At 43.1% G+C, this 66,498-nt stretch overlaps 2 protein-coding genes across 2 annotated transcripts in view; both read right to left on the bottom strand.

Annotated features, from left to right (window-relative positions):
• Window positions 1–1,470, bottom strand: part of tmem229b (transmembrane protein 229B) — a 12,002-nt gene extending 10,532 nt beyond the window's left edge. The window contains exon 1 of the mRNA XM_053434794.1: window positions 961–1,470. Within this exon, the coding sequence (XP_053290769.1) occupies window positions 961–1,470 (510 nt within the window). The remainder of the gene's footprint in view (window positions 1–960) is intronic.
• Window positions 1,471–12,380: 10,910 nt separating this feature from the next.
• On the bottom strand, window positions 12,381–52,750 carry mta1 (metastasis associated 1). The gene is made up of 18 exons (XM_053435018.1): window positions 52,576–52,750; window positions 39,635–39,702; window positions 37,086–37,179; window positions 27,213–27,339; window positions 25,037–25,100; window positions 24,633–24,750; window positions 23,334–23,436; window positions 22,341–22,440; window positions 21,629–21,817; window positions 19,695–19,769; window positions 19,185–19,243; window positions 18,702–18,937; window positions 17,402–17,553; window positions 16,695–16,884; window positions 16,438–16,536; window positions 15,817–15,972; window positions 13,588–13,736; window positions 12,381–13,066 (listed from the first exon to the last, which is right to left on the bottom strand). Exons 1-17 carry the CDS (start codon window positions 52,601–52,603, stop codon window positions 13,627–13,629), a joined length of 1,968 nt encoding a protein of 655 aa, XP_053290993.1. The 5' UTR covers window positions 52,604–52,750; the 3' UTR covers window positions 12,381–13,066; window positions 13,588–13,626.
• Between the last annotated feature and the right edge of the window lie 13,748 nt (window positions 52,751–66,498).

Raw genomic sequence — 66,498 nt, 5'->3', positions numbered from 1 at the left:
AAACAAACATGTCCAACAGGTAAATTATCTGATTTCAAAGGAATGAACGGTTGAGTTGAGAAATGAAGCAGATCTGAGACAACATCACTGTGGATGAATCAGACGCAGACAGTGACTCAATAAAAAAGAGCTTTGTGAAAAGGTGAATCAGAAGCCAGAGGTTTGGTGATTAATCCCGATGGTCCTGACTCATCAACAGGAAGGTGTACCTGCTGTCCTAGTGAATGGACCGTGTTGGATTTGCAAGATGCAGAGAAGCTGCCGTGCATTGAGGTAACCGCTGAATCAGTAGAAATGTATTATATTATATTGGAAGACAAGTTTTTTTCATGCATTTTCATCCAGGCATTGTGGGTATTCTCTATCTGCAGAAAACATTCATTGCTTCAGGGCGGACTTCGTGTTCTCTGAGAGCTTCTTGCAGCTACATTACTACAGTACTTTGATTAATACTAAAGAACAGTGTGTACATTTTTTAAAAAGGTTGTGTTATATCACCGCAGCTACTTTTCTTTCTGCTTTCAGATTGACTGATGTGCACCTGAAACACGAGTACATGTTGGTCTTGTTCCGACTCACAACGATAACACAAATCTTGAGTCCACAATTTTGAGTCCACAGCTGTTTGAAGTCTATGGGACAGACAGAAAACGAGAAAGTTGTCCTGGTAGGTGAAGACCTGGATGTTATTGTGCCTCTGTTGACAGTAGTGAGTGATTTGGGCGTTTTGAGCCCCAGTTACAGGTTTCTTTGTTTTTTTGGCTGGTCTGACACACCTCTGAACTCTACACAGCTGTTTGTGTTGTCCCCAGAGAGTTAGTGAGGAGGACTGCTTGTCCCTGTGGCTGAGGAGGACAGGAGAGACTGTGTCCTTCCTTCTGTTTAGTCCACTTTGAGGTAACCGTTAGAGCTATCTCCCATCCCTCTGCTCCTCCTCCCAGCTCCCAGAGCTCCTCCTGCTCCTCCTCCGCCCCCTGCGTCCGCCCCCTGGTCCGACCAGCCGTCCTTGGGCCCATCGTGGTAACGCAGCCGCAGCGTATTGCGGATGACCAGGCGCTCCACGATGAAGGAGGCGCAGAACCAGGGCACGGCGTACTCGGCCGTGATCAGCCCCATGAAGTTGTAGCGGAACTGGGAGTAGTCCCAGGGGCAGGCGTTGAACTGGCGCAGCAGCAGCCCAGTGCCGAACTCCCACAGGTAGGTCCACAGGGTGTAGATGATGCAGCGCAGCAGCACGGGGCAGCGGCCGCGCAGCTTCAGGTACATGCGCTCCACGATGAGGATGCAGGTGCCGTAGATGAAGAGCGCCCACACGCTGGTCACGCCGGGGAACTTCCAGTTGCAGTTCACCACAAACTCCCAGGCGGCGGTGAACATGACCTCACAGAAGTAGCCGTGGATGGCGTAGAGGTACCAGCGGGACAGAGCCGTCAGGGGCACGGGGGCCTCCGGGGATTCCATGATCTCCATCCTTCCTCCTCTTCACCTTCCTGACGGTGGTAATGAGACGCACGTCTGAGGGGGAAGAAGAGAAACAAAGAAATGTGTAAGAGAGCGATATTTATGAGCCCATATATGTAATCAATGGATGTACAAGGACAATACGGTCATAGATTATAGGATATTTAATTTGTATTTAATTGGCATTTGATCAGTTCCTGAAAAGGGTTGTTGGATCAACTAAAAAAATAACTCAATGGTTATTATTGAATTTAATTATAAGAATTAATGAAGTTTGTTCAAATTAAATATCAACATCTGTTTTAATACAAAAAATGAATTAATTTGTTCGTTACTAGCTGAGATATTGTTTTTTGCGTTGATCAAACAATTTCCCATTTGCAGTGGAATAAATTCAAAAAAGTCTTTTCAATGTTTCAGATTCAGAAAAAAATGACTACTCCACTTGACTTATAAAATCCCATTATAGGAGTTTATTGTCTCAATCTCCAGCTTCTTCAATACAGCATGATATTCATTGTGTGTAACATATTTTCCCATTGAGAGTCATACAGTCAACAAAGCTCTGCATGCATCGGGACATGGATACCCTGTGATTGACAGCTAGTACCGTCCAATGGGTTCAGGTGCCAGGTGGAGGCGGGTGTTCAGTGTCCTCAAGGAGCAGCCAGGGTCAGAAAACCAAGATGGCACTCAACAAAAACTCAAACTCTTCAAAACAGCAGTTCACTGACCAACGGGTGACTTCACAGCTGACCGCCACAAACTGTTTTTGCCAAATCCACCAGGAATAAAATCTTAAAGATCAAAACGTGAATCAGAAATGAAGCCGAGCCAAAGTTCAGTTAAGGACGAGGTGAGGAAACAGTCACCTGACATCACAAAGAGGAAATCGGAGACAGCCGGGCTTCAGAGAACTTACAGCTGCTGTTTACTGCCTGGCTGGGGGGGGGGGGGGGGGGGGGGGGGGGGTTCTTATGTAAGGTATAGCTGTATCATCTGACTGCCTACATCATGTGCTCTTATTCCAAATCCTGCACATAGTCTTTGGTGTCAGGTGCGAGGAGGCCCACGCAGGCTTGGATCCTTCCTCTACTCCAGTTTCCACACGGCAGATCCGATAGAAAACACTGAAGGCAAACAGCATCAAACCGAAGGGTTCAGAGAGCACAGAGCCGAGGAGGCCACTGAGTGTATATCATCCACGAGGTAACGCCTCCAGAGGAAACAGCAAGCCTCCTACAATGGATCACAACCGCTTTGTAAAACACAAGCTCACACTGAGGTTAGGAGTACAGAAACTCGTCTGAAGAACAAAAGCAGATTTTGTTTTTTTGTCTTCAAAAGGCTGGCAGCGGCCCACAGTGAGCCCATGGGGATTTAGCACATTACTCCCAAACAAGGAACAAGGGTTTCATGTGAGGAACTGGGCCGAGGCGAGAGACCAGTTGACCTCTCGGAACCCTCACACCAGCTTTTCACAGCCCGCCTGGGAATCGCTCCCACTCTCCGTCTCTTCTGTCCCAGCTCGTCTGGGTCAAACAGGGTTTTCCAAAAGATCGGAGACATATAGTTTTACCTTTTTTAAACAGAAACAGACACTAAAAAATAGTTCAATGCAACATACCATCGAAGATAAGGTCCCTAATATAAATAAACAGACTAACCTTATATTGCCTGTGAACTTTATTTTGAAAAACATGGACGTTTAAAGGAATAGTGACTCCTTTTACAAATGTGTACAGGTTGACTGCAGTCTTGTTTTGTTTCTTACAACACCAATTAACATGTAGAGCATGAGTTTAAATAATGATAAAGATAATTAAAGTCCACTGTCCAGCTTTATGTATGAAAATGTATGCCTTTCACAAGAATCCAGTGATATTGGTCAGCTTAGCTTAGCATAAAGACTGGCAACAGGGGGAAGCAGCTAGCCTAGCTCTGCTGGTTGCTAACCTCTGAATTTCACTAACTCACAAGCTTTAGTTCTTGGAGGTTTGGAGGTTATGTTTTCACCTGTGTTTGTTTATTAGTTTCGCATTATTACGCAAAAACAACTCAAACAGTTTTAATTAAATCTAGTGGAGAGGTGGAGCATGAAGAACCCATTGAATTGAGTTTAGGGGACTGATATTTTAGAGTGTGTGCAATTCGGTCGAAATTCCAAATGAAAATTGTGTCCAGTGAATTTAAACGTGGCTTCATGAGTTGACTGTTGGGCCTCAGCGGAGATAAGTGATGTCTGAGGGACATTCTACTTTACTTTAGATCAGAAAAAATTGTGAGTTGCCATTTTCTGCTCCATGTGTGGTAGAGATTAAACCGTCCAGATGTGATGTGTTGATCTGTGACCCTTCAAGGTGACGGGCGGAGATTAATACCATCAGATGGAGCCAGGCCAGATGTTCACCCCCCCGGTCTACACTCTTTATGCTAAGCTAAGCTAATGGGCTGCTCGTTGTGGCCTCGTGTTCACAGTTCAAACATTAAACTGACATCACTCTTCTCATCAAACTCTCATAGCAATATACAAATGACCTTTAACCTATGAGTTCAATAATCATTGTTCTGTATTAAAGCACTGAGCTGATCCTTCTCTCTCATTTTCTCCTTTCATCTCAGGATCAGAGCCTTCCCCCCCCCCCCCTACACTTCCTCTCCCTCTTTCACAATTCACTTGCCCCCTTTCTCTCTTTCTCCGCCGCCTGCACAGGCACCATTTGTTCAGCGCTCACATTCCCACTAAGCCGCTAATGATAAAAAACTAAAATTGGAATGCCACGTTCGGCTGAGTAACAATGAACCTCCTGCCTAATACGGCCTTTATATCTAAATATATATACATCAGGTTAAAGGTGGGAGAGGAGAGAGAGAGAGAGAGAGGCTGCTGATCCGGACTCATCCCTCCATGTTTCATTAAATCTTAACGTGTTTCTGTCTGGCTGATGCTTCTGTCTCTTCTCTGATACACGTGAGCGGCGATGAGCTATTTCAGGAGAGGTCAAACCAGGTTCACATGAAATTCTAGAGGCTTAAAATAGTGAGAAATAATTTCTCACTGCGCATGCTGACAAATGTTGAATATATTATAATTCAAATTCTAAGGAATAAAGATTATCATGGGCCCTGTTCACACCTGGTATTAATATCTGTAGAGATCTGACTCCGAGTGGACAGCTCTGAGTTCACGTGTTCACACCTGCCGTTAAAATGTGTCTCCTGTGACCACCTGTGATTGGATCTCACTTCCTCGCTCCATCTGCAAATAAACACGTACGTCATTTATGTTCGTAGAAACCGAATTATGATAATTTTTTAGCTGCGTAGAACAGAGAGGCCGGATGTCAACTGTAAATTACATTACAGTTGACATGAGCACATATCATCCGTGTTCATTCCATCTATTAAAAAATGGCGGCGAGTCTGCTGGAAATGCGATGCCACCAAGCTGACCAATCACAGCCCTTGCAGAAGCCTGACTTGTCCTTTAAAACCCCAGGACCCCCCCCCCCCCCCCCCCCCATACCCTTTCTGTGTGGCATATCTACTGACTTGTCTCCTCAGCATGACACTGTTCACACACGGGGCGCTTTTTGATTCTACAGCTGTTGTTGTTGTTGTTGTTGAAGGATATCGGCCAGCGACCCCCCCCCCCCCCCCCCCCCCGCCCTCTTTCATCGGCCCAAGGTATTGATCTGCGAGGCGTCTGCCAGCCTGTCGCTGTGTGGCCGCCCGCTGCGCCACCACCCGCTATTGAACCCTGCTACGGGACAGCACAGGGGGAGGGTGAACAGAAGGGCAGATGTGATAAGAGCCGGCTGCTTTTTAAACCTCGTCACGACCAATGGGAGACACCACGGTTTGTCTGAGGACACGTGAGGGAAGACACCAGCTCTGTGTGTGTGTGTGTGTTTTCTAAAGGACACCACAAAAGAGAAGATACACAAAGGGAATGTGCGATAACACAACAAAACAAGTCGGACAGGTCGGACAATGAGACACTCCCACGTCAGCAGGTAAACAAAGACCAGCCTGAGGAAACCACAGGGATGAGACTCGGCCCAGGTCGACTTAAAGAGGAATAAAAACAAAACCTCCGACAGCTGGGAACTCTGACAACCAGATCTGATCAGGAACACAACACACTGCCGACCTCGCGTCACTGAATAATCCGTCCTCGTGTCCCGACGCCGCTCTCTGGCTCTGGCACTGATCCTGGGCCTGTGCAGACTTTTGGAAGGTCACTCTGCGAGGCTGCAGCGTGGCATATAGAAACCAGCAGCATCCAATGCAGCTAAGTGCCTGTGACCAAGGTGACCTAACCCCTGTTTCATCCTGCTGAGGAAAACAGCAGCGAAGTGAGAAACATGACTTTGCAGTTTTATCTATCGTCATGAAAAAAACACGGATTTAAGGTTAATGAGCAAAGCTGCTGAGTATCAGACAGGATTTAGCATTTTTGAGATTTATAATTATGAGCATCTGCAGCTGTAAATACGACAAAAATAGGAATAAGAAGACGTATCCTTAAATAAAATGTATTGATGAATCAATTATTTGAAATAAATAGTATCAATAGTTCAAATAGTACTTTACGTTTTCAGACAAAGCTGCAATGGTTTGTCAATGAACCATTAATCCAAGATGAGTTGATGCAACAGAAAGATTTTGATATTTATGTTTATTTATTTGTTTGTTTGTAAAATAACTGGCCAATTGATCGTTTGTGCCATAATTGGAAACTGCAACCAGGAGTGCGTCCAGGAACTTTGGGGCCCCAGTTGAAAGGGAACTGTGGGGCCTAAATAATCAACATTGTTGTTCTCATGGACTAATGCAATCAGCTGTCCTCCGGGGGCCTCCTCTCAGCTCGGGGGGGCCCCAGGGGATTGCTTGCCGTACCCTGTTGTAACGCCCCTGGTCACCACCTGCTGGACTGTTTCTGCTTACGTCCACAGTACTGTGTCCCTGAGCTACACTGATGGAGCAAGTGATGGAGGGATGGGAGGTGGTTGTCAGGAGGGAGGGGGGATTGGGGGGTCATATATAAGATGGATGGAGGGCGAGGGTGGGGGGGTGTCGTTGAATCTCCGGAGGAAGCACAAAATAAACTGACCCCAATCAGTTGAAGAGGCAGATCAATGAATCCTGAACCAGCACCTGAGTCTCACTCTGAGCAGCCTCACATGTCCTCGTCCACACGGAGCAGGTCTGAGGACAGACGGGGGTTTTAATGATCTTTACGGCTGCAGGGTCAGCTGGAGGTCAGCTGTAGTATGACGTGCTGAAAAGAATTCATCAATTAACGGTTTAAGTCCTGTTTTGATCCCTGCTTCTCTAACGAAGGAAATCGAACGTCTTCGAGTGGCAGATTGTTGATGCTTTTATCTTTCATTGATTTTAATTTGTTTCAGCCGTTTTCCCCACTGGCCTGGGGCATTACCATTAGCATCACTGTGGCCCGTGGGATTAGGAACTGGGTTGAGCGAGAGAGAGTCACAACAACCAGTGATATTAAGTCTTAGAAGGAGAAGAAGAACACTCAGGACAGCAGCTTCCCCCAAATTTAGAAGCTGCGTAAATAATTGATGATCTAAAACTGAACTTTAGAAGGGACTGGATTTACCGGCGCTCCTCTCGGGATAATGTTTAAGGAAAACGCTCCAGCTCCATTAGAGATACGGCAGCTATGAGAGTGATTTGCAGGGGAAAAATCTTTATTTTTAATTAAATAAAGAATATAAGATCATTTCATTTCCATAAAAGCTTTCTGAGCTTGTGCCTGGTTTCAAACTAGCATCCCTCCCTCCCTCCCTAAATCCTCAGATTCCCACAGAGACGCGTGTCTCGAGACAGAAGTGTCTGAGCGTCACAAACCTCTGATGGAGCGATACAGACGCCATGAGGGCTGAGACTTCAAGGCCAGACGCAGCACAGCAGAGAGAGGCTCATATAACTTTACAGTAAGCATCCTTTCCATATGCGCAAGGTGAACGCCTGACCAGCACAGGCTGAGTGGTGGGGGGAGGAGAGAGGAGGGAGGAGGAGAGAGTGGGAGGGAGGAGAGAGGGGGGAGGAGAGAGGGGGGGAGGAGAGAGGGGGGGAGGAGAGAGGGGGAGGGAGGAGAGAGCTCTGTACTGACTGTGTAGAAATAAAACCTGAGGTTTATAACTCTTTGTCTCTGACTCAGTAAAAAAGATGCAGGTGTGACACTTTGAACACAACCTTTAAAAAACTCCCTTCGATTCTAAATCCTGCATCAGCATCAGGATAATATCGTTATTAAACAAATGGTTCAGACCTTGAAACCTTTTCATTTTAAATATGGTTTCTCTCAGAACCCAAATATGAAGAAATAACCATCGTTGGATATTGATTGGTTGATACGTGGATATAAAATAAAAACACAAATAAGTACAGATGTTGTTTTCTCGGGATCGTCTCGTGTGTCCACTTCCCCTCCGTCTTTCACTCTGAATCACATAATCAACATCTCTGAAGTCCCCTCTACACACACTGACCTTTACAGTTCTAACTTCTCTGAAAGTATCAACCCTTTTCTCTCACCCCTTCTACCCCCCACCCCTCCCTTCCTCCCACTCATTCCAGCTCCTGAGCTCTCTGCAGTTTAATGAGAGACCCCTACATGGGAGCTAAGCCCTCTGTCCTGAATAGCATGTGCGTCATGCCCCGTGGATTAAAAAATCTTGGAGCAGCTACACAGGAAAAGCAGGAGATTTAGTTCCCTGTCGCGATAAAGTGGAGAGAAATGTCTCTAATGGAGGACGCATGTTAATCTGTGCAGAGAAAGACACTTTAAAAACAATCGCTGACTTTGCATAATTGATGCTGGCTGCAGAAAGTTTAAGGGTAAAAACAAAAGGAGGTTTGAAGCTCACGTTTAATAAAGCAAAAACTTACTTAAAGGTTAAGTAAAAACATCACATGATTTATTCAGCTTATTAACAAAGCAATTACTAATCATGCAACACTTTCAAAATGACATTAGGTCAAATATTTTAGAAATGTAAAGATAAGACGTGTGGAGTATTCAGAACTTAGTCACATTATGTAAACGTCTTGATCACATTATAACCTCATATTTGAGCTTTCACAGTATTTTGACAGCTCGACAACTTTGATTTGTGCATCTTCTAGTTTTCAGTGTGTCTTTATGTGCACAAGGAACGACTCTGTCTGTTCACACCTGGAATTAACATCTGTCCTGGACATCCAGCTCTGAGCTTCACACCTGACTGTGTCTCCTCCTGGGCCCACATGTGATCGGATCCCCCAGGACGACTGTGTGTAGCAGGTCTGAACGGGATCTTTGTTGATCCGTGTCAGGAACCGCACATTGAAATCTGCTTTAGGGAAAATCCCGGTTAGATATTATTCCTTCAGTGTGACAGTGTGACACCTGGGCCTTAAATGTAAGATGCAGGAAACAAAGAGGACTTCAGAGGAGGGTGAATGATTTGTAAAGACACTGTGTCGTGTGTGAAGAGCTGAAGAAAGCATCGTGGGAACATCACCAACTGATAGACCCAGTTCCAACACAACATACTCTATATTATAATCTGGATTATGGTCGTCCACACTCTGAACCAGTTCCTTGAGCTCTGACTGTTGTTCTAACTTGTGTTTCTGTCCTGGCTGCATGTGTGTGTGGGGGGGGGGGGGGGGGGGTATAGGCTACCAGGCAGCAGCAGGGATTATCTCCCCCCAGATCAAAGTGAACTCCAGACTTTATATGGAATAAATCAATGAGGGATTTTGGAAACACCTCCTCCAGATCCCTGTTTGGAGCCGTTCTCCTGCAGGGTGCATGGAGGGATGTGACCCTGCAGAACTGGTGCAGTGATGAATCAGCTCTGTGCTCAATCTTTCTACTGGATGTTATTACACTGAAAGTCTAAAGTCATCTCCTACTGTCCCGTGGAAACCTCAGGCCGGTCAGTGCCCTGCAGGCCCCGGGCTGCAGCATCACGCCTGAGCAGTGCGGTACCCAACCCCCCACCCCCCTCGTGAATAAGAATCAACCCCCTCCACCATCCATTGTTAATTGTGGGATACATGAAAACACTTTAAAATCCTCATGAAGCATCAGTGAAACCCACAAGTCTCTATTCGAGGGCTTACATCGCAAGTTATCCATATGTTAACAAGTGGAATTGGGCAAATACGCATAAAGACCGACGCCGAATTAGAAACAAGAGGTCCAGGAATCAAATAAAATATTCAGGTTTTTTTTGCATGACTTAAAATTGATTTAATTTGACGACCGAGTTTAAAATACACCTTTTTTGCAGTTGCCGATCTGCAGGCAAACGCTCGTTGAGGAAAGAAACGCGCCAAATCCCATCAAACGCTGCGTGAATTTAAAATAAAAACCAAATTACAACATGAAGTCACAGAGAATAACTTCACACACACATACGTTGTTGCATGTTGTTATGAACATGCCTCTGACATGTTGGACAAATACGCGCTGCAGGTTGTTTTATTACCTTCAGTCCGGAGGCTCTGCGGCGTCTCCCTCAGCTCAAAGGCCGGACGATCGGGCTCCTGTCCCGGGCAGAGGCTGCTCTGGATGAGCCGGTGCTGGTGGTGCAGTCAGCAGCCGGTGTGTGTGTGATGGTGCCCGGCTTCTCCTCCTCCGGTCCTGTGTGTGAGAGCTGCCGGATGGAGAGTGACCATGTTACTGCAGCAGCAGCAGCTCAGACTCCTGTTAACCGTTTGTTCCCCACAAACCAGGGTCCTGCAGGAGTAGGGGGGGGGGGGGGGGGGGGTTGTCTCCTCAGGGACCAGGGTCTTTCGGGAGGAGGGGTGGTGTCCTCATAGACCAGGGTCCTGCAGGAGGAGGGAGGGGGGGGGGGGGGGGGGATAGGGGATAGGGGATTGTGTCTCCTCACAGGTCAGGGTCCTGTAAGAGGAGGGGGGGGGGGGGGGGTGGTTGTCCTCAGAGAGCAGGGTCCTGCAGGAGGGGGTGGGGGATCTTCTCAGAGACCAGGGTCCTTCGGGAGGAGGGGTTGTCTCCTCAGTGGTCAGGGTCCTGTAGGAGGGGGGGGTGGTGTCCTCAGCCATCAGGGTTCCGCAGGAGGAGGGAGAGGGGGGGAGGGGGGTAGGGGTGTGTGTCCCCTCACAGGTCAGGGTCCTGTAGGAGGAGGGGGGGGGGGGGTGGTGTCCTCATAGACCAGGGTCCCTCAGGCGGAGGCTGGGAGGTGGTCTCCTCAAAGGTCAGGACTACTACTAACGTCAATGTACAGTATATTACATATAATGGATGGATGGATTGATGTATTTATTAACTCATGAAGACAAACCTCAGTGCTGCCCTCTACAGGTTGTGGATCCTTATCGTTCAGGTTCCATATTTAATTCTGAGATGAAAACATGTGTCGTCTTCATCTTGTCCAAACTCTGGTTGGTTAGTTGGTCTCTCTCTCTCCCTCTCTCTCTCTCTCCTTGTTTATTGTGCGTTTCCAGTCAGATGAATATTTCAGGAGTTTGAACTCTCAGACGACTCCTGCTCCAGCGACCATGTGTCTTTGAGGAAGTTTAGTTGTGTACAAATAAAACCTTAGATATTAATGTCGTACACTTCAGTGACATCACTCTAACAAAGACGTGTCATCAGTTATTACTTTGATTTTTCAAGTGCTAATGTCCCACGTTCTATTTCACCTTCATTTGATATTATTTATTCATTCTGTGCTTTGATTCTCATGAACTTATTCAGCGTTAGATTTGAAATGATACTTTTTTAAAACAATTTTCCACATTTGTTTTCAAAGGAGCCACATTAAATGTTACATTTTTAACCTTAACTTCAGGAGTCAAAACGAGTAAAATTAGCATCAAGTAATTACATTATGAAACTTAATGATTCACATAAAACCTCTAATGTGAAGGCTGCGTTTACAGATTTCATTTATCTTTTTTCAAGACCAGGAAGCATAATGAGAAAATAAGTTTTACTGAGCCTGAATAAACTCTTGATATAAAGGTTGTTCATCCATATATGTTTGATAACTGTAGGAGACAGGAAACCAAACTGGCCTTACAGATATATAAAGAAAGTATCAATATGAATATTTCGAAGAGGGTCGAAGGATGAGTTATGCTTCACAAATATGATTAATATATTAAAGTAATGAAAACCTATTTCACTTTATGAACTTGATTGTCGAATACAGGACTTTGAAATTTGTGCATTAGTGTAAAATCTGTTCATGACCAAAACTTTTCATGCCCTGCTTTTTATCCATTGCTAGAATTAATGTGAGATGCACCAATCAACTAATTCTAAGGCACTAATTTGAAGTCGCTCTGAATAAAAGCATCAGCTAAATGTTATGTAATTAATTTGTGCTGAAGTGCTTTATCTTCATTTATGTAGAGCACTTTGTAAGCATTTAAAAAACATGTTTTATATTATTATTAAATCTGCTGTTTCCAAGGTCGAGAACTAAATATTTAACTCGACATCTGAATGTATAAAGATGAGAAATCAGAAATCAAGGTCAGAAGCAGGCGTGTTGCTGGCATATTGTTGTATTTTCTCATAAAAACTGAAGGATCCACTGTGACTGATTGAAACTGACGAGTGTTTCACTACAATATAAACACATGAAACTACAAACAAAAAATCCTGGAAGCGCCCGTTTGTTCAGATCCTCTCCAAAATTTAATGGAATCTTCTTCAGGCCGAGTCCAACGACCCGTACGCAGAAAAAAATATATCAGTTCAGTAGTTTTCCTGCTGACTAACAAACAAACGCTGATGAAAACGTGCGCTCTTTGGCGAAAGGTAATAAAAAATGTCATTTTTTAATAAACCCTGTTTTTTTCGTTCCTGGAGTGCGAAGCCTGAAAAAGAAACGGCACCTCAGAGCACAGACGTCAGAAGAAGAAGGGAAAATCAATTGTCTTTTTTAATTACAGTATTGAAGCATAGATGCATTACTTGTGAAAAAGGTAGAAAAAACAGCAAGTCTTTCTCAATAAGTTAAACCTCTCTGGCCGAAGATCAGGGCCGGCTCACAAAACCGAAGATTTTCCCGTAAAGCGTTTCGAATTCATCGAAAAACCAAAAAGACGAGGAGTTTAACGTGTGTCACCGAAATCAAAGTGCGTTTCCTCGTTGAATTGAAATTGTTAAAGAAAAACAAAAAGAAACAACAGAACAGACACAGAGAAGATGCAAGTGGCTTATGTTACAGTCCTTCCACCCGTTTCCACAGGGTTTAGCAAGCATTTTTTATGAAACTTTAAAAGTTCCTTTCGTTTGATCGACAAACAATAAGCTGAGTTATAGTTGGTAAAAAAAAAAAGAAAAGAAAAACTTATAATAACAATAACAATAATTACAATGACAGTAATAACAAGAGATGTGAGTAATAAACACAGTCCTGTACAGTCAGTCCTCGGATTGACCACAGCCACACTGATGGATTATGGATTCGTCCACGCAGACTCGTCCTGGCTGAAGAAGTGTGTCCCTCGCTGTCGTCCGTCTCCTCTCAGCTTCGTCTTCACTCAGCCGCCATCGACTTCACTGGAAAACACGTGTTCCATCTCCCCCCCTCCCCCCCTTTCCTCTCTGTTGAGACAGAGACACAGAGGACACAGATTAACACGAGTTCTCCTGACGTCCAACAACACAAGTGAGAACCATCAGAATGTGTAACCTAATAAATCATTAACACAATTATACTAACAAACAATAACAACATGTTTCAGAGTCACACCGGTTATCAAACTATAATCATACAAAAACCTCCATAGTCGTAAAAATAAAGGGTTAGTGTTAGTAAGTATAACTAAATAAGTAATAAAATATACAGTTATGTAAGAAAACGTGCATTAACCAAATAAATATGCTTTAACAAAGTCAGGATATTCATAACTAAGACGTAATAAGAAGAAATACATGTAATAGTGTGTGATATGTGATAGTAAAGGCTGAATACTGTAAACACAAGCAGTGATAAGTAAATAATAATCAATAAATGATAAAACTACACCTCTTCTTGAAATGATCAGAAGACAAATCGCTCTCTACCGTCCTCACTCAGCTCAGCACTTCTATATAAGGAGCTTATTCCTGTTTGTTGTCGTTACCTGACTGAGGTTTGCAGTAGAGGTTGTTCCACGGAGCGTTCAGTCCAGTTCGTGGATCTCGTCCTGCATCGAGACCGAAGGTCGCGCCACCTCGCTCATCCGCTTGGCCATGATGTCCCACTGAGGAGCCAGGATTTTAGATTTGGAGCCTGAGGAGGAGGAGGAGGAGGAGGAGGAGGAGGAGGAGGAGGGAAACAAATCCTCAGTCAAAAAACAGTCCACTGATGCTGCCGCCACAAATATCAATGATAAAATCCTCTGCCCCCTAGTGGCTCCTTTAAATACTTTTTTATTACTTAGATTTTATTCACTCTCACTTTAAGTTATTTGAAAAATCCTGAAGTTGTCACTTCTTTCTACATTTGACTCAGTATACAATCTCCTCAACCCACAGCAGGTTGTACTTGTAAAACACCAGTTTAGTATAAAACATTCAGAAATCATCTTTCCATGAGGCTCGTTTCACATCGAATGCATTGGGAGCAACATTTCCCCTCTGAGGTTTCTGTGTAAACTGCTGAGTTCTGCTTCTTCACTTTGAAGTTGCAAATAAGTTTCTGAATCTGGACTGATATGGATCATTTGAAGCCGATACTGTCCTGAGAAATATGTTCCGATACCGATATCTCTTCTAAAATTAAAGCAAAACAGTGACTCATCTCCCCAAAGCCACTTGAGTGACTTCGAACACAACTCACCTGCATTAAATAAACAAGACACAACCGCCTGGTCCCACTAAAACAACACAAGTAATCCAAGATCTGGATGATTAACACTTAAGATAAACACGCCTGTCAGAACCTTTTCACCTCCACTCAGACGCACAATATACTAATGATGACGTTGATAAGTTTGTGCTTCAATAAAAAAAATCATCTAAAATCTGGAATCTCCTGCTGGTGTGTTGTTCCAGCCTCGGCCTGAGGTGGACTCACAGACCAGTTGAGACGCTCTCCCTCAGGATATACTTACTGAACCCCCCCCCCCCTTCCTCCTCCTCCTCCTCTTCCTCCTCCTCTCTGCAGTTACCATGACAACATAGACTATAGCCTCCAGCTAAAGCAGCAAGGCCGATCCGATCCCCCTCTCTCTCTCTCTCTCTCTCTCTCTCTCCCTCTCTCTGGCATACTCTCCCTCTCTTGATCTCTCAGTCTGTCTCTTCCTCTCTCTCGTTTCACAGGGGAGAGGGAAAGTGGGACGTAACCCCAAAAAATAAAAAAATTCAGAGAACCACACAAACTCTTAACCCTTCGGCGGTGGAACTCGTCCCAGTGCTGGAGCTCGGATGAGCCTGAACACTTCAATATTTTAATTACAGAATGTGCAGCAGAGGCGTTAAAGCTCCAACACTCAAGCTTAATGCAATATCATTTAGTTTGTGTTAATACAATTCAAATAACTTAAAGTAGGCTGAAATGATTAAAACATGAAAATACATTAAAATCTGTTTAGAAGCTGTTGATTTATTATATTTGACTGATTAGAATAGAGTAGACTACAAACCCCTCCTCCACTTATGAAGCCACATTTTAATATATCTGGATCTTTACTTGGATCCACACACTCATAAATAATGATCCCCTAAATATTTTTGATTTCTTTCATTAAGATCCATGAATTATTCTCTGATAAAACCATGAAACCGTTGAAAAAAAAAAAGTATTATTTCGCGATCTTGAATAAATTAAAATGAAAAAAATCTATGATCTATCCCCTGATTAGTATCTGCACTTAAATGTGTTGGGTTCTTCGCTGATACATATCACATCCTTCTCACAAACAAACTAAAGGATGCAGATGTTTTAACCTCTGTCTGTTAGTGACTAATCAGCCGGATCATTCAGATTAAACAGATTTCCACGACACTTGGTTGAAGGATGGAGTTAAAGCATGAAATGTTGCTGCAGATCCACGAAATTCTTCATCACGTTATGAAAAAGGTATTTGACATTTCCACCAATCTCCCAGGGACCAATACAAGAGACGTAATGAAAAAATCTGGCATGTTTATGGGACTGATATTTTTAGGTCTGTGAGGTTTGGTGCGATTCCAAATAGAAAACCTGATCTATTGAATATAACCGCGGTTTCATTTTTAATCATGTTCTTTCGGGCCTCGGAGTGCTCCTTCAACAAAGAGTTGAATATCACGACTTGAAACTGAGAAAACTAAAAACAACAAAAGACAATCTCCAGTGTGTTTACTCCCGTCTCCTCCTCGTCACTCACCATCCAGCCCGTTGTGCTGCTCATAGGAGCGTTTGCCCAGGATGGTGGGGGAGCCGTTGTTGAGGATGGGGGAGGATTTGATGGGCGTCAGGCTGGCTGAAGAGATGGACGCCCCACGGATCGGAGGGTTGGGCTTGACCGGACAGGGATGTGCTTCTGAAACGTGAAGAGAGAGATGGAGGGAGAGAACGAGAGAAGAGAGGAGAAGAGGCGGGAAAACAGGTTGTTAAGCAGAGAGGACGAACAAAGAGCGACGGAGGAAAACAAAAAGAGAATTAAATCAACACAAGTGACTCATTAATTTCAGCTGCTGACCTGGAACAAGAGGCCGGACTCGTGCTGTTATTGCACCGAGGCTCGTTTCAGCAAATATGGAACATGCCAGCTGTAATTTACTAAATGAGACAGCTTCCTCTGACGTGGATCTTTACATGTTTTACATATAAAAAACAAATGGCATATTTGCGATCATGCATCTGAGAATCTTTTGTAAATCTATTCAAAATAAAAAGATTTCAAGATTTTTACCCCGACATATTTCTAAAAGGTGCTAATAACAAAGTCAATGAAACTAAGTTTTAAACATTGTCTGTCTGGTGAGAGTGACCTGCTTCTTCTTACCTAAATATCGAACCACAGACTCCAGAGGTTTACGTTCCACAGGTTTCAGTGCTGCAGGCTTTTTCAGTGCTGAAGGCCCTTCTGGCACCCGCAGGGCATCTGTAGGAAACCATGGGAAGAAAAGAGCCGATAAAAACTCAATGAATTTTAAAAAGTGGAGGTGTGGCGAAGAAGAGAACCTCATATAACTCCAATACAGTATTCAAACAGGCACAGAACAGGATGAGTGTGCGGGACATAGTCCTGAAGAGTCTCACATTCGGCCTTGATGACTGCTGTGTTGAGGGGGAGGTACGGGTGCCTGGCCAGGAATCGTGGTCGTATGATATCCTGGCAGAGGCGGCGAGTCATCCGTGTCACCGTGGTGGTCTGAAGGAAGAACGCCTGTCGCGTCTTCACGGCAAACTTGGGGCTGCCGCCGTGGCGCATGGGGAGACCATGGGGGTTCTGGAGGTGCAGCCGACACAAGGCCATTAGCATTAACGTTTTTTACCAATGCATTGTGGGAAACAATGAGACAGGAACCTTATCAGCTTCTTTGATAATAAATAATTAGTTCAAATAAATTTTCTGAACGAAGAAACCAACTATTTGCTGCTTCGAACTTCTCCCAAGTCAAGATTTGATGGTTTTCTTATATGAATATGAAAATAGTTCAAGTTAAAAAGTTAAAAATTGACTTTCAGAAGTCACCTTATGCTCAGGAGGGCTGTAAAGACAAAATAACGATTAATAATCTAAACATTAAGCCTTTATGTCCTGAACATACTAATTTAATTGAGAAGATGAGTGAGGAGAAAGAGGGATTTTCTGTGGAGGATGAACTTTTCCTCAGAGGATAAGTTAAGACTTTAAGTCAGGAACAGTGAGGCTGCTTTTTGTGGTTTACAGAATAAGTAGATTCCACGATCAGTGAAGCGTTCACAGCAGTGTGTGTTTCTGTTGTTAGTATGTAAGTGTGTACCATGATGGTGCGGGCGGGTCCGGGCCTCTCGCCCTCCAGCCTCGTGGGCATCTTCAGCCCTCCGTACTTCTTCCAGTAGGTCCAGCACGACGCACACAGGCGACACTGCATGTTGGGAGGTCCCCACGAGTACCACTGATAGGAGCTGCTGCCTACACACACACACACAGACACACACACACACAGAAGACAGTGAGTGCAGAGCGACACACACACTCATCGTGATTCATGATCCACGTGTGATCACGAAGGCGATCTCCTGTGCATGCGGGGGGGGCACACAACCTTTAATCATTCATCACTGAATTAAGTACGACCTCTGAAATAACTCAAACACTACGTGCCTGCGGGTCATGTGACGCTCCTCCTTGCTCTGCATTTTATAATCCAATTAAAATGTGTTCCACGTACAGACAGAGTTCATCTGAGCTCCTCCCACGAGTTAGTGAAGAGATATCGGCCGGATGATCGATTCAGATCTTTAGTCCATTTTGTTGCTGATATATTTCATTGACGAACCAGTAAAAAGGACACTGGAATGTTTATGGAACAACAAATGCTCATAGTTCTAATGGTCTATTGCTGTTTGAGTCCCGTCTTTACAATGAATGAGGTAAACAAACCTTTAACAGCATCACAAGTACATCTACACGTTTCTCTCGGTTTTAACGCTCACGTGTGATTTTCTCATGCAAACAATACTTTTCTCAAATGGTTTTCAGAGTGGATGAATATGGTTTAGTAGCTTAACAATGTAGTGAGGACATTGGAAACTGAACCAATCTCTGAAATAAGCTTGTCCGTTCTCAGGTGGGGGACTGAGTCACAACCTCTAGTGGCGCCTGATGCTCTCTGTGACTCAACATCTTAGACGTCAATACAGTCGATCAAACAACATCCCTCACGTTGTTAATGAGGTTTTTAATGTTGTGTTTATTGTTTTGTCTGATGAATTTAAAAAGGACTGTGTGTTACTTTGTGTACACAGAACACACAGTGAATTTCAGAGGCAGCACAACGACAGACAATTAGAACAGGATGCAGTTTGGAGTGAATGGATCCAGGATGTAGCCAGATCCACTTAATGCCGGAGATCCACTTGTTTACATATTTGCTGTGTACTACTCATATTATGAGTATTTCCACTAGAGGGCATACCACAGAACTCTGTGTAGAACTTTCCGTATTGCATCTCATTGACTTAGGCCCAGTCAGTGTTAACCAGTCACTTCTTAATCTTAAATCAGGTCAATACAAGATAAAAAGTTGTGTCAGGATACACACGTGTACAATGACTCACTGTAGCAGCTTTCACAGGCTCTGCCCAGGGCGGGGGTCTGGACCGCGCCTGGTAGTCCTGGGACCCCTGGAAGTCCTGGGACCCCTGGAGGTCCTGGGACCCCTGGAGGTCCTTGGACCCCTAGAAGTCCTGGAACCCCTTGGACCCCTGGAAGTCCTGGGACCCCTGGAGCCGCCGCTCCGTTCACCAGAGGTGGTTTTATGTTGTTGCTCAGCTGGTTGGGGTTTGGCTTGTTACTGCCGGGGCACAGAAACAGAGACGGGGTCAGAGCGACAGAGAGGAGACAGAACATCGGCCTCCAGCCACACTCACTGGTACTTCACAGAGAGCTGTCGTGAATGTTAACAGAGAGAAAGACGCGTCTGCTCTGACAACAGTGCAAGTCCAACTTTGATCACAGAAATGTTGCTAAGATCGACTCTAAACTTTAAACACACGACCTCTGAAGAACGTAAGTAAACCCAGTGCTCAGAAACCACTCACTAGTTCGGGATGTAGACCTGCTTCAACTTGCTTTCTGCCTCGGCTGCTTTTAATCGTTTCTGGAGCAGAGACAGAAGAGGGGGAGGAAGGAGAGAGGAAAAGTTATCAGACCCTGACTTAAGGACACGTTTAAACTCTGTATTGATCTTTGACCAGTTCTTAAATATGAATAAACATGTCTTTGGTTTTGTAATTATTTCCACTATCTTTAAAAACAGAATATGAATGTCAAACTAACACTGGCCCACATGCGGAGAGAGGAGAACAAAATAGAATGTGAGGGCAGCTTCATTTCTTGGGGAAGAAATTTGTTCATCAGCGAATCTCTGAATCAGTGAAAATCCCCAATATACATTTGTCTTTCCTCAGGATTTACTCTAAATTACTTGAGGCTATTATACATTTTTACTGGGCTGTAAGGAAAGTAAATGTATCATGAACAAATAGAGCGAGTTATAAATGACAGACATTTGTTTTCTTAACCTTTTAGTGTATAATTGATGTTTTTACCTGCTGTACATATCTGTCTGTGGTCTTCCACATGTAGTAATACTCAATAATACTCGTCAGGGACTTCCAGGGCAACTACAGACGGAGGAGAAGGAGGAAAATAATCATTATTTCAGTGAAAGAACAAAACATTATTTTTTTCTTTTGCCTAAAAAAATCTGGATGAAGTGAGTGAGCATGAAATGTTTTCAACAGGGTCTCGACTGTCAAGAGCTTCAGCCTCAACATTTTCAAGGCAGCTGGTGACGTCACTGTGACCGTCCTGAAACCTTCAAAAAGCCTCTTTCATAAGCAAACTTTGTCTGAAGCTTTCTACAATTTCTACTGAGAGTTGTTTTTATGTATTTCAAGGATAAATGCATTACTTCTGTTGAAATAAACTAAAAATCTGTCTAAGAAGTTGAAAAATGTAAATCCTGAATATACGCCTTGATCGAATTCAATTATTTAATATGGTATATTAAATATTTTTTGCGTAATCCTGCAACAGCAATCAAAACATAACCTCTATGGCAAACAGACTTAAAGACGCCCAAACCATAATAATTGTGTTGCAAGCATTATCCACACAAAACCAGGAAAATAAAATAAATGAATACACCAGACTTAGATTACCTATGAACTGAAGATGAAAGTAAACACAATCCAAGACAAGTACGTTTGAAGAAAATAAGAGACGACGTCTTGAAAAGAATCATTAGATCTAAGTGAACTAGGTAAATATTAGAGATATTAAAGAGCTTTGTCTTTATAAACAAACTTCTCTTTGTATTGAACCCACTGAAGTAGTTCTGTAAACGTCCCTGTAAGAAGTTTGGGAGGAAGAGGAGCTGTCAAGCCGTGGCCCCACCCATAATGGTGGTGTGGTCCTGTTGTTAAGAGAGACGGCTCGAGTGGAAACGAGAGCGAGTGAGCGGCAGGGACGGCAGCCGGCCACCAGGTGGAGGAGTGAGGCACCCGCTGAGAGCTGAAGCAGGCAGCTCCACAAAGGGCAGCAGCACCATTCTCCTCAAGCTGAGAGCGCAGAGGACGAAGAGGAGCTACAGCAGGATGAAGAGGAGCTACAGCAGGAAGAATCTTTCTCGCTGCTGCATTTTGTCACGATCACACTAAAAATATGTGCTGGAGATGCGTTTAGTGAGGAACGGTGTTTGTTATTAGCATTTTCACTCTCCGGTACGAGTTGGCTGCAGCTTTGGTTCACAAGCTTACGATTGTGCTTCAACGTTGTATACAAGCTAATCAGCTAAATGAAGTCTGAAGGTCTGAGGCAGGATTTCAGCTCTCGTTCTGTGGTTTCTGCAATAAATAACAGGCGAGTGCACTGAATACTTACTGTACACGTCTCTAAATGAGATTTGGGCATCAACACACACACAGGCTTCCTGATGAGCAGCATTCATACTACCCTCAATACGTCTTCAGTGCATGACTAAGCTTTATGATTTGTTGAAGTGCAAATGCCTTTGGAAAAGACTCAAAAACCACCACAAAGACACGGTTAAAAAAATAAAGCCTTGACACCTCTAGATGTTTTGGATAATATTCTTCTTATTCGCTTTCTAGAAATCGATAACACCTATTTCCGTTTTCAAAGATGGATAAATATATATCTGCATCCATTTTCAATAGGGTTTATCCTTTAAGGGTCACGGAGGAGCTGGAATCAATCCCAGCTGATATTGGGCGAGAGGCGGGGTTCAACCTGGAGAGATCACCAGGGTTTCAACACAGAGACACACATCTCCACACTGGTTGTCAATTTAGTGTCTCCAATTAAAATTGAGACAGCTATGTTGATAAATAATTTCATTAGATTAAAATGTTGTAGTCATAAATGTAAATGTAAGGTTACAAAATACGAGAAATGCGAGAAACCAAATTACTACATATCATAGAATCTCTCAATCATTTCTTAAAAGCTTGTTACTCACAAAATCCTGCTGGATGTCGGTGAAATCTTTGCCGTATTTCTCGAGCGCCTCCTCGAACAGGTTGGCCTCGGACGCGCTCCACTCCTCCATTTCGTCCCTGCAGAGGACCGGCCCCCCCTGAGGCACCAGCGCTGCGATCGCTCGAGTCATGTCATAGGTCGTGGCGTGGAGTGTGTCCATGGCATGAAACTAAACACAAAGGAGAAATACTGGGCATGTTAGTCTCAGTACTGTCTCTAATGTCATGGACATATTAAGTCATAAAGTTGTGCGATATTCTGCTGACTTCTTGGACTGACATTTTTGTTTGCTCGATCCATGGTGTTTATATGTAGTCCCCTTGGGTTCAGTTTGTGTGTGTGTGTGTGTGTGTGTGTGTGTGTGTGTAGCTAGGAGGCCTCTCATCTATGTTTTATATATGAGGATAAGATCTAGGGCAGAATAGACCCACACAAGGCTTCTGGGGCCAAGTGCTTGTTAAGGAGAACCAGACACAGGCCTCAACAATCATTAACAAACACACACATATACACACACGCACACACACACACAAACAGACAAACACATGTGCACTACAGACACTTTTCCTTTGGTTAACTGCCCTGCTTCTCGCTCTCTGTGGTGTGATGCCGCTTGAACCTGAGGCCATTTTCATGTGTGTGCATGTGCATGTGTGTGTGTGTGTGTGTGTGTGTGTGTGTGTGTATCTTACCAAGGTGATGTCTCTGGAGGCTGCAGCAGCACTCATGTGAAGACTCGGCTGCCGCACAGAACTGCTGCAGTCCAACGCTCTGGCAAATGTGCCGACCGACCTATGGGGCACGAACATGACATTAAAGATAAAGGAAGAGCTGGGAAACAAACTTTGGGTTGCTCTTCCTCCACGGAGATTCGGTGTTTAATGTAGTTCTATAAAAAAGGTCACACACTGAACTACTCATTCCCCCCAAAATATGTTGCAAGACAAATCAGCAAAATTCTTAAATCCGGTGCTTCCTGATAAAATATTCAGTAATGGAGCATTTCTCAGATAAACCTCCGGTCAGTTAGCACGAGCACAAAACTACAACGCAAACACTTGGACTCTTAAACAGGACGAACAAATATTAGGAAAAGTCAGAGACATTTAGTTGAATACACATAATTACTCTCTGAGAATTAGGTGGGAAGATCAGTATCACTTTTGTGACTTAAATAAGAAGCAGGATGAAGAAGACGAGTTAGCTTAGCTTAGCATGACGGGTGGAAACATGGGAAACAGGTCATTCACTCACAACATAACAGTTTATCTGAAGTTCTAAGGAAACATCAGTTTCTCTCCTGCACATGTTCCTGTTTACTTTTGATTCAGACACGTCTGTGAATAAGCAGGAAAGTGTGTGTTTGTCCATTCGAAAGTCTTTGTGTAAATATCAAGTCTTTGATAATAAACTATTTGCAATGAGCAGGAAAATAAAGACATTTTATTGAGATAAGTATGATCTGTAAAAACAAAACAGGAAGTTTTACAGGAGAAGACCGTTTCCTCTTTGTTGTTGCAGGCTAACAATTTCCCTCTGTCTCCAGTCTTTGTGCTAAGCTAAGCATCTCCTAGATGGAGTTTCATATTTACCACACAGACATGACAGTGGTGTCAATCTTCAACAACTAACTCTTGGCAAATGAGACAATGTCCCACATGTTGTGCGGTTCGGTGTCGACTTACCGAGCAACAACTAAGAACTGGTCGATCTGTTTCTCTGTCAGTAAGCTGTTAGGGTCCCAGGTCTTCTCCTCCAGTTTCTCCAGCTCTCTGCCGTCGCCCTCATCTACATGAACCCAGAAAACACACAGATGCAGACAATTAATTTGCTTCATCTGTCCCACGTATAATCAACATGATAGTTAATTATCTTTCTAAAAATTACCCCCCTGTGTAAAGCTTCAATGAGAAAATGCACGGCCTGTCTGCCTGCAACTCACTAACCAAGCTGCCGCAGTTTCTAACACATCAGAATCATTAACATATATTTAATTACAGAGCTTTACAGATTTTTTCCTCCTGCTAAGAATAAAACCCTGGGAAACTACCAAAACCTAAATCTGGCAGAACACAGTCACATTTGTGCATCACAAAATGTCAGGGAAATATCGACTAATAATGAAAATAATAATTATTGGACATATCGTAAAGTCACCTGACATTAACGAATGTGCAGTAAAAGTGTGATATCAATAATCCTCTGTGCCAGTAAAATCTGTACATGGTTACACTGGGGTGACGTGTTCCTACATTAAGATCAACCTGAGCACTGGAGTTTATTTTGAGTATCACACACAGCTGTCCACTTTGAGCCATGTCGCAGTGCCCAGCTGTTTTTTGCAATAAAACTACATATGTGAGACCTGTTTTTACAGAGTTACAGCTTCAGTGAGAACAGATTGATTCCAGACATCGGGAACAGGATAGAAACATGTCGTCCATCTCCTACTAAATAATCTGATCAGGTTTTGTATGTGAAATAGTTGCAGCTTTAAGGTTTGGGCAGAAACTACACAACTGTTGTGTGTTCAGTTCCACGCAGTTTTCAACAGGTCACTGCCTCATCCTCCTTATATTCTCTAGGTGGCTGTAAAACCATCAGCTATGCAGAACATAGACAGTGATCTATTATTTTAAATGCTCTGATTATGTATAATCACGCTGCCACACTGTGGTTGCCATGGAAACTCTATTTTTTTGGGGGGGTAGCTTGTAAAAAAAAAAATAAAAAAACAGAAGTAACCACTTGCTCGGGGCACAAGAAGCTGAGGCAAAGTTCACAAGTGTTCATAAAGTGTTCCTGAGACTAGGGCAGTTGCAGAAACATGAAATGAGGCCGGCCTGTTAATGCTGAGAAACTGCTTTAAAAGATAAATAAATCCCACAAGAGAGAAAAAGTTCCCTGAAGCAAGACGTGGACTAAGTAAACTTCCCAGAAGAAAAAGAAAAAGTCAATTAAAACGAGGTTTAAGCTCAGTGTACCGTCTTTCAGGAGGTCGGTGATGTCGGCCTGGTACTTGTTCCCAACGCGGATCTCGCCCTTATCAGCCAGCAGAGTCTTCTGCTGAGGGTCGTACACCAGCGAGTAGAAGAAGGCATCCTGGGAAATACAGATGGCAGGAAGGCGTGAGGATGCAATGAAAGGAACAGGACGCGAGATGGGAAAACGGAAGAGGCGAAAGAGGAGGGTATCTGTCTGTCGGTATGCGTGTGTGTGTGTGTGTTTCCCCTCCGCGAGTCTCTCATCTCCTCATTACCGTGTGTGAACAGAACATTCTGGGTCAACACGCTGAATAATTCATCTCGAAACAAGAATCTCGAAACTCATAACTCTTCACGCACCTAATCACAGTTTAGGACGCGGCATCATGCTGCCGTGCACGTACCTCTCTGTCCAGGTAGGACTTCAGGGCTTCAGTCTCATTCAGCAGAGTCACACAGCACTTCCCCCTGGAGCAGAGGCAGAAGAAGGGAGGGAAGAAGAGTGAGATGAGGAAGATAAAAGGAGGAGAGGACGAAGAGAGAGGGAATGTTTCAGGTGAAACACAGGCAAATTAAAGTCTGTGGGATAACTGGTTACGTCAGTGCAGGGTGAAAAGCTGGACCAGACTCGTACCAGCTAGAGAAACTGTGCAAGATCCAACTTTGATGTAAATTTATCTAAACTTCTGCAACAATGATTTTAATTTGGCTCCAGTTGGAACGGTCCGTTTTTTGTTTTTGACAAATCCTGATCCAGCCATGTCCCTTCACTGCGTCTGTCTGGATTCACATTATTCATCAGTGAATTACTCAAACCTCTCCGGCATGAAGCAACAACAATTTGGCAGAGTCCTCCACTTGTGTTGTGTAACGTCGCCGCACACTCGTGTTCAGTTTGAAAACTTCATGGAGCTTGACTTCACACTAAACAAACGTCTGAGACTATTTTTACCCGAGCAGATGTCAGTTCCCTCTTCCTCCGACTCTACAGAAATGTCAAATAATAATGTGGTGATGATTAAGTGGGATTGCCTGGAGTTCACTAATGAGCAAAGGTAGTTCTATATGTAGAAATGGCTTTCTGTTGACATTTAATGCTCCACGCCAGGTACAAGTGAAGCACTTAGTGACCGAGTTTGTTGAAACCAAATGGAAGACTAAGCCTGTCAGACGGTTGATTCAAACTACGTTTGAAGGACTGAATAAATTAACTATTGTCATTATTAATTTGATATTTTCACAGCAACAGGTCCAACAGGTAGAAACAAGCTTTGTAAAAGAGTAGGCGGGTTAAATGGTGTGATAACTGTTTGACTAAATTATAATTAATTGTATTTGTATAGCAACAAATCATAACATACGCTTATCTCAAGGCACTTTACATGGTTTATACAAATTATAGAAGAAACACAACTTGCCCACAAGATCGCCAATATGAGTTTTTCTGGGTTTGTTAGTTGATATATAAAAGTTTATGGATAAACAGTAAATTATCAAACCTCATTTACATTTATTGTCATAAAGTTTCTATAAAATCTCAGGAACCACTGTCAAAACATATATATTGATCGATATATCTGAATTGGGTATCGGCCCCCAGAAATCAGCACTAACGATAAAGCCATACATTTACTGTGCACTTTATTAGGTACACCTGTGAGGTCTAATGGAATCCAATGCAGCTAATCTGCCAGTTCACCTTAATGCCTAAAAAGTGCAGTTTCCATGTTGTATTAAAGAAGTATTGTAACTCATGTGTTTGAGATTAACTAGTGGACAGCTGTTTTATATCACTGTGTCATATACACACATATTTGAAGTGATGTAAATTATGTTTGATCAAACTTAACCTTAATACTAAAAGACTTGGTTGATTAGAACATGACCAGCTAAATAATGAGTATATTACTGTGTGTGTGTGTGTGTGTGTGTGTGTGTGTGTGTGTGTCTCTCTGTGTGTGTGTGTCTCTCTGTGTGTGTGTGCGACAGGGTGAGCTTGGCAGGCTGTCGGGGCTCAACATCGTGGGGACAGCCACCATCAATCCAACCCTTATCTCCAGAGTGGATATAATTATTCATGGGGCTGCCCTGATGGCCGACTGGTTAGGTGGAATACCACATAACCAAAACATCCACAAACTCAAATCCAGCCACGCACCTTTGTTGTCATATCTGTCTCTCTTCTCCTGTTTCCTGTCTGTCCCTATTCTCTCTGCTACTACACGTGATGAAAAGAACAAATTTAAAAAAGAGCCTGTGAAAATGATCAGGTAGTCTTGGACCAGTGACAAAAAAAAAGAAGATTTTATTTGTTTATAACATTTTCAAGCGCAGTTTATTTATCTATTCATAACTTTTTTGCATCAATTTCTTTTCTGTTTTGAGATAATTGGGATTTTAGATTCGACAGTAGCTCAAAAGAAGAGATGAGCCATTATTCACAGCCTGAGATCTGTTCTGCTGTCAAAACCGTGCACGGAGCAAATCAAAATGTCTTTTTAGAAAGATGTGCAAAAACAAGAAAAAAGAAATAGACAACAACAGCCCATCATTTAGTGGTTTAGGACCAGTGAGGTGTACCTGATGTGTGTGGCAGGTAGAGACTCCAGCTGGCGGGACAAGAACAGCTCTCTGTGTCTGAGCTGGTGTTTCTGTTTCTCAGGGAGGTCGGACATCTCTGGATTCTCCATCTCCTCCTCCAGCTCCCCTGGGTGCAAACAGAGGTGGGGGGGCAAAGGTCAAACGTACGTAGATCAGATGAGGTGGAACGTTTGAGTCCACGGGGAAAACTGGCCAATGTATAGGCTGCATCTACACACACACACACACACACACACACACACACACACACACACACACACACACACACACACACACACACACACACACACACACACACACACACACACACACACACACACACACACACACACACACACGCACACGCACACGCACACGCGCACACGCACGCGCACACGCGCACACGCACGCGCACACGCACGCGCACACGCGCACACACACACACACGCACACACACACACACACGCACACTCCTGAATGAACCAGAACAATGAAGTCTCGGGAGAGAAGGAGACTTGTGTACAAACGCAGGTATTTTTACATAAAATCTCAGTGACTCCATCCACATGATTCATTCAGGCTCAGTTTCTCTCTTAATTCAGTGTTTCAACCTGATCACAGAATTATTTACAGATTCACAATTATCTCTGTCCCCTGAGGGTTGTGTTTTCAATATATTATTATTTAACTGGTTCTGCATTTGCGAGCAACAAACGCACTAAATGAACATGAAAGGATGTAATTTAGAGCAAAAACGATTGGGCTGGGTGATATGGTCAAAATACATATTATATACAATCATCATATTAGTTTACGCTCATTATCATTATTTCACATTATATTACGATACACATAGTTGCTGTGGTTCAAGTCAAAATGCTGAACATAAAAAGTCTGCAGTTTAACCAATGTTGAAAAGTGGCAGCCTGCTTTACTCTTGATTCAAAGAAATACACATATTCTACTACACAACAAAACATGTTACTATATTGTATCCCTGGTGAAGTAGAGAAATAAGAGGGGATAATCTATCATGTAAACTACTAAAATGATCTTGTAGTAGTTTGACAGAAATGTTGTGATTTAGTAAACATTCACAAAAGGATGATAAAAAATCAGTGCAGCAAAGTCCGAGATAGATTTTAAGCTCTGAAGACATCGGGTTGGATCTTACGTTTCCAATCTTAGAACCAAGTGTCGATTTTCGATTAAACTCTCTCCACCTCTGTAACACCTGTGTCTTTAAAACCACGTCACCCCAGTTTGTAACGCAGGCCTTGTGCTACAGTGATAACATCACTGTTGTGTCCTCAGACTTGACAAAGAGCCTCGAGAAGCACAGAAGACGTGAAACGATTGTTTTCACGGGCCGAGGAGTTCCCCACCTGACTGGTAAACTGACCTCTGTGTGTGAAACTGCTTGAGTTTTCTTTTTAAGCTTGTGTTGTTGATTGAGACATTATTTCCCAAGTCAGTTCCTGGAGGTTTGGCACTGCAGATTTTTCCTTTTAATCCAACGTTTAACCTTGAGGGCGGCCGGCCCCCTGGATTAGAAGGAAAATCTTGGAGGATCACCGTGCCACTCGCAAAGATTGTGTCAAGAAAAAAGTAAGAAACAATGGTTCTGAGTGAAAAACAGTCTGAGTATGAATGGACAGAGCGATGGCTGAAGGGTTCTCCGCCCATAGGAGTGGGTCATGTGCCTAAGTCACTCTACACAAACAGATTTAGATGCTGCAGCTAGTAGGCTACATCTCCACATGCTCTTCTCTGGATAAGAAAGAAATTAAGGTGGGAGACAGGGGGGAGAGAAGGTGACATAGACAGGGAGACGGATAAACAGAGAGGCAGATAAAATAGGCGAGAAGAGAAGAGAAGAGAAGGGGGAGAAAGTGTGACAAAAGTGATAAAGAGCAAGGGAGCATGAGATGAAGACAGAGATGTAAAGGCAGCGAGTGGGGGGGGGGGGGGAGGAGGAGGAAGGGGAGCGATAGAGAAATCAGCAGGGAGCGCGAGAGACAAAGACGGGCGCAGAGAGAGAGAGAGAGAGAGAAAAGGGGTAGAGAGAGTAAAAAGGACAATGAGAACCGAAGTTAAACGGGCAGAGGGAAAGAGAGAGAGAGAGGGGGAGAAAGAGGGGGGGGGGGGGAAGCAGTCGGTACGTGCTCCAATTCATTTGGAGTTTCATTAGAGGAAGCGAGACAGAGAGAGGGAGACGGGGAGCAGAACAAAAGCAATCAAGGGATTTTCAGGAGAAGAGATGTGTGGCCAAAATCAATAAGTACTCCTTCACTCCCTCACTCTGCCCAGCGCTCAGCACCCAGCACACACACTTCCAATGCCCAAAGAAAGCACACACACACACACAACACACACAGCATGGGCCTCGCTCCATCTTCTGCCACATAAAAGCAAAAAAATGTAGACCGAGCTTATTAATACAGGGAAAACATGATTAAAGAGAATGCGAGCTGAGGTGGGAAGTTGTAAGAAGGTGAGCGAGGAGACAAAATGTGTGTGAGCATCAACCACGTGAGTTGGAGAGACATTAAATTTAATATGCACGTGTGTTAGAGTGCGGACACCCGACCCGAGCCCGCTGAGACCCGCCGGTCGGACAGACATGTTGGTTTTGATCACGTTGGCTCGGCTGTCAACTTGGGTTTTACAAAAAAACGAGCCTGCAACCGGGGGAAATATCGAGGTCTGGTTCGGTTCTCTCAGGCTCGGAAAGGCCAACTCTCTAATGTGGGGTATAATCAAAACATATGTTACATGGATACTTCTACCACTTTCTTGTCCTGTATGTATTTATGTTCTTCCTTTTCATTTTAAGATATTTACTCACACTTTTGTTCCAGTTGAAAAGAAATACAACTGAATCAAATTCAAGCTGCACAAACCCGAGTATCTAGATGATTAGCTAAACATGTTTTTACTTTGAAGGAGAAAAGACTGAGCCGCACGCACGCGCACACGCACAAACAAACACACACCAAGATGTGTATATTTTTCATAGCGGTTTGATTGAAATGAAAAAGGACAGAATGAGCTCCATGAAAAATGAATGACGGCAACAGAAAAGTTATGCAGGCGAGAAGAAGAAGAAGAAGAAAAGGAGAGCAGCCTCAGAATATTTAACGTCTTTCAGAGTTGTTCTCGGTGACAACAAGATGGAACTCCAGGACTCTTCATATCGATATTTAGGTAGTAAAAAAAGTCTGATAATCATATAGCTGATATTCTCTAAATGAAGAGCATGACATAACAGTCTTTACATTGTTTTTTTACAAAGATTCAATAAAGCACAATTCTATGAGGACTTCAAAATTCTAATTTGTACTTTGACCAAGACTCATTCAGCTCCCGTTGGCTCAGGTTGTGAAGCGCTGCCCAATTTCGCGACTCATCAGCAATTTTCTTTCCATGTAAATTACTCTGCTAATTATTTTAGTATAATCTGTGAATTTCCTTTAATTTAAAGCCTCCTTTTCAAAGTTACACTAGAGGGGTCACACCAGGGACTCGCTGATCTAATCCATGCGCTCTGCACCCCAACCATTCTTTTACTTCCTTTGGTCTTTAATTCAGGTCTATGAAATGTCAAGGTGGTGTTAAAACTTCCCATTCAATCTCCCCACAGCCAGCGGTGGTTTTCCCTTGTGATGCAGCACCTCTGCTAGTTAAACCTGAAGCTTAACAAGCCTAATATTTCATAAAAATTTAATGAGCTGCACCTTCTTTTTGTCTTCTTCCTCCAGGCAATGCAGGGTTGTCTCCAAGACACAGAACCGCAGGAAGCTGATCATCAGCTCAATAGTCAGAGCAAGTCCTCAAAATAAACACTGGGGGTAAGGAGCTCTGGCACAAAACAAAACAAATGGAGGCTTAGGAGATGAAGGGCTTTAGTTTAACTTCTAGAAAATACTTTATTAAAGAAGCAAAGGGACGAAAGACACGTGAAAGCAGAGTAAGTGTTCTCTCTCTGTTTGGAAGAAATTGGCTTTTCAGCTAAAATAACATGCTCTGTTAAAAACGTGACAACACTGGGCCGGAGAACTTGAATTCCTGGTGATCCTTACCGTTATTTACTCAACATTAATTTAAACAAGTTAATTTTGTGGTTTAAAACAAATAAATAATAAGGGTTTACATGGGTCTCGTACCCTGCTTCCTCCATGTTAGTGGATCAGACATGGACCAAACGAAAAGGTATAGAGGTTTTGTCATTCAGGTCATTTATCACCCCGATGTAGGTTCTGCATTCATTCGATTTTGATGCTATGAAAACGGAGTGAAACATCATGAGACTGACTCGTGATTGGTCAAGTGAGGGCATCGAAGGATATCATACCGCGGCAGCCTCCACTGATCTCTACGGACCAGACTCTGGCTCAAAAGTGACTAGATGGCAACGGTCACGTCCGGGATATTTTGGCTTAATTTGTGGATAGTGGGAGTAAGCGTCATCCATCTTTATAAACAGTCTATGGAGCAGAAGATGGGACACCAAAAGGAGGAATGTTAAATCTCCTGTGTCCTTTCATAGGAAATGGGCTCAGTTCCTCTTTCCTTACCACTGACCCAGATATCCCCTTTTTCCCAAATGAACAAGCGATCCCCAAATAACTGATCTTCAGTCTGAAAGCTGTCCCCAGTGGAAGCCCAGGGGACACACACAGGAGTGTGCAGTGGCCCATCAGCAGACGGGCACATCCACCTGGCCCCTGGCAAAGAGTCCTTGAGTAAGAAGTCAACTCCCCAACCTCAGTCCTCCTCCTCCTCTGAGCCAATCTCCTGGCAGTGCACCCACACCGTACTCTCTACAAATTGCCTCTCCATCTCACCTGTCCTTGCCAATTATCAATTATTGATGAATGGGTCGCCTTACTGGGCTGAAGGGGGGGGGGAGGAGAGAGAGGGTCGCTGGGGAGGGAAAGCAGCAGAGAGAGGAGGCCTGAGGGCGAGAAGAGGAGGTGAGCGCAGCGGACCGCTTTTTTTTTACCATAACAAACTGAGTACACCTCTATAATCCAGAGAGTGAGTCTGCGTAGGAGGAGGACCAGGGACTGGGGACGCTGGCGGCTCTAAATATGAAGATTTGCCTTTAAAAAGCTGTGGTCTGAAAAAAAAATACTCATAATTAAAACTCAAGAGAGATCGATAAATACAAATCAATACTGGGATGTGAGTTTTGTTATTATGGCATTCATTAAATATTGTATTAGCCTGTTCTTAAAGGCTGCATGACACGTACAGAAGTTACCCAAAGTCATAGCTGAAACATCACCACACCATAAGTATTGAGAGAACAGTTTTATCAGTATTGCTCGGCTCTAACTACTGCAAGTTAGATGAAGTGTTGGCCCAGTCAAGGACAAGTTCTGAAAGTTTGTTATGTTAATGTCCTTCCAGCTCACACAACTGCATCGTGAACATTGTTCTTCATTCTCAGCACATTCCCAACAAGAGAAAGAACAAGACGAGCTCGGTCATGAGAAAACAAAAGTGAGACAGTGAGACGGGACAATGTGCTGCTGTAGTGATGATCATTTTGTGTGTATACGGCTACAACGGCACCTCAAGTCCGGTGTGCGTTCAGTTGTGTTGTCCTGGAGGTGGAAGTGCAGAGATACCCAGGTTGTTCATTTCTCAAAGAGTCGATATAAAGTTACACTAAAAGGTCAAATCTTGAGAGAGTATTGTAAAAAGTCGAAAGAAGAACAAATCATGGAATTTCAACTCAGTATATCAGAATTGTAAAACGCATCACTGTTATCACGGCTGTCCATCACACTACTCTGGTGTTAGAGCAACAAAAACTGAGAAGTTTGCTGCTGACCCCATGTTGGTTTCTAAACTCTGGAGCTGCATTGTCGTCTGCACGGGCAGAAAACAGAGAAGCGTGAGAATGATGACGCAATCACTTCCTGATTGGTTCTCATAAGTTAAAACTCTATTATCAGCAATGAAAGCAAAATAACTGCTAACATTCACCGTACAGAGTGGACATCTGCTATTTAACGTACTGTGTAATCTAAACTGTATCAGGAAGTAGAAGAGAGATCCTCGTAGTGGACAACTTTGTGTAATCACAAGTTTGAGAGTAGACAGGTTGCTAAAGTGCACGTGAACATGCATGATGCTTTTACTACCTGTAACCTGGTTTTCTAAATTACACATCGTGGTAGTCAGAAGACATGAAAGCAACAACAGTTTAGTTTACAAGCAAAAAGGTGAAAACGTTTGATTAAACCTAATGAATGAGGACATTGTGTGTACAGCGGTAAAAAGGGCATTTTAGCATCATTGTCCCTTTTCCTCCCTGACAAACAGTAAACGTGATTGGATTTTTATGAAGCTCAAACTAATAAGCTCATTTAGATACCTTACATTGATTAACGACACCATGAAATCTCCATGAGCTCAGTAACGGGGACAACAACTCGATGTGAAGCGACACAAGGCGAAGCTGCTGCCGCGGTTCATAAAGCTCCGCAGCCCGGGAAGAAAATGAGAAAATCCATTCTATCACTGTGGAAACTAGTCCCACTATTACATATCATGAGTCCTGTAAACCACACAGAGTGATTGTGTTACTGAAACGGTACAACATGGCACATTGAGGGGGTTTTCCACGTAGGGACTCCTGGTACTCACTTATTTAACAGTGATATGAAAAACAAGTGGACACACGTTCCACTTTGGCACCACGGGGATGACCAGTCCACTACCGGCTCGTCTCAAAGGGATTCTACGGATTCTACTTGTGCGCATCAGTTCACCAACGCTATTGTTGTCTATTGTTTCCTGGAGCTAGGAGCCACATTTCAAAAATAGGATAAGGTCTGAGTCATGGCAAATTCAAATGTCTGAAGGGAGGGGCCGGCGAGGTAAAATGCCAAGTCCGCCACGGAAGCTGACCACTCAGGAGGCTGCTTTGCTCACAGGGGAGGGGCTTATGGCGGAGCTTGGAGGCCCTGTTGAGGGAGTATTCAGGATCCCTGCAAGCAAAAATATTTTATCAATGACTCACACGAGGACACACAGACTCGTACAGGCGCACACACACACACACACACACACGACTCGCACACAAACGGCTGCCATTCTCCACTGATCCATAACGAAACTGAATTAAATGTACCCCTTCAGTAACTCCTGTGGCAGGACCCAAAGCTGAAGTTCATCATGCATAGGAACACATTAACACACAGAAACACACACAGACACACAAAAAGGTGCATACAGTGTGGCTGCAGCTACAGAAAACGCAGACAGGATACAGCCCACACCCATGCGGTGCGCAACCATTCCTGCCATGCATTTTTTACATATTGCAAATGTCTGGAAGCCCCTCACCAAACTGCAGCTGGCAGAGCACAGCCGAATCTGAGAGGCCGGCATAGGAGCAACCAACACAAACATTTCTCCAGGTTCATAAAACAATGCCCTGCCACGTCTGTCAGTCTGCCAGAGGATCACAACACCGCTGGGTTTGAGCTCGGCTGCTTTCGAATATCAATGTTTACTTGCAATGCAACGAGAAACCAGACACATTCAAATGTGTTTTCTCCTCAAACCGTGGTCGATACTGGGGCTTTAAAAAAACTCAGAGGAGAACCACATCAGCAGAATAAACCCAAACTGCAGTAAAAATAAAAAAAGGTGTGTTCAGATAAAGCAGCGACTGTATGAACGCACACAAACACCAGTCAAAAATAATCACAGACTTTCTTAAAAAAGGGACACACACACTGGGAAACTGATGCTGTGTGGTCCAAGAGAACAAACAATCCGGTGCTGCCACGGATACACCCCCCAGGCCCTCTCTGTGCACGCACACACAGACACACACACACACACAGAGACACACAGACACACAGACACACACACACACTCACTCACTGAGCTGGCCACACCCAGTCAAAGTCTAGTGGCTGCTTTTGCCTGAACGACGACAGCGTCTCTACTTTTGGAATGACAGCTCGGGTGCAGTACGTCAGGATGTACCACTATTAACCAATTTCTATGATTGATGTAATTAGGCTTATTTGATTTCCCCTGCTTTTAAGTTTGTCTGTATGGTTTAAGTTTAACTGTGTCGTTAAGTCGTGGTTGTGCTCCGGACGGCCTGTGCACAGGTAGCAGGCACACGATTAACCACAGTTCAAACCGGCCTTTCAAGCCGACATAACCATAAGCTGTCTGCGACTGCTGTTGACATTACTCATGCTGCACCACATCACAGACAGAGACAGAGACATGCAGGTCATCTCAGACCAGAGGTGGAACAGACACCGTCCGCTCGGTCGTGTCACCGCGTTCTCGAACAGCTTCGGCCCTTTTTCCTCTGGCACCCGTGGCCCTTTTCTTTTTTTTACCCTCACCGGGCGACCGAGTGGAGCCGTCACAGAAGGTGACACGTTCACTGGATCACGGAGCGACTAACAGAAGGCTCCCCTGTTCGACAGATGAAGTTTGCATTCGACAAGTCGTACAACTTTCTAAAACCAACAACCTGCCATTCACACCCACGGTACACAGAGACTGGACGGTTGAGCAGCTGGAGTTTACCACGCTACCTACAAGACTTTGTGTGTGTGTGCAACTCAGCACAAGATCATAAATGCCCATCAGGAGAGACTCTCTGTAAGTAACCACCATTGTTCCCATTTGCACTACTAACTGTGGCATCCCCTGCTCTATGATGACTCCCAACATTCAAAACCAACTCAACATGTGGCCTTTCAGAACAGATGTTTATACTTTTGAGTTTGGACGTGATACTTTTACCTTTAATCCCACTACTATTATTTATATTATGACAGTTCTGCAAGCGTTAAAAAATATCTGTATTGAAAAATGATAGTGACAAAGTAAGAGTACGACTACAAAGGATGTTTAGTGGTCACATTATACTTAGGATGTAGCTCAGTGTTGACAAGCAACAAAGAAAGTCTAAAGGTAAATTGTCTTCCTATAAAAACACATCCTAATCCTAAATACAAATAAATGTTAGAATCTGCATCTGACTTGTATCTTGTCTGGCTGGATGACCAAGCTGCTTCAACAAAAGGTCAGATGAGGAGAATAGAGCTCTGTGCCAAAACAGGAAACTTCTTGTCATGTTTTTAAAAAAAAATAAACATTATACAGTGTGAATAAATCACAATACTCTCTTCTTCTTTACTATTTGAATCCAGGCACTCTGGGTCAGTGCCCTGAAGGCATCGTTTCCAGCTGACCACCGGGGAGGCCATCAGAAGTCTCTATATGCACGTTGGTAACCTGCAAGTCTTCCATCATTCACCATTTTCAACTGAACCTCGTTCTTTCCATTCATTCATTTTTAAATCCATTGTTTCACTGTGTTTGTCCCTGAAAAACCTTGTGGAACCTGGAACGTTAGAAAGGCCGCACAATGCAGCCTGAGCCCATTCAATGTGTTCCAGCTGTTCCAGATGCTGCGGGGCTTGCTCCAAGCTCTAAAGAGCTGCACCGCATTCAGGTGCACGCCACACAGCCACACTTCAACAGGGTGGCGTCATGTCGAAACATCCAGCAAATCGAACGCTGCCTGGAATCAGACCTATCAGAGGAGGCTGCAGTGTGGAGTGTTTCTCTCAGCTCGGTAACAGCACACAAACTATTTAAATTTGTATGACCCCCTCGATAAGAATCTGGTTTGCAAATGTAACGCCTCATACCAAAAAGGGCTCGCGCTTTCGGGTTCAGAGGAATCTTCTGAGGATTTGGATGTGAAGAGGAGAACAACCAGCAGAGGTCTGCCAAAAGGAACTGGTTCTCAGCCCTGGCTGGTGAGCTCTTCATGCCGGGTGTTCACTGGATGGGTTATGGTTGGTCACTCACTTGCATGTTTGTCTGCCAGGGCGATGAGTGTGCCGGAGATGTCCCTGCGCCGGTAAAAACACACCACTTTGGCCTCCACGTTCCCATTGGCTGTCTGCAAACCAGAGACAATCGCGTTACCACGGCAACAAGTGGTGCCGCACACAGAGCACCCACACACACACACACAGACACACAAAAACACATTAATGAGGCTAGTTTTTTTTTTTTAAGTTTGGCTTAAAAAACGCAGTGTGAGACTTCAGAAGTGTTCTCCAAAATTACAATAAGTGTTGCAGTTGTCAGGACAGGGAAGGACTGTATTGGTGTGGGGGGGGGGGGGGGGGGATTCATTTCTCCCCAGTAACACTACATTGGTATTTTGATGCAACACTGGTTTTAAATTAGGAGCTGCACGAAAACGTCTTATTGAATAGTGCTAATGATTAAGAAATGGATTTGTAGCTTTTACATCTTTTTAAATTCCACACACATCGAGGAACATTAAATATAAGAGTATAGATTACAATATTGATGCATTACATATCATTGGCAATCATATGATGATGATGCCTTTATTGTCAGAATGCATCTTAAATTTGTTGTGCGTCACACAGCAGCTCTGTGTACAACATCCCAGGTAACAAAAATATCTGCAGCCTACTAAAGGCAGGGCACATTGGATTAGAAACTCATAAATAGAAGGATGAAAGGAGGGATGACGGAAGACAAGCAAAGTGGAGACATTTTTTTTACAGTCTGCAGACATTTATAATCAGACTTGCCGCTCTGCCAATTATAAAATAATTAAAATCCAATTTCCTGAAAGTCAACATTTGGAAAAAAAGAAAAGAAGCTTCTGCATAAAATAAAAAAGATTTGCCTAAAATAAAAAAGATTTGCCGATTTATTTATATATATTTTTTTTGAGCAAATGAACACTTTTCTTTACAAATAAAATCTGAAGGCTTTCCAGGGTTCTCAATTTGGTTTATATTATCTTCTTCCGTTGCCTGACATACACATTGACATTTTTAGATATAATACAGACAGAGCTGCCATAAATTTGAAGATGTTACATGAAGCATATTTCTCTTAAACCTTCAAGGACAGACTGTGAACATGAAAACAAACTATTTTAATAACCAAGAAACGGTAATATTATGGATCTGCCTTCCTAAATAAGAGCTTTTTACGCTTCCCTTTCATTTATGACACTAAACTGGGTTGGTTCAACAAAATAATCAACCTGACACCATCATGTTGCTTTGTATTTTGTATTATTGCCTTCTACGCTCTGGACTAAAAGAGAAATCAAGGTAATAATCAGCAGTTCAATCAATTTTAAAAGAATCGCCTGCTTGGTCATTTTTGTGTTTCTTAATTTTTTTTTAAATCCTTAAATTTCTTGCACTAAATACAAGACAGTGATTTCTGTTAGTGTTATAAAGTTCAGAGTATTTAACATTGCATACGCAGACTATTACATAAAAGACAGTTCCATCCAAACTCTTTCTTTTTCAATAGTTCCGAGCAGTTGGTGGTTGTCAAGATTTTTTTCCCTTTCACACTGTTCTATACTTTCTAGACATTTATCTCGAACCTCGTGGAGGAGAAACCCACGGATCCCCGAGGAGCAGAGAGACTGACAGTGACAGACAGAACAGACGGCTCACTCGGAGCTCTGTGTCAATCACATTAAACAGCCTCTGTATTATCCAGCACAGGCCCGGGACACAGAGGCACCTGTAACTAGTCCACAGAGACACAACTCGTTTTCTGCTCCTCTGACTGAACCATGTAGGAGACTGAAGGCTGAGACTCACCCGCCGTCACCTTCTACAGCAACTTTATGTGATAATACAACGAAGTGCTTACTGCCTCCAGAGCCATAAAGATGTACTTGATTTAAACCGTACATTTCATAAACTTAAAATCGTATATTATCGATGTATCTTTTATTTCTACAATTATCGTTATTGTATTGAGCATATGAGCAATTCTCAAGGCTGACGTATTATGTTGATTTTATCGGATAAAATGTTTAGTTTCTTACAAAGATAATAATTTGAATGAAGTAAATAATCAAACCGGTGCCTCATAAAACATTATTTGAAATATATACTTCTTTTATACTTTCAATTTCTCTAGTAGGTGATTTATTTATTGTCATATCCGAAGAAAAGCATCTGAAACAAAAATTACTAAAACGATAAAATAGCTGCCTATTGTTTAACGGATGGTGTTTTAGGTCTATATTGGATTAAATTTAGAAATATTTGTTAAGGTGTTCAAACCCTTTTTTTCCTCCATTTATTTAACACATATATTTTTTAAACAAAATCAGTTTTCTTCTATAATATAACTTGCAAAGTGAGAGATGTAATGACACTGGGCTTCATATTTAAATTTAACAATTCAAAAAGAATCAGACAATGAATCAGTGTATATATTTTCTCTTCATGGGAAAAGAAATGGAGAACGTTTATTGAAGAAAACCAAGGGTGTACGAATTTATACTAACAAGAATAAAACGGATTTCATTTGTTCAACGTGAGACTCACACTCACCTTGTTCAACTCCTCTATCCTCCTGATCAGCAGTGGGTTACTGGACGAGTTCTCAAAATAAACATAATCTGCAGAGGAACAGCAAGAAGGAGGAAGAGAGAGAGAAAGAGAGAGGGGAATAGTTGCAGGTATTTCAAGTATTCAGGTTAATTTTCACTGGGATCACTTGATTAATCTGTTACGTGGAAATGCAGAAATTTTGAAAACACGACAATCTGGTGCATCGATAAAAGATAAATGTGACCGAGTGCAGCAGAATCAGAGAATAATAACAACACATGACTTAAATGTCACAAAAGGAGAGGAAACGTGGAAACTCAGCCATTTGTGGACAAATGAGTTTACTGTTAATGTATTTGAATTAATACAGGAAACATGCAGTTCACACTTTGTCACCAAGCATTCATGACATTGACAGTTTCATGGTTTTTGTTTATTTTAATCTCGTTGTGTTTTCCTCAACTCACAAGAGGATTAATCCCACCCACTGCGTACCTCAACAAACCCAACAGTCACGTGACAGTACACAACTGCACAAACAAACATTTTCCTTTGCAGATTTATGGGGAAATTTGGTTTGTGATACATTTTGATGGAAATTCAACGTATGAATGGTTTAATCAATCCACTGACACATCTACAACATATTGAACTACATCAAGATTCAGTTATAGTTGGGAGGTCTGACCACACACACACAAAACACACACACACACACAGAGACACACTTCAGACTGCAGTCTCATACTTCCTCAGCCATCATGCTTTCTTTGTCTTATTCCTCTGTTCATCCAACCCCCCTCTGTGTGTGTTGTTAGCATGCACGGTGTGTTTGCATGTGTGTGGGTGTATATGGGCGAATGCACAAGCTTTAGCGCGCATGTGTGGCTTTACTATGCGTGTCTGCATTTGTCTCTCTGTGTGTGTGTGTGTGTGTGTGTGTGTGTGTGTGTGTGTGTGTTGCTCCTGGCGCCGCTCCAGGCCCATTGGAGGATTAGCTCTCACCAGGATATCCCCACAGGCCCCGGTCTTGGTAGGGTGCCTGGTCTTAGCCCTGCATGTGTCTTGGCTGAGTGCTGTCAGATTATACCCCACACTTGGTCGGCTGCCTGGAGCCCGAGCTATCCTCCCTTCACCCCGAACCTCCCCCCTTCCTCATCCCCGACCCTCCCTCAGGCCCCACATCATCTTGACCAAAAACATTGTCCAAAATTCCACCAGCATAACCGCGACCCACACCGACTCGTGTTTTTATTCTTACAGTCCAACACAAGCTGGTTTGGGCTTTCAGCCATCGTGTTGGAACACCCAGGACCTGCACTTAACGTCCAAATCTATCAAGCATTTCTATTACTGGCAGAGTTGAAAGGAAAAAGTTCACCTACAGACACTTTATTAAGCATCTGTCTGTCCACCCCTCCTCTTTATGGACAGATAGCTCCAGGATATAGATACAGCTAAATCAGGGAATAATAATAATATATTACATTTAGAGAAAATTTTGAAATCTGATTTGACAAATTAAAAACAAATGGTTGGATCCAGCAAATTCTTTTCACCGCTTTTGACATTGCGAGAGAGGATGTTATTCAACATTTTGGGATAGAAATAATGCAGAGATCTTGATGCGACTGCTGAGTCGGTGCAATTTGGTGCATCATGACCTAATCTTTGTCGGGCCTTGGCAGAGATATGGGCTCTACTGAGTTCTGTTCAGGTTTTCAGTGTGATTCAATGTGCAGATGATTTTTTTTAATTGGTTAATTAACAACTTGTTTTGACTGTAAAATGAGGCCTAATGCGACACCTTGAAACGTCCTGTGTGAAAGATATTCAATTTACAAAGAGTAAAATCACACAAACATCAAATTGACCCAGAAAATGTTTGGCATCATCCTTGAAAACTGAAACAACTGATTAATTAATAAAAGTAATTTTCCATCCATCACAAACTTTATTAATTTTAAGTCTCAAATTCAGTGTCAGTAATTTTAATTAAGTGTGAATATTTTGTTTGAACCACATCACCTGTATATATCCTTAATTCTGCGTGAAAAGATAAATCAATTAGCAAAACCTTGAGGCAGATAAGTATCACAAAACCGATGAATAGAATTATGTATTACTACAATTATATTTAATAATTATAATATTATTTTTATCTTGCCCATTATGATTCGACAGAGATTATGATGTCTAAAAATAAGACATATCTCCTCCACCTTCTGAATGAAAGTACAAACGTATATTAAAGAGAAAAGGTTATGACTAAATGTCTGCAGCAGGCAGGAGAAAATATTTACGGCCTTGGAAAATGCCATTCAAGACTTTTTAATACCTTCTAAAGCCTTTAGAAGTAAATTCACTGGTTTTACGACTTTTCCCGACCTGCGGATGCCCAGCTGACTGTCCCAGTATGATGTTCACTCAATTAAATATTTCCTCAATATTTTACACACGCACTGAAGTGTATAAAGAGGTTGAGAACTTAACGTTTCCTCTTGTGGTTTAACCAGCGCAGCAGCAGCAGCAGTTTATAAAAGCATGTCGAGTGTAATTTCTATGACAGCTTCTTCTGGCGACCGCAGAAACGCGTTCACTGCTCGAGCTTCGCCACGAGACGCGGAGAGGTGGTCGCATCCCGCCCATCGACTCTTCACCCTGTACCAGCTTGTTTCTAGACTCCGCTGCTTGAATATCAAATAGGCAAACTTGAAATGGAGCGGAGCAGATAGAAAATGAAGACAAGATATTTGACTTGCTCGTGTTCTGGGGAGACGGCAGCCCAGAGGTGAGGGGACAGACAAAAGGGTTTATGACCAGTTGAGATTGTCGGACTGGTTATTGAAATAAATGTGCCGGAAAGAACTTATTCAGACTCTTGAAGTGGGTCGAGGGCATCTTAAGCTACAAACTAGATTAGAGCTAATCAATTAATTGTTGAAACGACTAGTAAATCACCAGATGAGTAATCTGCTATTTTCTTTAGTTTATCTTAAAAGAGAAACAAAGCAAGGATGTCATTTAGCAGCCTAATGATCCAACACATCTCTGATTATGAGATAAACAATGAATTCACTTCTCAAGCAACAATAACACAACATCCGAAGATTCCGGCTTTTTTGTGAGGATTCGCTGATTCTCTTCACAGTAAATTATATTTAATTAAGCAGCTTTTCCTTTTTTTAATTAAATCTTTTACAGTTTTTCAAACAATCAATATATTGAGCTGATAATGGAAGTAAACCCATTATTTGCAGAGATGAACTGAACTGAAAGTGTCTCAAAGCAAAAGATAAAGTAAAGCTCATCTATGAATAAAGGCTGCAATTAACAATTGAAACCTTATGTGATTTATCCATCAATTTATTTTTATATTCATTAATGAATCTATTAAATATATGGAAAATTATCCAAACCAAACCATACAATTTGATACTAATTATATTTAAAATAGGGACGAGTGATCAGATCGTTAAGTATCAATTATTTCTTATGACTTATGTTCAGGTCACAGGAGATGAGCTGCACAGGCCATAATGAGAAATATGTCAACAAACAAACAAGAAGTCTAGCATGAACAAAGACTATTATTTACATAGAAGAAAAAAAAAAATCCCTGGGGTTAAAGTGAAAATTAATCTGTGGCAATTCACTGACCTAAAATTACATCCTGAAGAATTCAGTCTGTGTTTTTCCTGTAATTACTGTCAGATGATGTGGTTCTTTCCATGAAGGTTTTAATAAATTAATAGGAAATAGCGGGACAATAAAATAAAGCATTACAAAGATGTCTTTGTCAATTGAACCAATTATCTACCCTGAAGTATGTGACAGGTTTCCTGAGTTTATGTTCATATCTTCCTGCAGCTTATTTTGTCTGGCAAACTGTTAAAATTCCAAATTATTCATTATAGATTAATATGAAAACCAATGAGGAAATCTGTTTATTTGAAAAACTCAGCCTTGGCGGGACACCATCTACTGGACCTGGGACACTGAGATGTTCTTTTCAAATATTCCCTGTCGATATTAGGATTTTTTTATATAAAATGTTAACGTTCAAAAGACCTCCTGACAAACCACAGAGAGACATGATGACATTTGATTGCGATTTTTAACTTGTGCCAGTTCTCAGGGGCCCGTCACTCAAGAGCCAAAATGTATCGCAACCTTTTCAAACTGAATGTTTTTGGGGGGTTAGTGACGCCACTTCTCTTCGTACATTTAAAGTAAATATGGGATATAGGACACAGAAGGCTGTCTACGTTTTTCCTGGCTCTAGAACTTAGGTTACCAGGAATGGAATCGCTTATAAGTTCAAGTTGTGTCCCCTCCAGCGAGAAACCCGGGGAAGAAAGCGGTGACAGTCAAGAGTGTGATGGGACTGCGTGTTGGAGTTTCCACCATGTGAGGAGCTGAGACCTGGTAGAGAGCGAGCTGGAGAGGAACTCAAAATGAGAGCACCAGAGAGAGAGAGAGAGAGAGAGAGAGAGAGAGAGAGAGAGAGAGAGAGAGAGAGAGAGAGAGAGAGAGAGAGAGAGAGAGAGCCTGTAGGCACTGAGCAGCGTCACTCCGTCTCTCCATTTCCCATCAGCCCTCCCGCCACCTCGATCCGCGTATAACCCCCCCCCATCCACCCTCATGCTCTCCATCCCCCGCTCCCCGCGTCGGCCAATCCGCTGGCTCCGGGACCTGCGACGTCACAGTGCAGTCGAATTTAGTGCGAGCCAATCAAGGCATGTTACCGAGCCCCAAAAGAGAGAGTCTGCTGGGCTGATTCAAACCAGGCCAGAGAGAGAGAGAGAGACAGTCAGTGATGAGAGAGAGAGAGAGAGAGAGAGAGAGAGAGAGAGAGAGAGAGAGAGAGAGAGAGAGAGAGAGAGAGAGAGAGACAACATGAGATAACTGATGGAGTCTGGGTACACAGAGAGAGAGAGAGAGAGAGAGAGAGAGAGAGAGAGAGAGAGAGAGAGAGACAACATGAGATAACTGATGGAGTCTGGGTACAGACAGAGAGCGAGAGAGAGAAAGAGACTGGAGGGTTTCACACGCACAGATACGCGCACAACTTCACAGAGACGTAAACGGACAAACGAGGAAGACACTTCAATTAAGAGGAAACATCAGAAATGAAACTACACAAAAGGTGCACTAATTAAAATTCGAAATGGAGGACTAATTGGAACTAGAAAATCAATCTGCGACTATTTTTTTTATAAAGGATTAATTGCTAGGGTCTAATGTTCCAAACATTCGCCGGTTAAAGCTTTTCAAATGTGATAATCTGCAGCTTTTGTCTGTCGTCGACCATAAACCGAATCTGTTTGGGTTTCCGAGGGTTGGCAAACTGAAACCAGCAATTTGAATACATCATCTTGGGCTGAAGGGAAATCACAGCCGGCACTTCTGACCAACTTCTGACATTTTATGGACAAAATGAGGAATCAAGGAAATAAACGGTGGTTGCAGCGCTTGTGGCCCGATACACACAAATACACTACTAATGGATTCACATCTCAACTACTTAGCCCGTCAATAAAAACAGACCCGATTCAGAAATTGTGTTCTATGTGAACTAACTTCAGGATAATCTAAGTTGACTTATAATTTAAACCCTGGTCTGAATGATTCACAACGGTTTAATATATTAAATGTTGTCAGAACTGATATAACTAATACCAGTCGAGATGATAAATTACCCAAAATGATTTTTTCGTCTAGTCTCAAAGGTCTGAAAACTATTCAATGGAAACTTTTTGAGATATACACACTGAATTACAGCTGCAGATATTGGTTTTATGGATTCTGCGATTCATACATTAAAATCTAATTAACAAGCAATTATTTTGAAAACCAATTTGGATTTTCCATTAAATATCTTTGCAAACTGAACATTTTTCATTTTCCAACATCTTGAACTTGAAAAATTTCACCTGATTATAAAACCGTTTTTTACTTTTCAGCTCTGCAGTAAATCCCTCTGCTGCAGAATCGTCAGACTATTTGCCAACGCGTGGTGATCACCTGAGAGAACCAACTGTTCCTCCTGCTGGCTTCAGTGAAACTGCCTCTCCCACCCTCCACTGCCATGCAATATGTATTAAGCCACAAGCGAAGCCTCATGGCTGTACACCCAGTGCTTGAGACAGGTAGCATCATTTCTGTGAATTATGCACTTATTACAACAAAAACACCAACCCTTCCAAATACCTCAGTGCTTAATGTAATGTCAACACAAACATTTCTACAGGAACTACGAATTTAAGCCTCAATTCTGAATTTCCAGCGCCAATTTGAATGAGCTTGACAATTTTCATCACAGACACAGTTAATTTGGGATTCAGAAATTACCGAGGCTCCTGACGCAGCCTGAGTAAGTACAGGGGCGGTGTCTATAAACAGTATAATGAGAAGGGCTGAGAAGCTCCAGAGAAGACGGGAGGCAGAGAGGCAGGAAACGGAGAACGTGAACATCTGCCCACGTCCGTCCACGCGCACGTACCCACTCCACAGCCCCCCCCCATTCAAGGCTCGCACACGGGCAAACCTGATAAAAGATGGTCGCGTCCAGCCCGTTAGAGAAGCGTCACGTTCGACCTCACTGGGTGAGAAAGGGTTCTTGAGGGGCGTGTCTTTCATTGTGAGAAGGCAACCGTGGAAAGAGATGATGACTCAGACGGAGGTTTCTATGGCAATGGCAGGTGATTTCATCTTCTGAATCTTGCACCTCTTTTTTTTTTTCACACTTTGATACGACTTACTTTCCCTGATCAGACCTCGACTCAGCTGCTCCCCTCTGCTCAGAATGAGGTGCAAGCGTTTATCTATTCATCGATTCCTCTCGTCTTTCCTGCATGAAGTCAGTGAACGTCCACTTCACAGACTAATGTCTTTCCACCTAATGCTCTGCACACTCTCCTTCTGACCTGAGAGATAATCTTCATTCAACACATAAAGTACTCATATCTTGATATATCAATTTGTTCTGCCTAATGATGTTTAAGCAGAGATTGACTTGATTTAATTTAAACTTGTTTAAACTTGGATTAAGCAGCAAAACCTCTCTCTCAAACACTCATTTTCAGCATTTTGGACAAACGTCTTAAATTCCAAATAACGCTGGTCCTGCAGTTAGGCTTCAATGGAAATGTGACGATTGGTGTGACGAAAAATCCGCCGGCCTCGTAGAATAATGTCCGTAGAAATCCAGGAGAAGTCGATGTGTGAACACAGCAGTGGACCCCCCCACCCCGCTGGATTCATAGAGCAGCTGTATTCTCACACAGAACAAAATCACATGAACTACGCAGCAGAGTTAATATGACTGCTCCACCTCTCACCTGAATAATGCAGAGGATTTGTTGCTGTTGTGAAAGCATCTGTGCAGGGAACCTCCCGCTGCCTCCTGCATGTGTGAAAGGTGAACTCTGGGTAAACTCCGGAGACGATTCTCCGTATTTTACCCGGAGGTCATGTCTGAAAACAGCCTGCGTCTCTAATAGCCGTCGTGCATCTGCTGAAGTGACCGTGCCTGTGTTTGTCAGGATGACAGCGAAACAAGCCACCAGATCTGTGACAGAAGCAACTGCCAGCGTGGGCAATTAACACCCGGCACCAGCCAAACAAAGTGTGGGCGCTGTCAAAGTTTGTAAGTTAGTCAGTTTGTAGATTAGTAAACACTGCGACACCTTTGTGGGCAGGTTCTGAATCATCACGGGCAGCAACGAGAAAATCCTCAGCACTCACCAGCCAAATGAAATGTGGGCGCTGACACCGAAGTTAGCCACTTTTTTGAGTTAGTAAACACCACAACACGTAAAGCACATTTTGAAGAAGAGCTTTCACTGGCCAGCAGCCTTGGAACAGACACGTTTTAAAAGTAAGATGCAACGATTTTCATTTTAGTCATAAAACATGCTCTCTATAATACATTCTGCGATATACACTGGTTATTAAGAGATGGGGAGCATCTTTAAACAGTGTGAATGCAAATCCGTCTTGGGCCACATTTGAAGGACGTCCTCCTCAGCTGACGACCTCTGACCCGCTGCAGTTTCACCAAGATTCAAACATATCTTTTATCTCTTCTCGTTAATTTGTTTGGAACCAACGCCACAATATCAACACTGCTCACCACAGAATGATCGATACTTTACTTAAAATGGTAAAATCTTTATTCACAACGCAGCTGCATGAGATTCAATCAGCGCTTCTCTCACTGCTCCCTCTCTCTCTCTCTCTCTCTCTTGCGCACAACGACACATAAAGTGACATCGCACACACTTGTGTTCTCAGACAGGGTAAAAACAACATAGCTTGGTATTCCAGAGCAGAAATCATGTACGTATTTATTTGCACATGTGATAGGATCACAAAAACCTCATGTTAATACCAGGTGTTTATGGGGCCTTTGAGATCCGACCCTCAGTCTGGTACGCATGTGGACACTTTCTTCAAACTGTGTGAGTCGGTTTGTCCGGGGCCACACTGAAGAGCCGCCTCCTCAGCTGACGCGCTCTGACCTGCTACAGCTTCACTACGAAATGAAAATATTTGTACTCTTCTCAGTGTTTCCCATACATTGATTTATTTTTGGCCACTACCACCACAATATAAACACTGACCGCCACTTATCGATTTTCTTTATTTTCAAATGGGTAAAATCTTATTTCATAGTAGAGCTGCATGCAGAGCACTGAACTGCACCAACTCTCCTGGCTCTGCTCTCTTACTTTCTCCTTCTCTCCCAACACACACACACACAAACATAATTTTCTTATCATTTGAGATTTGCTCATAAGTGGCAACTGGGGACAAAGCAGTGAAGTTATAAACTTTGACCTGTCCACACATGTTAGTACCAGGTCTGAACAGGATCTAAGATAGATCTGGTAGCCTCCATAAGGTTGGGCAAGTTCAAAGTTGTGATCTAGGTTTGCTCCTGATGGCAAAAATAATGGATTAATCCTGTCAGGCTGTTGATGAAGCACTTCTCTCCTTATGAAAGTAAGACTGGTGCTTGTCCATCATAGACTACAACCCTATCTGCCCTAAAGTAAGCTGCAGCAAAGCACGATTCCTACATTGACCAATATACAAGCACGCGTGCTGTAGTAGATTATGGTAAGTCAGTTCTGTATTTCTCCTGTTAACCTGATCATTGTGATAAAAGATGAAATAACCACAATGATGACACTCCTAGTTTGTGAAGACTTGCCTCACAGCACTATAAACAGCTGTGCACTATTTTGGCATCAGAGAAGCTGTAGAATCCACAGATCTGTGGCTCAAACTGGACTTTGTGGATCCTATTTCACGTCTCAGTGGTGCATCAAAGACACCACGCCCCCAACAACACGGCCCCCTGGGTTGTTTTAACCTCAAACGCCAGCTAAAGCCTGATATTACCTTCAGATACATCCAGGAAAACCTCTTGGGGATTTTGTTTTTATATCGTTTACAGTGAAAGTGCATGGGGAGGAGATTTTCTGATGACCAGTAATTGCACCAAACAAGACCTGTTTCAATGCTCATACGGGCACCAAGCTGTGGTTTAAGGACATGTTCAAACATTGAGAACATATCCTTTAAAGCATTGGTTCCCAAACTGGGGTACGTGTACCCCCAGGGGTACGCGAAGTGGTTCAGGGGGTACGCGGGGAAATATTTGATTTGCGTTTTGCATAGCTCAACATCTTTCGTGTCCTATCGCACGCGCTGCGGGGGTACGTAGCTGGAGATTGAATGTCTGAAGGGGTACGGGACTGTAAAAAGTTTGGGATCCACTGCTTTAAAGTGTTCAAATCCAGATCCTAACGTAACTATTTCTTTTCTCATTGTCTCACGAGAGTAATTTCTCCCCGAGCAGTAAATCCGCAGCGAGTCCTAGTGACTCTTTGCAGGTTCAGACTTTTAAAACTTCTGGAACCTGTTCTCATAAAACTCTGCGCTGCTCGTTTCTCGTCCCTCTCCACCTTTAAGATGATAAGACTCCTGGTTCAGCTTCTACTTCCACGTGAGTGGGGTAAAGTACACGGAAGAGGCGCTGCAGGCTCCGGAAGAATGGCTTGTGGCCTGCACGGTAAAAACAAAGACATCAAGGCCTACAAAGCCGGCTTTTGTCCAGGGCTCATTCACGAGGGAAGTCATTGCTTTTCCAAGATGATCCAGCATTGTCTTGCAAAGTGGCGGCCATCTTTCCAAGGGCCCTGCTTTGTTCTGACGTGAGCTGAACTGGTCTCAGGAGATGATTCACTCAATTGTGAGACTGATTTTTGACCTTAATTCTGTGTGTTTTTGATATTAATTATGACTGTGGCGCAGCAATTTAACAGTTTTTATACTGAGTCATGTGATTTGTGTTTTCAGATTAATTTCGGTTAATGAACAAGTAGGCCTGAACTGTTATATTTCAATTTTGCCTTCCAAAGGCGAACAATAACTTGTATGTGTGATTTTGATCAAAAAGAACAACGTTCTGCTGTTAATGTGAATTGTATAATTCATTTTGATTAAATTAACTTTCATTTTAAACTGCAGGGCGCTGCGGCACGGGGAGCAAAATAATACACCGTCCTGAAGCTACAATTAGCATAAATGACTCGTTGTTACTATTCTGCAAGCAAATAACCTTTCTGGAGAGAAGACAGACAAGCTCGGCTGGTTGGTGGCGCCGTGGAAAAGGCCGACAGAGTGAGGAGACGGAACAATTTCACCAACATTTGGCTGGTGAAGTGTTAAGTTTGTGCCCTGCTCTGGACGTAATCCTGTTCTCACTCAGGTAGGCCTCGATTCATTTGATTGAATAAGAGGCCAGTGACGTACACTACAGGCTATTTTTGCTCCAGGTACCAGGAGACATGGTTTTGTCAATCGTTGTATATAAATACATCTTCAAAATGCAATGAGTCGCTCAAGCTTTGCCTGCATCTCTCTTGGACATGTATACAATTGGATTCAAGCAAGCCGCACCAAAATGCACCTTTACATCCATCAAGATCCACGCATCACTCCCTGGAAGATGCCAAGAAACAACCAACAGGCAACCAGAGAAAAAGGTCAGGGCCTAAAACATAACCTATTAGCAGAGGTAACAGCAGACTACAATGATATCAAAACAAACTTGAATCTGTAATCTACAGTCTTACAAAATGTTTTGGTTAATTTTTAAGCCACTTTTAGGCAAAATGAGCAGAAACTTGGGTCCAGACAATTTTTTGAGTTTGCCTTCTATATATAAAGAACCTAGCAGGACGTGTTCTGGGTCAGATGAATTCAAAGCATAGAGCATGGGGGAGGCAGGACCAGACCTAAACTCCACTGCAGATATCACGTTTTTCTTTACAGCACATTGACATTGGGCCTCATCACCAAAAGCTCTTGAATCTCATCTTAGTTGGAATTTTCTTCGTGTACAACGCCGCCTTCTCACCCGGAAGTATTTTTTGTATTCTATACGGTTTATTTTCAGTTTTGCGTTCGTCACATGTAAGAAAACATCATCCAACACCAGAACGTTTTCCTGCTGTATTGTCACGTGCTCTCACTCTGACATATTCCAGACATTTACTAAGGGGGCTGGTAGGTAAAGTTCTGGAAAACAACGGGAGCAACTCACTGGGATGATTGGCGATCTCACGTAAACTGGTTTCCAGTCATTCACCGAGCTCCGAAGCTCCCACGTATTTGAGGACACTTCCAACGCGCGGCAGACGCACAAAAATAAAATAAACAAATATCCTCTTGTGAACAAGGTGTCTCCCACGTAGAAGACACCGGCGTCTTTGTGCGTTAAGAAAATCACGTTATCTCTGCAGCTGAGTTAATACGCGTCATTTGTTGTTGTTGTGAACGCATCTTCGCAGAAAACCTCCCGTAAGGTGAACTCCGGGGAAACTCTGTAGCCAGTTGTCCCGAATTTACCCTCAGGTCACGTCTGAAAACGACCACACAGGCCCAGCGAATCGCCCGGGAGCTCAACATGCATCCGAAATCAGCTGCGTTGGAACATTACAGCAATTTCCTCCCAATGAGTGAAAATCCTGCAGCACTTATAGTTTATTCTCTCCCCTGCATAAAATAATTAAAATAAGAAAAAACACTAACCACTACTTTGTTTAAGCTGCGTTGAATCACAGCACCATAAGCAGAAAATGAGTGGGAGGGGGAAACTGGAATCTTAATTAGGTATTAACTGGAGTTGCCTGAATAAAAAAAACAAACAAAGCAGCAGCAGAAACCCTGGTTAAAGATGTGCAGAAAAAAAAAATCATCTTTAATTATGTTCCGGCTTCATTTTTTTATGAAGCTGGAACAAAGGTAAACAAAGTCACCTTTAACTTTTTTTTTTGGAGGGGGGGGGGGGGGGTATGTTTTGTTCTTTCCCTGCAGAAGCATCAGTTCCTCCCCGCCAGTCTTCAGGGAGTCTGCAGGTCTGAGTGGATGTTATTGTGTAAAGAGAGAGACGCCAAAAACTTTTCTCGGTGTGTGTGTGTGTGTGTGTCTCCACCTCAACTTCAACACAACGCGTAGAAACACAACGCACGTCAGGCTCCGCGCTGCTGGAGGAGTTGTTTCGGGGGATTCGAGCTAAGTTACAACAATTCAAAAAAACGATAGAGAGAGAGAGAGAGAGCGAGAGAGAAAGAAACGAGGCGAGAGGGAGACCGCTTCTCTTCATCAGCCATCCTCCTCTTCGCCATCATCATCAGTTAGGCTTGGGGGGAGGAAGAGGAGGAAGAGGAGGAGAAGAAGGGGGGGGGGGATACACGAAGGGAAGGAAAAAGACGGAGCACGCTCTGTAAACACATTTTTTTTTTTTTTAAAACACCCGCGGCGAATCATAGCGAGTCCGCCATAAAACAAACCCACCGCACGTCCTCGGCCGGTGAAACGTTCTTCCCCCCCCAGCTCCACCTCACCCGCCGCCGCTTGCTTACCTCCAACCCGGTACATGTTCGCTGCCATGGCTGCCCCCGGGTCCCCGGCGTCCTCTCCAGGTAGAGGGGTGGCTCTGCTCGCTCTCTGGCCGCCGGAGCTCTGCTCGCACCGCCGCCGCTGCGTGTTGGAAAATGGAGGATCGATCGATACGGAGCGGCCGACGCAGCTTAAAGAGACAGTGCACCTCCCGAGCTGTGGCGGCGAGATTCAAACCCGGCGAGAGGGAGCTGCGGCTGCGACCGTTAGCTAGAAGCCCGACGACGCCATTGTTGCTCCCGCTGCTCGCTGGTCCCGGTCCAACTGCAAGTGTGTGACGGTGTTACAAAACTACGGGAAACCAGCAGGGCCAAGTAGATCAAAGGATTTGTCTTTAAGTGTTGCATAGTTCTAAAAATATAATTGGAAAAACCAAGGCTAGACTTGAAATGTCAATCAATCAATCAATCAAATTGTATTTCTTTGGATTGCCAATAAAAGTTTCTTATGTATAATTACTTTAAACATTGACACACCTTTCCATTAAGTTATAAACTCTTTCTACTAGTCATTGTTGGAAGTGTTGATGAAGGATGTCGCTCCTTGTTTAGCCCTATGACACAATTGCTACTTGTGAATATGGGCTATACAAATCAAATTGATTGATTGATATTCACAGATCACAATTTGCCTCATAGGGCTTAACAACATCCTCGGTTCTTAACCCTCAACAATGGGCAGGAAATACTACCAAAAAAACAACGTTGAAACTTCAGAGAGAGACACACGAGAGAGATCCCTCAACAAGGACGGACAAAAGTGCAATAAATGCTTCATATAACTGAGAACAACAACAAAATAACAATATTTACAACCATGATTAGAAGAAACAGTTTGTAACATAATGGAATTCAATGTTTGAAGTACTTATACATAAGAAACTGTCTGATGGAGATGATGGGAGCCGCAATGACAATTGAAATTGAGGAATTATTGTCAGTAATGGTAGAATGTGTCAGTAGGTTTATTGTATATCATTCAGTCTGGTTGTAATCATAGTCCACCACCATGATCCACCATCACCATCCACGATCCACGATCAGCTGCCACCATGATCTGGATCGACCACCATGTAAATTGTACTTTTATAAATATATCAAACTAGTAATCGTTATTTCTGACACTAATACTTTACCGTAGACATCAGTGTTGACAAATCAAGGCTGAATTAAAGTAACTGCCGAGGGACCTACTTCATATTTCATACAGTTTTAATCCGAATAATTTGATTGGGCTCATGTTGTAAGATGTTTGTATTATGCTTTAATGTCTTCACTTTGTAGGAACTAATACACATGAATCAAACCTCTACATACACTTTTAAAATATTTCTTTACAAAACGATTTATAAGTCTAACAAATGTTTAAAAAAAAAGAAGTGGGAAAAGCCCCATTATTATCATACCCAAATATTCTCTGTTGTCAAAAGGCCCAAATGTGGAAACCATTGGAAACATTCTTATTAGAAGCTGGTTTCAGTCAATTTCTACTTGGATTTAGGAGCATTCACCAGTAAAAATGATAAAACAACCAGGAGAGCCCCTGAAGCCTGGAAAGAACACATTTCTTACCTTTTTGCACAAGATAATAACTTAGGTGGACAGGCCTTAAAGATGATACATAAAAATCTATTTACCTGGATCCTCTTGCGGTAGGAAATGAAGCATCCCTGTCTCCTCGCATCACACATCAATGCTGGGATCCTAAATCCCTCAGTTCAGTGGTGTAAATTGATGTCAGTGGACTGGATCTATGGGCAGGGCCCCATGGGCTTGGCTGCAAAGAGGAACGAGCTCAGTTGAACTTAATTAATGTATGCAAGAATGGTCTCTCACCATGCAGACAGTAACCAGATAAATGTTAACGATTACCTCATGTAAAAGCATCTAGTCTGATTCTTGGGGTGTTTATGCAGTGTAGTATTTAATTTGTACAAAATCTGTGTATGCTGGCTTTAGGAGGCTAATACTTGCTTTTAGACTAGGTACAATGTAAAGTTGTATATTCCTGTTCCCTGTATCTAAAATGTTTTAAGGATGCAGATATAGGAATACAGATAAATGCATTTGTTTATTGTATGATGGGGTTCATATTTACATTATCTCTGTATGTGACATTGAATGCACCCACAGTATCGTCTCAGTGTGCAGTGCATGGAGGAAATGCACAGTGACTGATCATATAATATCACGGGATTCATAGGATTCTTGCAGCATAACAGGAGGGTTTAAGACAATCTGGCTTATTACAGCAACCTACGTAGTTGTTGTATGAACCCCCGTACACGTGGGCAGGATTTTGTTTTGTTTGGCATAATCCACCATTAAAAAAAAAGGAACATTTTGCAGTGCAACAAAAAAGCAGCAGCACAATTTCCCCTCCAACAAATACAGCTATTCTCCCTGGTTATTGTAAGATTATATTTTGAGCAGGCGAATGATAATTAAGAGTCTGAAAATAAGAAAGAATCACAAAAAGTACAGTTTTTAATCCGAGTCTGCTCAGCAGACAGCGTTGAGATAATTGAGATGTAGTATAAAAAGGTTCATAATTGCGTCATCTTCCAGTAGTAGCTGTTTGATTAGCTCAGTTTTCATTGTGCAAACGAGAGCGCTGTAGAGCCTTGGTGCTGCAGGAATGCTGTGGTGAAGGCTACATCTGATCTATACCATATGGAAGCCTCAATTATGTGGCCTAACACAGGGGACTACAGTCAGCAGTCACGTGACCGCCATAAGCCAATCGTGTGCACTTACAGTGTGCACTGCTGCTCAAGTGTGCAGGGTTGTCTCAGGGTTGGAAACGGTGCAGCATCCGAGGGATCCTGTATGAGTCTCAGGGCTCCTTTCTTAAAAAGAATGAGACAGATAGAGTGTGTGTGTGTGTCTGTATCTGTGTCTGTGTGTGTGCCTGTGTGTGTGTCTGTGTCTGTGTGTGTGTGTGTGTCTGTGTCTGTGTCTGTGTGTGTGTGTGTGTCTGTGTCTGTGTGTGTGTGTGTGTGTGTGTGTGTGTGTGTGTGTGTCTGTGTTTGTGTGTGCGTGTGTGTGTGTGTGTGTGTGTGTGTGTGTGTGCACAACCTTTCACATCACTTAGACTAAAATACAGTGAATTTCAACATGTTTTCTCCAATGTTAACATGCACGATATTCTGCTGCGTATTGAAATAACAGTATAACCAATGGATTATATATATAATTGCTCACTGCTTTGCAAAAATAAGGCTATGTATTCCATGTGCTCACCATTCTAATGAACCTTTCTTTTCCTGAGATACTGTACCATAAAAATGTACAGTATATCACAGAAAGTCCCAGTGCGGTTTCCATGTCATGGATCACACGTCAGCTGTCAGACGTGAGCTCTCTTTTAGGCTCTCGTAGAGTTCCCCAGTAACCTGTGCCAATACATAATGTGGTCTTGATTAAAGGAAGAAAAAAAAAAGGTGGTCAACAGTGCAGCCTTGTATTTGGGAACTGTGACGACTCTCATTTGGGCAGTTTGTTTATTTGGCTGCCGGCCGCTGTGCAGATGTTCCTATTGAATCCACTTGCCCCTCTGCCAGATGTTGCTCCTGTGAGGACGACAGGCAGTTAGGCAGGACTCGGCACAGCGCAGGTGTTCTCCCCAAAGAATCCCAGTCGGTGGAGATGGATTGGTTTTAAGTGTCTGCAGAAACTCCCCACGGTTTGGCTGCAGCTCGGCAGGATGACCTCTGATGGCCTTTTCTTTCTGTCCCCTACTTTTCTCCTCCTCCTCCTTCTTTGCTCCACTCCTCCGTGGAGCAGATGCACAGCAGAGGCAACGACACAAAGGAAATCAATTCGGACTGTTTCCTGGCAGAAAACAAACCCTGTATCTTTGATTGTGCTTCCTCATTTGTTCTCTCACTGGGGGGAAGACACAGCAAGGGACTACTGTAAGAGCGCTCTCTCTCTCTCTCTCTCTCTCTCTCTCTCTCTCCTCTGCACCAAACACTCAAACTGTGCATGGGTGTATTTCTGTATCCACACTGGATAAACACAGCTTTTACCCAATTATCCTGATTAACAAACAACACCTAACACTCCTGCAGGGCTGAAGCTGAAACGTTGAAAAATGCTACGTCCCGCAGAGTCACACGAGGTTTGTGATGCACAAGTGTCTTTAAGCCATAAAACGGCTGCTTAACTCGTGCTGTACTTATAAAACAAGGTGAATATTACTCTTACACATGCTGCTAAGTGCAAACCAACTATATTTCAAAGAGATCCCAGAATTTTCTTGAATGCACAAACAAGAAACTGCTCGAACCTCCTTCACCACCATTACTGTTTAACATTAGAAAATATACAAAGATGCTGTCACACAAGTATAATTTTTCTGATTGTCTACCTTCATTGAATACAAGTCCCAGATGTGACAGCTCTCTGCTGCAGACTTCACCGGTGACGTGACATTTTGTTCACTGCTCTGAAAGTTTTGGCACAAGGCAGCGTTGACTCTTTTAATTGGGATTCTCTGCTGTAGGGGATCTGTCAGACAAGATTTCACATCAGCTAAATATATCAGTGAAGTGACGAGATGCAGTCTCCCTGTGGACAGACAGAGGACACACAGGTTGTAATTGCGTAGATCTGACAACAGGGGGAGTTATTGTCCTGCTTTTGACAAAGTGAGCAGTGGCTATGAAGAGATTTAAGACAACGCACAGTTTGATGTATTATAATCCATAGTTTTTTAGATACTGTTAATTAAAACACACAATTAAAAATCCACAAATAATTTCCCAACCAAACCAAATACCAGTTATAAACAAAGAAGTTTAGGTTGCAGTTACCTCAGTCTACCAGAAGGGGACATCACTCACACAGGCATTTCTATTGTCCTCGGTTGCTCCATGACAAAGGCATCATGCAGTGGGGGAGAAAGAAGGCCATTGGTGCACACGTGCCCAACAGTGGAAATTACACTTCAGTGAGAGATAATGAATTCTGGGAACACACCAGAGTGTGAAACGAGCATATCATAAATCCAACTTTGTCATTGTGTCCCCACCACTTGTCTCTTTGGTGGAGAGAAGGTTGGTTCACAGTGTGAGAGGCTTCTGGGAGATGTCTTTCAGTCGGTCATCTGTTCCTGCAGATATGGAAACACTCAGCTTTGCTTTGAAAGCCTCACAAGAAACCCTGGACCAAATCCAAATGGGATTACCCACATTGCACTTGTGGGTTATTGATACCGTGACCTTCATAGCATAAAAAAAAAAAGGAAGGACTTTACAAGTGAGGAGATCAGAATGTGTCCGATAGGGATGCAGACAGAAGAATATGAAGACCCTCCTTGCAGGTCCCAGGCCCCACCTTGTGAGGGAATCCTGCAGCTGATGGTCTGCCCTCCACCACAGGATCATGTGCCGCCAGTCGAGAGCAACACACCTCTTTTGGTTAAAACAGCTGGTGACCCTCCAAATGTGCCTGCATCTTCTGAGAGGGGCTCTGGCAGTTGGTGAGAGGACGGCGTCGTGTGGGTGGGTGGGGGGGGGAAACCCTCAGCAGCCGGACATGAAAAGAGAATCAGAGGAATGGCAAATGGCTTCATAAAGTCACGTACTGAATTTCCTTCTCTTTCCAGTAGGAATGTTTGTAATTTCATTGGTCGACACCATCGAGCCTGAGCTGCACCAGCTGATGTCGAGAGCAAATATTCAGCAGCTTGTCACACGTGTTTTTTATGTCTCTCACCAACATGCATGAAATGGAACACATGTACGGTTCCACATCCTGTGAATAAAGCAATTCTAGAATTGCTTTATTCCGCTCTATGAGCTGATGTTTCACCAGGTTCCTGAAGCTTTTACCAATTTCTCCATACTGTTTGCTGCAGTCAATGTCATCTGTCTTTAGGCGAGAGACGGGGGGGGGGACACCCTGGACAAGTCACCAGCCTATCACAGGTCCAACTAAGGTCAGATTGCAGTCTCCAATTAACCCAACCTTCATGTGTTTTGGACACAGTGAGAAGATGCAAACTCCACGCAGAAAGGCCAGAGCCAAACCAATATTCAAAGGAGAAGTGTCTTGCTGTGAGACAATCATGCTAACCACTGCGACAAGCCACACTAAAATAACTACACAAGATAAAATTAGATTTAAGAGCAGGTCTCAAGTCAGCACGGTAGTTTTATTCTGAGACCAAGAATCCGAGATACAGTTCTGCTTCTGCTTAATCCACACTTCTTCATTTGAGATCTCTGCAGGCATGTTTTCCTGAGGCCTACATTGTGAACGGTGTTCTCCATTAAACATCCATCACAGGGCTGATGTATTGAGGCAATCAACCATCCACACTCATTCCCACCTACGGGCAATTTCAAACCATCAGTCCTGCGTGTTTCTGGACTGTGGGAGGAAGCTGGAGTGCAGTGAAAACCCACACAGGCACGAGAAGAACACACACCTCCACACAGAAAGGCTTCAAACGTATAGGAACCGTCTTGCTGTGAGGCGACAGTGCAATTCAAATGGATCAATAACCCTTTGATGCACTTTATGTGATGGGAGCATACGCCTGGGATATTGTCACATCCTGTACTCCCATTATTGACGGACATAAAAACCGATTCCCCACATGCTTGATGATACCTCTCATCGCCCAGCGCTGCCTGTTGCTTCACGTTGAGTGATGATCAATGAGAAAACAGAGCCGTCACCCGCCTCCTCTCTCCTGCAGAAAACAGGGGGAGGGTAGAAAAAACAAAACACCTGAACCAGGACGGGACCCTGGTGGAGCGAGCTTTGTTTTCCACTGCAGCACCACCACCACCCATATAGAGAGGCTTCTAATTATACACCACAAGAGCTCAACCCAGAGAACACAGCAGGTTTTCTTCACATCAAGTGGAAAAAGCATGTTTTATAGAGGGTTTGACTTGGACCGAAGCTGACGAGTAAAAGGTCCCAGGCTGCGAGGACGAAACAGACTCACGCTTTGTTGAGTGCTGAGTGAAAGAGTTTCCAGGGCTGAGGTTTTTTTTGTTAAATGTATTTATAGGCACGACCCCGTCACAGTGACTGACGTGTGGACTGACTTGGATGGAAGCACCTGACAGATAAGAGGAGGAGAGGGTCCATGTATCAGTGAGGACGCAGCAGGAAGACAAAACATACATTTATTATTTTCTTTTGGTGTCCTTATTTAGTATAGTTTAAATTTCATGCAGGAAACATTAAAACAAATTAAAACTTTTGGTTCACACAGAAAAACGACAGAACAATTTGATTTTCAGTTTTTTTTTTATGTCTGCCAGATTGAATTGAATTATTGAATGAGTGGATGATACACAGACCAAGGGGTTTTTCCAGTGAATATAATTTCAAAGACTTCTGACATCAAGTGTTTGTAATAACTTTGAAGAGCTAATGTTGGAAGAATAATGATATTAAGTAATTCATTAAGGATCTTGTTGGGGAAAAAAACAAGCATTTTTAGTGAACTGATATCTATCACTGTGAGCAATTTGGTGCCGCTTTATTAAATTGAAGGGGACTGTTGAGCACACAGTCTATTTTTTTAGATGTCTTATGTGCATCTCTTGAATCGTTTGAAAACACCACATGAAAATGAAAATAATGATTAGATTGCCTTCAATCTTCTCATGTAACATTTAGCAATAAAGTGAATAAGACTGTCTCTGTCTGCACAAGCACACCACATGAGTGATGGCTGACCAGTTGTCAATCTGAGTCTGTGTTGAATGAGTGATGCTGATCAATAGCTGCTCGCACAGCACGATCACCTCTGATACATCTGCTGAGTAAGATGGAGTCTTTAGAACGTATTGATCACTGATCGGTTACACTTCAACGACGTGCTGCCGCACAAACAGAAAAGACTTCATTAGTCAGACAAAAAAAATCAACACAAGGAGTGAGATTTGACAAAGCCCAAGAATTTCAAAAGCACATTTTTTACTGTCATCTTAAATATTGGATTAAATAGCTTATTAACAGAGGTTTAGTTTTCTTCAAGATAATCTTCAAGTTAATATTTTGTCTTCTAATCTTCCTCCCACTGATGATATTAGATTTAAAAGCTACGACAAACAGGAGGACAAGCAGTTTCTTTGTTTTCACAGACTAACACGAGAGAAACTCTCTGAAATGACATGGAGCTCGGTGAGAGGGAGGATCAGAGGACGAGGAGATAGCGAGATCAAAACGTCCCAAAACTCCTGCCAGCTGCCTCTACCCCCCCCCCCCCCCCCCTCCACAGGGGCCCAACAAGGATGCACCCCCCTCCCACCCAAAACACAAACAAGAAACAACTCACTCCATGCCGCAGAAAACGAAATGATTAATTGAATATATACAGTAACGCAACCAGACACAAATAGGCTGCTTAGATTAGACAAGAGTGCAGCGGAAGGGCATACAGTGGAACCATGGGCCAAGGAAAACAATACACCCACATCACTAAAAATGGCATTCAGTGGATTCTGAACCTCGTTTCGGTCCCAGTGGGGGAGAAATACTTCAAAATTGACTGTCCATGACAAAAGAAAACACAGGAGCTCTCCGCTAACTGCTTTTAAAGAAATACTGCCTGGGAGCCACAGAGCGAATGTTCAAGCCAGCCCAGGGTCACGTCTGAGATGTAGAGATCACTGAGGCTGGATGTGATGTGTAGACCTGAGGAGGGACCTAAACAAACAGGAGCCTGATTTAGAATTTCTGGATAAATGGTTTCACAACAGCTTCCTGTGAAATTGGATTTAATGAATCACTTTGAGGCGTTCAGGCACTTCTGTAAACACTGGATTTCTCACCTGCCAACGAGGGCCAAAGCAAACACTGCATGATATTAAAAGGCTACGGAGGAATTTAATAAAAGGTGCTAAGAATATATTTTGTCGTAATTTGCACATGAAATCATGAGTTATGGATAAAAATGTATTTTGGGGGGATCACAGTGACTTTGACCTTTGAAAACCAAAATCTGATCATTACATCTTGAGTCTAAGTGAACATTTGTCAAATATGTAGGAAGTCCCTTAATGTTTAACCTCCTCGAGTCACTGTGACTTTGACCTTTGACCTCTGACCCCCTCTAATAAATCAACGTTTAGTTGACATTCCTGAGATGTTGCATTCATGAGCGCTGGATGTACAAAGAACCTGAAAACATAATGTTGTTGGAGGCATCAATCATACGTTGCATATTTCCACTCCACTGCCAACCCATTCTTGCCGTATAGATATGGATGTTTATTATACTTGTATATGTATATGAATATATCATTTATATGTATACAATACGAGGACTTTTGTTGATACAGTATAGTGGTTTTCTGGCGTCCGGGGGTCTGGGTCCCTCACGTTGTCTTCATGTAACACCTCTCAAACACTGTGACTAAATAAACTCAGAACTGTGTGCAGTGATATTGGTTTACATTCTATCATTTGATAGTGATTATTATTTTTTGTACTCATCCACCTCACACAAGCATCTTGTCCTGCACAGCAATTAGACCAACAGCTTAAAAATAAGTACACAAGTGATACAGGATCATGGAACGCAGGGTTTATCATATTATTAGGCACCCAGAAAGAGGACAGACAACCCTGTCTCTCAGTCTTATCATCAAGATACAGTATCTGTCCATTAAAATCTCAGGGACCACTCCGTCTGTCCGTCACCAGACCTATAGCTTATCATCTGAGAACCTTATAATCTCAGCCCTGTCTCCAAGCAGAGCTAAACATAGGCCACTGTGTCTGTTATAATCACCAGTCTGGAGTGTGTGCGCTACGGGAGCTTTTCAATAATTAATTCTGCCTTTTTTTCTCTCTCTCTCTCTCTCTCTCTCTCTCTCTCTCTCTCTCTCTCTCTCTCTCTCTCTCTCTCTCTCAGTCAAAGACACGCACATGCTCAGCCAGCAGATCACGTGTCGTCCATATATGAACACTGTGTTCTTACATATTCAGAAATTCCACAGCTGTCTGCGTGAGGCCTTCAAAATGATGTGCTTGTACGCCCTAAATAGAGGCTTCACTACCCTCCAATCAGACCTCAATCATCTGCTTGACTCCCTCCTGCACTGGTGCCTGCTGCTGTGGTCCCGGGCTGGGCTCGAGCTGGGCACTATGTGGGCTCCTCACAGAAAACCACAAGTCACGTGGCTTTTTTTGTGGATTATGGCATCTGTGGAGCCTGAATGTGGGAGTGTGTGTAGAGGAGGGGGTGGGGGGTGGGAGGGACAGGGGGCAACAGAAGAAGCTGAAGGCAGAGAAACTGGTTTGTTACTGTCCGGGGGCAAAAGCAGCTTCGGTACCAGTTTGGCCTCGAGGCAGCCGGGCTTATGTAATGTGTGCTGGGGTTGAGTTCAGGACAGGTGTGCAGCTTGAATCCATAAACACCTCTGATACCTGGGCAACGCTCGGGCCTGGGGATCCTGTGTGGGGAAAGAGGTTGAACACAGTCAGTGGTGGATTCATTCATATTAACATGCCCAGTGTGGATCAATTCACTTGTGTGTGTGGGTTTGATTGTTGACAGAATTATGCAAAAACTACTAATCCAATTCCCTCCAAACTAAGTGGAGGGATGGAGCCTGGGCCTGGGAAGAACCCATCAAATTCTGATGTGGATGTGATGGGTATTTTTCAAAATATTCATACATTTTTCATGAAGTAATGCACAGATTTATCTTTAAAAATCGTTGATATATGATAATGGCTGATATATGTTGATCATACAACTGGGTGCAGATCCATATATTCAGATCTCTTTAAATTATTTGTTCAATAACTGTTGTTTGTTGAATTTAAGGTGGAGAGAATGATGCTCTTTTAGAAAAACAGGATGATTCTTCAAAGCAACCACACTTTTCAATATTTTAAAGGGTATTTCTGCATTTGGCTATTATGCTTTCATGAAGCTGAGTCACTTGCAGGAGAGGGATCTAAGTAATCTTGATCCTGTCGTAGAATTACCACAATGCTTTCTCTCACTGGTGTCTTTCAATAAACCCTCACTGCCCATGAATACCCACAAATATCAAGGCCCCCAGATCCAGACAGAGTGTTTCTGTAATAAATCTGAGGCTGAACTCAAGATATTTTCTCAGACCTTTCATAAAATGACATTATAAAACTTTTTAGTAATGATTGAACTGATCTTCATGTGTGAATCTGGTGACTTGTCCCTTTAAGAATGCCTTCCGATAAAGAAAAGATCAAATTTTCATGTACTCGCTCCTTGTTTGTTTTATCATAAGTCTTTAAAGTAACTGTGCCAACATGCTTTCAGACCCATGAGACCAACTCACCCTTCTCCAGCCCCCCCCCCCCCCCCCCCCAGATTTCTGTCTATTCCCGTCTTTCCCCCCCGAGGAGTTTGAAGCTTGATCTGCTCTGGAGAAAAAGAGAAGATCTGAATCAAACACCAGATCAGAAACCGGTTAAAAGTAAAACTAGTGGCCTGGATACGTCCACTTCAGTTTCCATGGGATTTCTCACACTCCTTTTGAACGTGAAAACCAGTTGCCTCAGAACAAACCTGTCAGCGGCGTCTCTCCCCTCACTTATAATTCACTTTTGCTCCAAATATTTCTTACCTTGAAAAGATGGATTTTAAGTTATTAAACTCGATTTTTTTTCAAGGGAAGGTTTCGCTGGTTGTACCTTCTATTTTTCATCATCACGTAAATGTTTCATGTTTAAGAGACTGGGACCAGTACTCCCATTCTTTCATCTTTATCACAGATATTCACTGCCTCTCCAGTTTCCAGCTCCTGCCTCCTCTTTGTCTCCGTTTGGCTCGGTAATATATTTGACCTCCTCTTCTCTCAGCAGGTCTGAGTGGGATTGTGTGCAGCAGCTGAACTGGCAAATAAACCTGCAACCACAGCAAACAACTGGAGGTGAACGGTAATGAACTCGTGTCCTCTGTGGAGCGGAGACTCTGGATGCTGGGTGAGACATCTCTTTGGTATAGCTTACCTCCACCTAGGATGTTATTTTATGGCGGAAATAAAGGCAAGCAGGTACCTCAAGCTAAGAGGGGCCCCACCAAAATGGCTGATTACTTTTGTCCACAGCAATTTTGTTTGAGAACCCCCCTTAAATTCTATATTGGCCACGTACAGGAGACTGGCAGGACAATATGGTCGGAAACCCTCTAACAAGCCCCCGTGCCATCGCCTTTTTTGTTTAGTTTGATGCAGGAACCCCCCAGGTCCCTTTTGCCCAGTGCCCCTAAAATACCTTGAAACACTCCTGTTTGTTTATCAGCTGGATTACCGGAAAACTAGAAAATGAATTTCCATGAAACTTGTTGGAAAGCTTGGGACTACGGCAAAGAAAGACAAAGGTCAAAGATCGCTTTTTTTAACTTTCTTCTTCCAGAAAAAAATGCTAAGAATAATTCATGGATCTTGATGAAAAAAAACAAGGTATATTTAGGGGACTGATATCTTTGATAAATTTAAAAGGACCCTAATATGTAAATTTTGCCCCGGGCCCCCAAAAGTGGTCAATCTGACCATGAATGTAACTGACAGGCTTCCCCAGATTCTGCCAGTTGCACAGTTTCTCCACCCTGAACTGGCTGTTAAATCTCCCACTGACCGTTAAGACTGGTCTCTCTTGAAAAACAATGAACTCAGAGATAAGGTGGAATCGGTTGCACACATGCTGACGGCCGCTAATCAGCCGGTGCGCAGATGTGGGAAATATCCGAGCGTCTGTTCCTGGCCCGGGACCTGCACTGTGTCACACCAGGCAAACAGACCAGACAGCACTGACGTGTGAAAGAGATGAACTCAGCCACTGCAGTCCACGAGACGCCCCGGTGGAACGAGACTCTGCTGAAAGAGCTGATAATGTCCAGTCAATGAGTGTTTCAATTAGTCATCTCAAGTGAATGCAACTGGACTGTGAGAAATTCAGAAGCCGTCTCCCTCAGCCGGGCCTAATCTGTCATGGGGCCAACAACCCTTCTCCAGGGAAAGCTGATCCACCCGAGCCACGTTTCAGCGTCTTCCTTTGCCCAACGAATTCCTACGAGTCAGTCACTCTGAAAGGGAGCATTGTGATTCTACCACACACTGCCTACTCCTCCTGTGGAAAAGGGGGAAAGCAGGGGAATGGGTGTGCACGTGCCCCAGTAGACCAGCCACTGGGACCACAAGCTTTCCCGCCTGGTCTGGGCTGAATATGAAACAGGAAGGCAGGCCACAGAGAGAGGAAATGCTGCCTTCACGGACGCTTGTAAAACTTACAACTCACAATGCAGCAGTGGAGATTCTCAAGGCCACACTGCGTACACCGTGTTATCTGACTATATCTAAAGGCTAGATTGTTTAGAAGGTAGTGGGACTGACAAGACTCAAAGTCCTGTGGTTACGGTAAAAAATCTAAAATGTATTAAAGGGTGTAAATGTTAAAACTTGTGTACACATTGTATACTTTCAAAAGCATTCATTATGTTGTGCTTGTGTGAAAAGTGATAGAAATAAGTGTGTAGAGAATGACAATGGAAGTGTAGAAGTGAGTCGGTCTCAACTGTTGATCATGAAGTTTACCCCCATTTGATAGCATTGAATAATTAAAATTAAACCATACTTACAACTAACCTCTGTAAGTTACTTAAGGATCATGTTAAAATGTAATTAAAAGAAAAGGGAAATTAAAACATACTATAAAAAGTCACCAGACAAGCAAATGTTTCCAGGGGACCCAAACAAGTTATTGAAGTCTGCAACTCATCAGTGGTTATGGAACTTCACAAAGCATTGAGCTACAGCCAGGTTTATCATTTTTGTGGGGTCCCCAGAAAACATGTGCTTGTGTTGTGACTCTTTTGCATTGTACGTGTTGTCAAATTGAAGATGTTCATTGTCAATTTGC

Source organism: Pleuronectes platessa, chromosome 11 (genome assembly GCF_947347685.1).
Source record: "Pleuronectes platessa chromosome 11, fPlePla1.1, whole genome shotgun sequence".
Lineage (NCBI taxonomy): Eukaryota > Metazoa > Chordata > Actinopteri > Pleuronectiformes > Pleuronectidae > Pleuronectes > Pleuronectes platessa.
This window is presented reverse-complemented; position numbering and strand designations above follow the sequence as displayed.

What these genes read in the sequence shown, in the direction of transcription:
- mta1 (XM_053435018.1), bottom strand. Translation starts at nt 52,603, where the DNA reads ATGGCAGCGAACATGTACCGGGTTGGAG. An exon ending in AGCCTGTGAAAGCTGCTACA is followed by an intron (nt 17,554 to 18,701) that starts GTGAGTCATTGT and finishes GTGTGTGTGTAG; the next exon opens with GCAGCAGCTCCTATCAGTGG. An exon ending in GCAGCACAACGGGCTGGATG is followed by an intron (nt 13,737 to 15,816) that starts GTGAGTGACGAG and finishes CCTCCTCCTCAG; the next exon opens with GCTCCAAATCTAAAATCCTG.